Genomic DNA, 57,927 nt, shown 5'->3' on the forward strand with positions numbered 1-57,927 from the left:
TGCTACACTGTCTTAGGTACCCTTTCTTTGGCACAGTAATTAAAAGCCCCTTATTCCAGTCGTCTAGTAGTTCCTCTTCCATCCAGATGTTTTCGATGAGAGGTGTCAGGACGTTGGCGGCGGAGTTTACGTCGACTATCACTCAATCAACTCAAAACGAAATCGCGCGCGCGTATTTTGAATTAAACGGCGCGTAAATTTTTCTATTTGTATTTGTTTTTTATTTATTTTACTAAAACCGAAAATACCGAAAATCCCGGTTTTTGTGAAATGAATACCGGTATTAATTAGACCTAAATTTGGCCCGGTATTCCGGTATTTTCGAAATTCGGTATCCCGGTTTGCGACCCCTAATGTATGGCACTTGGTTTCATCGTTTAAATCTTGATAGACAGGTACAGGCTTATCATTTCCTAGCATACGTGCCAAAAACTACTGTTCGTCTATTTTTCGTTAAATGCTGGTTATTTTTACTTCCGAGATACCGCTTTCTCTCGGACGACGTGCTGTGGGCTCCATATTATAGATTTTTTCAAATTATCTCAAGAAAAGACGACAACTAAATAAAAACTATAGACAAAAAAAGTTACGCCAATACTGAGGTGGGGGCCTGAGAGGCCCACAAGAAACTTTAAAATTAATTTACCTACTGAAATTGCGCGTGCAATCATGTGCACCGTTGTTGACAGCCTCGGCGCAATGAAACTTGAAGGTACTAAAAGATTCGCGTGTGTCGTGCACGTGGGAGAGGAGAAATTCAACAATTTGACTTTTGCAAGGCCTGAGAGGCCCCCACGTCAGTAGTTAAAGGTTAAAAAACAATGTCAATTTTGACGATTAACTGAAAGTCTATTATCTATGAATATAGTAGCGATATATGGTATCCAGCGGCAATGGCAGTGCAAAATTTTGACAATGACTGTAGTTATCATACTTCGAGTTTGTCCATGGAGACGGCAAAAGTCCTTTAGTTGGCCATAAAGTAAACTTAACGGAAAATGTTACTTAATTGATACCGAGGCGCAACCTGGAAGCATTGCTAAGTGTGCTCCTCGTTACTGGTTCATCGTTCGTCATCGTCATTGTTCGTAAAAACCGGGTCGCGGCAGGCAAATAATAAAATTAGTCTTATGTCTTCTCCCTTATTAACTTCGATGGATAAATAGCTAAACCTCCTTGCGCGTAACTGACGTTTGTTGAAAAACCGATTTTTTCAGGCCATCGGATTTTAATTTCAAAAGTCATTGACCAATCCCAGTTCATATAATAACTATTATGACGTTTTCTATTGGCCAAAAGATTTAACTCTCTAAAAATCCGCGTGCAACCATATCCTGCTTAAATATTGTGCACTTTATTCAGCACAGATTAAACAAGCTAAATGACAAATAGAATAGATTGAAATGACAGATTGCACTTGAATTACCCTACTGACTGGGGAATTTTGACTGAAGTTACACGTTCCCTGACTAGTCCGACCTGCTTATTTTCTAATCAGTAAGGCCCAGAACAGACGGTGAAATGAAACTGCAACTTTCTGATCATTCTGATGAATGAAACTGAAACTGACAGTTTCAAACTGGTCGCGTCATGTGTGGTCTCTCAACGGACGCTATGGCAGAAACTTAGATGCAACTCAAAAGTAACTAGCAGTTGCAGTTGCGTTTCACCGTCTGTTCAGGGCCTAAGACCTACCTGAGCGTCCGACTGTCCGCGAAAGGCACGTCGGCACGCGGCACACACCAGCACCAATGTAGGAGTAAGCTCCTCCTCATGAGCTCGCAAATGCATGCGCAAGCGCGAGCGCCGAGTCAGCTGCTTGAGGCAAATGTGGCATTGGAACGGTTTTATGTTGATCCACGTGACCTGTGGTAGCTCCTGGCTTGATGATTATAGCAATCATCAAGTGGTATCTCTCCTGTAATAGTCCTGGGCTGATATCCCTTCCGGGTATTTCTTCTAGAGTCCGCTATAGAGCCACATCCTTACTAGGTGACACATCTTCTGGCTGCATGCTATATCTTTTTATAGTCAGCTCTACTGCAATAATATCTCCTGGCTGATGTCTGTTTATAGCAAGAATCAAGGGCATTTCAACTGCAATGGTATCTCCTGGGTAATCAGACCTACCTGAGCATATTCTTTATTCTCTTTCGTCCTACCTGAGCGTCCGACTGTCCGCGAAAGGCACGTCGGCACACGGCACACACCAGCACCAAGGTAGAGGAGTAAGCTCCTCCTCGCGACCTATAGTATCATCTTCTTATAGCAAGCAAGCATCAAGATGCACCTCTCTTGCAGCAATGGTCCTGGCTGATGTCTCTTTACAGCAAGGATCAAGTGGCATATCTACTGCAATTAAAACTCCTGGTTGCTGTCTCTACCTGTGCACCTATCTCCTGGTCAGTCAGCAGACCAGCCTATTTCCTGGTCAGTAAGACCTACCTGAGCGTCCGACTGTCCGCGAAAGGCACGTCGGCACGCGGCACACACCAGCACCAATGTAGGAGTAAGCTCCTCCTCATGGGCCCGTAGGTGCATTCGAAGACGCGAGCGCCGCGTCAGCTGCTTCAGGCAGATGTGGCATTGGAACGGTTTAATCTGAGAAGAATGGACCCTTTTTAGTTGTGTACCCCAGAAGGTTCCCTTTATCCGATGTGGATGGGCTGTGGGTTATGTGAGGCTCTTCATCAGAAGGCCCCAACTAAAACTCGACACTGTCTTCCGGAACCCAATGAAACTAGTGTTATTGTCCAAGGACATTCGTCCGCGATCTAGAGGCTGCCTAAAGGTCCCTATTTATAAGCCTCTGTCAGATTGTCTTCAATAGAGAAAGGACAATATTTCTAAGAATCGAGTTTTGGGGTTTTTAATTTCCTTCCCTCTTTTAATACGAGTAGTAGTAGATGGTATGGTCATAGTCATGGTCATGGTCATAATTCTAATAGAGTAACACTTGACCGATTGTTTCCTCTATTTACCTAAAGAACCTTGCCTTCGAAAATTCCCCAAATAAAATCGCAAGTTTTAATTTTTACCTGTAAATGAGTGACACCATGCTCATCCAAAGTCTGCTTATCCAAGAACCTTTTTCCGCAGGTCACACAAACATACCGCCTTGTATCCGTGTGTGTGCGACTGTGCTTCGTCAGTGTTGCCCTGCGAAAAAACGTACTAATTGACATCTGCTCTAAATCTTAACTCCTGTACCATCGGCAACAGTGTTAACTATCCATTGCCTGTCATGTCGTCTCATTCTATCGCAAAGAATCACCATTTGATGAGAGCGAGAGCAAAAACGGAAATGGATAGTTAACAGTGTGGCCGTGTGTACCTACATCTTACATAGACACTCCAGCCGCCTGTGAAGATTCCTACATACCTTTGTACCATACTTAGTAGAAGCTTTCTCCGCTGCTCCCAGTCTCTCCCTGTCCTATATCTATCTCTATCGCCATCCGCTCCAGCATCAGACACCTGTAGAGCTCACCTCAGCTAGAAGCTCTCTACACTGTTCCCAGACCCAAACCCTGGACTCCTGAAGGCGTCACCGCATGTTGACGATCTCTTCGCTGTTCCCATCTCTCTTTCACCTCACTGCTGCTCTCCAGCCAGCTAGACTTCTGCAAGGCTCCAAACTTCAGCTAGCCGCCTCAGCGGCTGTGGACTCCTACAAGGAACCTTACTTCAGTTAGAAGCTTTCTTCGCTGCCTCTCAGTGTCTGCCTATCCTATGTTCTGTTCTATCAGACTCCAATCTCTCCAGAGCTGGTCTCACCTCACTGCTGCTCTCCAGCCAGGTAGAAACTGCTGCAGGCTCCTAACTTCAGCTTGAATCTCTCAGCTGCTCCCATCTTTCCTAGACCCTGAGAACTCCTCTACCTACCTTAGGAAGAAGCTTTCTTCGCTGCTCCCAGTCTTTCTCCTGTCTCTACCTATCTGGTGACGTCAGTCTTGGCCTCCTGCCCACCTGAGGTAGAAGCTCTTCCCGCAGCCCGCGACGGGGCAGCGCCTGGGCAGTTACCACCTGGTCTTAAGAGTGAGAACTGCTTGTATTCCGTGCTTCTTACGTCAGAATCAAGACCAGCTTTGCAGACTCTTAGATGGAAGCCCCATTTGACCAGCTGTAGTGACTCCTACTAGATGTAAGCTTCTTATAGTTCTAGACACTCCCTGTGCCTCGTACATCAGACGCCAGCCGCTTCAAGCGTCTGTAGACACTTGGAAGGCGTCACAACTTAGAAGTTTTCTTCGTTGATTCCAGCCATTCCCTGCGCCCTCGTATGTCTTCCACCAGCCACCTCAGTGGCTGTAACCTCCTGCAAGACACTTTACTCCAGGTAGAAGCTCTTTCCATTGCTCCCTGCCTCTGCATATCCTATGTCCTGTTACATCAGACTCCAGACACTCCAGTCTTGGACTCTTGCAAGATCCAGCACCTTGGGCAGAAGCTTTTCAGCTGGTCACAGCCACTCCCTGCGCCTCACACATCACACTCCAGCTGTAGAAGCTCTCTCAGCTGCTCCTATCTCTCCTAGACCTTGGGAACTCCTCTGTCCACCTCACGTAGGAGTACTTTCCTAGATCCTGTGGACCCCTGTAGGACCCACCTGAGGTAGAAGCTCTTCCCGCAGCCCGCGACGGGGCAGCGCCAGCGCCGGCGCCGGTGGTGCTGGAAGTGCACGTGGTCGAACAGCGCCGTCTCCGTCGCGAACTGCTGCTCGCCGCACGCCGCGCACGAGTGGCGGGACTGTGGAGCTTAACACCTGGTCTTAAGAGTGAGAACTGCTTGTGTTCCGAGCGTCTTACGTCATCCGCTTTGACTAGCTCTGCAGACTCTTAGACGGAAGCTTCTCCCTCTAGTTCTATACACTCCCTACGCCTTTTACGTCAGACGCCAGCCGCTCCAAGCGACTGGCGACTAGACTCTTGGAAGACGTCATGCTGCAAGACACTACCCCTGATAGAAGCTCCCTCAGCTGGTCCAAGTCACTGCTTGTGTCCCGTACGTCTGCTGCCAATCGCTCTGGCTACTGAAGACTTCTGAAGCTCCCATGACAGACAGGAGCTCTCTCCACTTCTCCCAGTATCTCCTTACCCTACGCCTTGGACTCCCAGGCGTCATCTCTCTTAGACCCTGGGAACTCCTCTGTCTACTTCAGGTAGAGGTTCTCTCCGCTGCTCCCACCCCTCCTAGACCCCGGGAACTTCTGGTAGAACCTCTCTCCGCTGCTCCAAGTCACTTTCTCTGTCTTTCCTATGTCCTCTGACTCTCTCCAGCCTCAGTCTCCTGTAGGACCCACCTGAGGTAGAAGCTCTTCCCGCAGCCCGCGACGGGGCAGCGCCAGCGCCGGCGCCGGTGGTGCTGGAAGTGCACGTGGTCGAACAGCGCCGTCTCCGTCGCGAACTGCTGCTCGCCGCACGCCGCGCACGAGTAGCGGGACTGTGGAGCTTACCACCTGGTCTTAAGAGTGAGAACTGCTTGTGTTCCGTGCTTCTTACGTCAGAATCAAGACCAGCTTTGCAGACTCTTAGATGGAAGCCCCATTTGACCAGCTGTAGTGACTCTTACTAGATGTAAGCTTCTTATAGTTCTAGACACTTCCTATGCCTCGTACATCAGACGCCAGCCGCTTCAAGCGTCTGTAGACACTTGGAAGACGTCACACCTTAGGTAGAAGTTTTCTTCGTTGATCCCAGCTACTCTCTGCGCTCTCATATGGCTTCCACCAGCCGCCTCAGCAGCTGTAGACTCCTACAAGGAACCTTCTTCAGTTAGAAACTTTCTTTGCTGCTCCCAGCCTCTCTACATATCCTATGGTCGTTTGGTCGTGTTACATCAGACTCCAGACTAGGGCTTGCAATATCGGATAGTTTTCAACTCCGGAATTCCGGTTCTAGTTCCGGAGTTGGTTAAAAAAAGAAAGCGCTTCCCGACAAACACGTACACGTATGTGGCCTCCACTTTAGAACCTTACCCCATCGGCCGTCTGTTCTACGTACTATGTGCCCTGCCCATTGCCATTTTTACCCGACTACGGCCAGTACCGGCGTTAGGGTAGGGCGCGGTTGGGCGACCGCCCAGGGGCGCCGGACTTTGAGGGGCGCCGTTAAGCGGCGCCCCTTTATATTCCCATCTCTGTAAGCGAAAAAAAAACGATGTGTTGGCAACACTAGAATGGAACGCAGTGCTCAATCCGTTCGGTCGTAGCACTACATACATACAGTTTATTTTACTGGGAATCCCCGACCACAGAGAAACACATTATCTATCTCTTTTTAACATTTTAGTTCAAAAGAGTTGGCGTTATTTTTGATGGAGCGGAACACAGCTCATTCTTATTCATTCAATCGGTGCACGCACTTAAAAACAGTTATCGCAATTACATATTTTAAAACAAACAGACGCAGTAATCTGGCGGTCCACGCTAAGTTACGAAGTGCATGTTTTTTTCTTTTTGTCGCCGACTACAGAGTGACATAGGCACANGTGTTACGGCTCTCGGTGATTTTATTTTCTTTTTGATAGCGTAATTATTGACGTAGGTATTTAATTTTTCTACCATAAATTAGTAAGTCTGTTTAATTAAAACTCATTTACCACTTTGAAATCTTTTGCATTTTAACGGTCCTAAGCCCGTGAAAGTATGAAGGGAAAATCGACAACTTATAAATCGTATCGCAATGAATGAAATGCGGCGCGGGCAGGCGCGTACGTGTGTGCGTGCGTAAGCGAGTCAGCCGTGACCACGGTGTAAGTGTTTTTTCATACTGTTTCTGGGTGCTTTATTTTGACATGTTTGTACTGGACGATACAAAAATAAAAAATACGTGTTTTGTCTTTCGCTTCATAGATTATTATATTAAAATTTGGATACTGATACAAAAGTCACCCTGTATATCTATGATGTATTCTTAAAATAGAATCCAATGATGTACCTACCTTAATATCAGGTTTTTAGACCTGGTACCGCACGGAAGTAATAAAATGTCTTCACAATGCGAAACCAGGTCGAAGCACCTTGTACCCTGCACACCTGGTACCGCACCCCACGCTAGCTTCGTGCAGCCAGTGTTGCCTCGCATTCGTAAGAAACGCACATGTCGACATGGCGTCAAGAGAAACAAACAATATCAAAACTGCAAATTGATTATAATTTAATTTGCTACACGATTTATTGCTAATTTAAATAGTTTTTTGTGACAAACATTTGAAGTTGTAACTAAATGTTATTACATAATATGTTTTCTTTAAATATAGCTTATTTAAGTATTTATGCACGTATGTCTTATTTGTAAAATATTTAGACTAAATTATCCCTTTCGGACCCGCGCTTAAACTAGAAATTAATTTGTAATTTTGAAGAAGAATTTTAGGTAATTTGGGGCCGCAGATTACGAATCCGCTATAATTTTCCAGATTTTCCGCCGCCATCTTGGAAAATTCATATACCAACAATTGTATCAAACTGGGCCCTTCACTTCCCACGTACAATTGTGAGGGTCAAAATTGTAAGGGTTTTGGAAATTTTATCAATGGCATGAATTCCGAAAAACGTATTTATAACCAGTAAGGAATAAAGAGGTTTCATTTTTATACCAATATTTGCCATTTAATATTGATTTGTGGGCAAAACCATCTGTTCCATGAGCTCAAAAGTAAATATAGCACTCGAAATATTTCTATGAAGTTTTAATATCTCCTGGATCATGAACTGCATCTCCTGGAAGATGTTGACGATTGAAGGGCTTCGTCTGCTATGCCGCTTGCATACTCAGAGGTATGTATCGTCATGAATGTCTGAGCCTTCATCAGAAGAAGAGGAGTAGTTCATCTGAAGTAGCCGAAACTAGCTTTTGTCATTGTCATCGCTCTCATCCCCAGATGTATTGAGCATCTCTGCGATAGTAGCGTCGTTTAAAATCGGAAACATGGTGCGGAAACCATGAAAAATTAATAATTATGAGAAACTTAAAATACGCATAAGGTATTGTAGGGCCCACGTCGATACAATTGTGTCAGTAAAGTTCGTTAAGCCATTATGCCAAAGTCTTTGCTTACAATTAGTCACTGTTATCACAAAAAGATGCTATTTTTATCTATTTGTTTAATCAATAACTTGTAAATTACTACAATTATAAAATAAAACCATAGTAGGTACTTTCTTTCGCCAAGTCGGGGAGCGCAATCAGTCATGAACTGTACAGGTTGTAACCTGCTCACCAACTGCGCTTCGGACAAAATTTGCACGGGAGGTGAAAGAACGCATCCCGCACAATCGTACGATACTCAGCCCATCCACTTTTAATGTAAAACTAATGAGATAATCTCGATTTTGTAACCCGCACAATTGTATTGGAGCGGTCCGAAAGGGCTAATAAAGTTGCGAATACATATATCAAGGACTTCCTTATCTAAGAACCTATTTTGATACTTAAACGTTTTGAAAACTTAAAATAATTTATGAAAAATTTCAATATCGGAATACGATATTGGCTTCAGTTCCGGAATTGAAATATCGGAAAAAATGTATCCGAAATTCCGGAGTTACGAAATTCCGGAATTCCGGTATTCAAGCCCTACTCCAGACACTCCAGTCTTGGACTCTTGCAAGATCCAGCACCTTAGGCAGAGCTTTTCAGCTGGTCACAGCCACTCCCTGCGCCTCACACATCACACTCCAGCTGTAGAAGCTCTCTCAGCTGCTCCTATCTCTCCTAGACCCTGGAAACTTCTGGTAGAACCTCTCTACGCTGGTCTCAGTCTCTGTCTGCCCTAGACCCTGGGAACTCCTCTGTCCACCTCACGTAGGAGTACTTTCCTAGATCCTGTGGACCCCTGTAGGACCCACCTGAGGTAGAAGCTCTTCCCGCAGCCCGCGACGGGGCAGCGCCAGCGCCGGCGCCGGTGGTGCTGGAAGTGCACGTGGTCGAACAGCGCCGTCTCCGTCGCGAACTGCTGCTCGCCGCACGCCGCGCACGAGTGGCGGGACTGTGGAGCTTAACACCTGGTCTTAAGAGTGAGAACTGCTTGCGTTCCGAGCATCTTACGTCATCCGCTTTGACCAGCTTTGCAGACTCTTAGATGAAAGCCCTGTAGTGACTCCTACAAGATGTAAGCTTCTTATACTTCTAGACACTCCCTACGCCTTTACGTCAGACGCCAGTGCTCCAAGCGGCTGTAGACACTTGGAAGGCGTCACAACTTAGATAGAAGTTTTCTTCGTTGATTCCAGCCATTCCCTGCGCCCTCGTATGTCTTCCACCAGCCGCCTCAGTGGCTGTAACCTCCTGCAAGACACTTTACTCCAGGTAGAAGCTCTTTTTATTGCTCCCTGCCTCTGCATATCCTATGTCCTATTATCCAGACCCTTCAGCCTTGGACTCTTGCAAGATCCAGCACCTTAGGCAGAAGCTTTTCAGCTGGCCACTCAGCAGCCACTCCCTGCGCCTCACACATCACACTCCACCTCTAGAAGCTCTCTCAGCTGCTCCTATCTCTCCTAGACCTTGGGAACTCCTCTGTCCACCTCACGTAGGAGTACTTTCCTAGATCCTGTGGACCTCTGTAGGACCCACCTGAGGTAGAAGCTCTTCCCGCAGCCCGCGACGGGGCAGCGCCAGCGCCGGCGCCGGTGGTGCTGGAAGTGCACGTGGTCGAACAGCGCCGTCTCCGTCGCGAACTGCTGCTCGCCGCACGCCGCACGAGTGGCGGGACTGTGGAGCTTGCCACCTAGTCTTAAGAGTGAGAACTGCTTGTATTACATGTGACTTACGTCGGAACCAAGACATCTGCAACGACCAGCTTTGTAGACTCCTAGATGGAAGCCCCATTTGACGCAGTTAGTGACTCCTAGATAGAAGTTTCTCCCTATAGTCCCAGACACTCTATTCTTCGTACATAAGACGCAAGCTGCTCCAATGGGTTTTACACTCCTGGAAGACATCATACCTTAGGTAGAAGCTCTCTTCGTTGATCCCAGATTAGTATCTGCGATCAACGTAGAGAGCATCTGCATCCCATACATCACACTCGCTATAGTTGCTCCGGCCAGCTCTAGACCTTGGAACCTTGCCTCAGGCAGGAGCTCTCTCCGCTGCTTCCAGTCTTTTTCCCATCTCTGTCTATCTGATGACGTCAGCCCTGATCTCCTACAGCCCCAGCTCAGGTAGAATCTCTCTCCGCTGCTTCCACATCTAGACCCTGAGAAATCCTGCAGCCCACCTCAGTTTAGAACCTCTCTTCGCTGCTCCCAGTCTATCTCCCATCTCTGCCTATCTGATGACGTCAGCCCTGGACTCCTAAGCTAGAAGCTCTTTGTTGCTCTCCTCCAAGACCCTATTAACTCCTGCAATCCTCCTCAGGTAGTAGCTTTCTTCGCTGATCTCCTCCTATATCCTGTGGACTCCTGTAGGGCCCACCTGAGGTAGAAGCTCTTCCCGCAGCCCGCGACGGGGCAGCGCCAGCGCCGGCGCCGGTGGTGCTGGAAGTGCACGTGGTCGAACAGCGCCGTCTCCGTCGCGAACTGCTGCTCGCCGCACGCCGCGCACGAGTAGCGGGACTGTTGAGCTTACCACCTGGTCTAAAGAGTGAGAACTGCTTGACTAGCTTAGCCCCATTTGACTAGCTATAGTAACTACTATATAGGAGCTTCTCTCTATAGTCCCAGACACTCCATTTGTCCCCTACATGTACCGCCAGCCGCTTCAGTCTGCTAAGGACCCTTGCAAGGTCCAGCACCTAAGGGAAAAGCTTTTTCCCTGATCCTAGACACTCCCTTCGCCATGTGTATGACACTCCAGATGCTCTAGCCAGCTGTACACTCCTGTAAGATACTTTACCCTAGTTAGAAGCTCTCTCAGCTGGCTCCTGTCACTGCCTGTGTCCCGTACGTCTGCTGCCAATCACTCTGGCTACTGTAGACTCCTGGACACTCCCTAACAGACACTCTCTGGTCTGGCTCCCATCACAGGCAGAACCTCTCTCCACTGCTACTACTCTTCCTCCTGTCTCTGCCTATCTGATGACGTCAGCCCTGGACTCCTAAGCCCACCATAGTTAGAAGCTTTCTCAGCTGCTCCCATCTCTTCTAGAGCCTGGAAACTCCTCTGCCTACCTCAGGTAGAGGCTCTCTTCGCTGCTCCCAGTTTTTCTCCCATCACTGCTTATCTGATGACGTCAGCCCTGATCTCCTACAGCCCCAGCTCAGGTAGAATCTCTCCGCTGCTTCCACATCTAAACCCTGAGAAATCCTGCAGCCCACCTCAGTTTAGAACCTCTCTTCGCTGCTCCCAGTCTATCTCCCATCTCTGCCTATCTGATGACGTCAGCCCTGGACTCCTAAGCTAGAAGCTCTTTGTTGCTCTCCTCCAAGACCCTATTAACTCCTGCAATCCTCCTCAGGTAGTAGCTTTCTTCGCTGATCTCCTCCTAGATCCTGTGGACCCCTGTAGGACCCACCTGAGGTAGAAGCTCTTCCCGCAGCCCGCGACGGGGCAGCGCCAGCGCCGGCGCCGGTGGTGCTGGAAGTGCACGTGGTCGAACAGCGCCGTCTCCGTCGCGAACTGCTGCTCGCCGCACGCCGCGCACGAGTGGCGGGACTGTGGAGCTTACCACCTGGTCTTAAGAGTCAGAACTGCTTGTGTTCCGTGCATCTTACGTCATCCTCTTTGACCATCTTTGCAGACTCCTAGATGGAAGCTTCTCCCTCTAGTTCTAGACACTCTCTACGCCTTTTACGTCAGACGCCAGCAGCTCCAAGCGACTGGCGACTAGACTCTTGGAAGACGTCATGCTGCAAGACACCTTACCCCTGGTAGAAGCTCTCTCAGCTGGTCCCAGTCACTGCTTGTGTCTCGCACGTCTGCTGCCGATCGCTCTGGCTATTGTAGACTCCTTGAGCTCCCATCACAGGCAGAAGCTCTCTCCGCTGCTCCTAGTCTTCTTCTCGTCTTTGCCTCTCTGCTGACGTCACCTCTGGGCTCCTGTGACTCACTTCTGGTAGAATCTGTCTCTGCTTCCAGTCTCCACCTACCCTAGATCCTGAGAACTCCTGCCGCCCACTACAAGTTGAAGTTCTCGTCACTGCTTCTATGCTAGACCCTATTTACTCCTGTGCCCACCTCAGGTAGACCCTGGGAATTGTTTCTCTCCTCCTAGATCCTGAGAACTCCTGCAGCGCTCCTCAGGTAGTAGCTTTTTTCACTGCTCTCCTATCCTAGACCCTGGGAACTCCTATCCTGCCCACCTGAGGTAGAAGCTCTTCCCGCAGCCCGCGACGGGGCAGCGCCAGCGCCGGCGCCGGTGGTGCTGGAAGTGCACGTGGTCGAACAGCGCCGTCTCCGTCGCGAACTGCTGCTCGCCGCACGCCGCACGAGTGGCGGGACTGTGGAGCTTACCACCTAGTTCTTAAGAGTGAGAACTTCTTGACTAGCTTAGCCCCATTTGACCAGCTATAGTAACTCCTAGATAAGAGCTCCTTCTTTACATCTACCGCCAGCCGCTCCAGCCAGCTACGGACTCTTGCAAGGTCCAGCACCTTAGGGAGAAGCTTTTCCCCTGATCCTAAAACTCCCTGCGCTATGTTTATGACACTCTAGACGCTCTAGCCTGCTGTACACTCCTGTAAGATACTTTACCATAGTTAGAAGCTCTCTCAGCTGGTCCCTGTCACTGCTTGTGTCCCGTACGTCAGCCGCCAGTCGCTCTGGCTTCTGTAGACTCCTTGACACTCTCTAACAGACACTCTCTGGTCTCCTGGCTCCCATCACAGGCAAAACCTCTCTCCATTGCTCCCAGTCTTCTTCCCGTCTCTGTCTCTCTAATGACGTCAGCTCTGGGCTCCTGCAGACTCACTACTGGTAGAATCTGTTACCGCTGCTCCCAGTCTTTCTGAAGTCTCTGCCTACCGAAGACTCTGAGAACTCCTCAGCCCACCTCAGGTAGAGCCTGCCTCCACTGCTCCCATCTCTCCTAGACCCTGGGACCTCCTGCCCACCTGAGGTAGAAGCTCTTCCCGCAGCCCGCGACGGGGCAGCGCCAGCGCCGGCGCCGGTGGTGCTGGAAGTGCACGTGGTCGAACAGCGCCGTCTCCGTCGCGAACTGCTGCTCGCCGCACGCCGAGCAGGAATAGCGGGACTGACCGGGAAGAGTGGGGGTCTCGTGGAACTGCCTATGTGGTGGGGATAGGGGATATAGTGGGTGGAATAGGGAATATAGTGGTTGGAACAAGGAATGCTGGACTCAGGCTGCTACCAATCGATCAACATGGAAAGCATTGGGGGAGGCCTATGTTCAGCAGTGGACATCCTATAGCTGAAATGATGATGATAAAATATAGTGGTAGGAATAGAGAATATACGGGATCTAGGCTTGGTGTTATAAAAAAAAAGTTCAATACTTTCAAAAAAATACAAATACCTAAATACAGTGCACAGGACTAGCGAGATCGATAAGGGTGAGGGTCTCATGGAATTGCCTATGTGGTAGGGAATAGAAATAGGGCATTTAGACCGGGTAATATTTATTTGCGACACATCAATCAAATCAATCAAAATAGGGCTCAAGTTTGAGAAGAACTCCGGAGGCCTCAGGGTGTCAGAACGCATAGTTTGGGAACCCCTGGCCTAAGGTACAGTGCATACGAATAGCGAGATGGCCCGGCAGAGGTGGAGGTCTCGTGGAACTGCCTACGTGGTGCGAAAAGGAAATATAGGGACAGGAAGTTCGATGTAGGAAATACGGTGGTTAGAATAAGGAATATAGTGGTAGGAATACGAAATAATTAGTAGTTGGTTTATACAAAGTAACGTCAAAGCGGTAAAGTATACCTATATATACATATAACTGCCAACTTACATGTGAAACTTCAGCCGTACTTTAGAAGTGAAAGATTCGTTGCAGTTATGGCACGTCACTATTTGGGGATCAGATGTCGGTTCTTTATTCTTCCTGCGGCGTGGTCTCTGGAAAGCAAAGATTTTGTTCATTTTTTTAAAGCTGATGTGCAGATAGCCAGATGTGCAATACCCTGTAGGAACAATACAGTATTAATAGAAAAATACCCAGAATCCACGTTCGTTTCATCCACGAAGACGCGCCCCACCAATTTATGGTCTCGGTCGCGCGGGGTGCGGGGAGTTTGATCCGACCAATCCGAGCGGCATTATTGTAGTGTGCGTGGGCACTCATGGATCATTTAGCGTGTACCGATAACACTCAAACATTAGCGGAAGAACGGTGGGGCGCTTCTTCGTGGATGACACGATCTATATTAGTACCTATTAATAGAAAAATACCCAGAACTATTGGTAGAACAGATATCTTACCACAACTAGCAAGTCGTTATCAGGCGTTACTACCCTAGGTCGGCCTTGCGCTCTCTGAAATCAAATCAAATCAATCAATTTTATTTTATTATCATTCAAAGTTAAATGAGAAACGATTTCCACAAAAACTGTGCCAAACTTTGAAGTTTCAGGCACTGTGATTTGATAGACTTTGAAAGTTTAAAAAAGTTAAACGCCAAAAAGTAAAAAAGTCCCGTTATAACTAATTTAAATAAATTGAAAATACTTAATTGAGTAGAATAAATGTGAGAATAATAAATAAAATAACTATATACCTAAACAGCTGTAACATTCATTTATTTTCCGTGTTACTATTTAACCCTTAACCAGGCCTTGGTTAAAATTAGTCACCAAATCAATTTGAACTTAATGCTGTGAAGATACGGTTGAAAACCAATAACTTTTTTTTGAGCCTGCTTAAGAATTAATCCAAGACTTAACTAGGTATCAAAGGACTTTTTTCTACGCGGTTTATACTTATTATTATTCTGTGCTACTACATACTTTGCAGCAACATTTTAAATAATCTACTAAAGCCTGGTCCGTGAGCACGTAGAATTTTGTCCAATGACCCCAAGCTAACCATCCTTATCGCTTGCGCGTAATAATGTTGCTGTCGCGCTCGCACACTCACCGCGGGCGCCCGTCTGACAGTCGCGACAGCAATATAATTACGCGCGAGCGATAAGGATGGGTAGCTTGGGGTCATTGGACAAAATTTACGTGTTCACGGACTAGGCTTTAGAAACATAATCTCAGATTAGAAAAATACAACTACAAATTATTCAAATCCTTAAGCTAAGCGAGACAGGCTTATATTAGGTACTATCTCTGTTTCACAGTAAATAACAAACTGATGGTAGGCATACAAATGTTATTTTCTGACTACCCACATCAAAATAACTTTTATGAAATCCTTTCTAGTCGGCATGCAAATAGCGCAAAACGAGACGGACTATATTTCTATTTCATTCGGTGCAATAAATAAGAAACTGAAGGTAGGCATACAAATTGTAGTTTCAGACTACCCGCACCTTACTAACCTTTAGAAAATCTTATGTCAGCACGCAAATAGCTCAAAATGAAAACTATATCACTATTTCATTCGGTAAAGTAAATAACAAATTGAAGGTAGGCACATAAATGTTATTTTCTAACTACCCGCATCAAAATAACTTTTATGAAATCCTTCCTAGTCGGCATGCAAATAGCGCAAAACGAGACGGACTATATTTCTATTTCAGTCGGTGCAATAAATAAGAAACTGAAGGTAGGCATGCAAATAGTAGTTTCCGCCTACCCCACATCAATATCTCCCTTAGCGCAAAATGAGTCAGACTATATTACTATTTCATTTGGCACAATAAATAACAAACTGAAGGTAGGCCACACAAATTTTAACTTTCCGTCTACCCCCACCATATTAAACTTTATAAAATTTTTATTATGTCAGCATGCAAATAGCGCAAAATGAAACAAACTATATCACTATTTCATTCGGTACAGTAAATAACAAATTGAAGGTAGGCACATAAATGTTATTTTCTAACTATCCGCATCATATTAACCTTTATGAAATCCTTCTTTGTCGACATGCAAATAGCGCAAAAGGAGACAGACTAATATCACTATTTCATTCGGTACAGTAAATAATAAACTGAAGGTAGACATACAAAAAGTTTCAAACTACCCGCATCATATTAACCTTTAGGAAATCCTCCTTAGTGGGTACGCAGATAGCGCTGTCCTCTTTACTCTCGGACTTTCTCTTTCTGCCACGACGAGGGATTCTGCACTTATGGGAGGATAGGCACACTTCTGATGTGAAGATTCGACTACAAAATTACATAAATATTATAAATAATGACTACAAAATTAAAATTGAACGAAACATGTAGGTAGATGATAATTTGATATTCAAACTTACCTACAGTTGAAGCATTTGTGAATAGTCTTTGGACAAGTCTCTTGTTTCTGGTGGCCCTGAAAATGTCATATCTGATCAAACGAGTGTTGTTTTTTATTTGTCATGCTCTCTATAGAAAATGAATGGAGATGAAAGGCCATGGCTGGAACATGCTTATAAAATGCAGAAGCCTGGCAGATTGACAAGCACAAATTCTTAGAGTAGGCGCACACCGTTGATTTTTCGTCGGCCGATAGTTTAGTCGGGTAGTTGATCAGCATGGGCATGTATGGGAGTGCGCACACTACGCCGATTCGATTTGGCCGATTCTTCATACAAATTAAAATCGGTCACAACTATCGGCCAACTAAAAATCAACGGTGTGCGCCTACTCTTAATCTTTCTCTGAGGGTTTGTTCCCACGGCAATACAGTTTTGCGCGATCCCGCATAACACTGAACACGAATCATGCATGAGTAAAATACTAAAGGAGATCCTGCAAAAAACAGTTCCTGCAAAAAAATGGATGTCTCGGTAGTAACAAGCCGTGCAACCATCTGAAAATTGGCAATCTGGTATGATCTAGGTAGGTAGGAGTACCTAAGTCTAATAGAAAATGCGAAAAAAGTCCAGCTATAGGTACTAAACTAAAGGCCGGTCTGTGAGCACGTATAATTTTGTCCAATGACCCCAAGCTACCCATCCTTATCGCTCGCGCGTAATTATGTTGCTGTCGCGCTCGTACACTCACTGCGGGCGCCCGTCGTACAGTCGCGACAGCAGTATAATTACGCGCGAGCGATAAGGATGGGTAGCTTGGGGTCATTGGACAAAATTCTACGTGCTCGCAGACCAGACTATACCAGGGGAATACCTGTTTTAATAGCATTTACCTTCGCCGCATTGAACAGGCTCTCCAACTGTTTGGTGGCATCATCATCACCGGTCTGAACTATCCAGATCTCATCATCGCTGCTGGCCAGGGCTTCTTGCTTCACCTCTGTTTTGATCAGTAAGGTAGAATCCGCCTGTAAGGTTTGGTGAAGATTTTACGTTTACAATCATGGTGACATGGTACATTTCATAGAGATATAGAAAGATGCCAATTAATGCGCTGAGTTCAAAACTCAGCATTATAAATTCACACACAAAGTAATCAAAATGTGCTCATTATCCACTGCAGTATCAGTACTCAACGTTCGAATAATCTTTAGTACTAAGCAAACAATGTAAACTGTTTGCATTATGACGTCGCTGCTGTCACGAGCAATGTGTTCTGTTTTTGGGCATATTGCTGCGACACCGGCCCCGCCCCCTTGTCACATCTCCCTTTAGTTTCTGTGATCTGTGTGTTGTGTATCTTTTCATAAATGTTACTTAAACCTTTGCTTTGCACTGGAGGGAAGTCGAACCTTAATTAGGAACTTCTCCTAATGTTCTTCTGATTAATTTCGTTGCGGGTCCAATGACAGTTTAACTTTCCCCCGGGACAAACTTGACCTTCACTGGTTGGGTTGTTGGCGGTCAAGCTGTAGCCTGGCTAGACAGGAGTTGCAGCGGTGGGAACGAGAGGTGGGAATAGTCCCGTTTACTCTCAAAGGAGATTTTGTTGATACCCACTATCTATAGTCCGGTCGCCGACTATAGCTAGTGGGTATCAACAAATTCCAAGCTACCCATCTTTATCGCTCGCACGTAATTATGTTGTCGCGCTCGCACACTAAGTGCGAACGCCCCGTCGTACAGTCGCGACAGCAATATAATTACGCGCGAGCGATAAGGATGGGTAGCTTGGAGTCATTGGACGAAATTCTACGTGCTCGGCGACCGGGCTTTAGTACAAACAAAACTTAGGCAATTTTTTCATAATTTATAATCTACGAGGAACAAGTCGCGCGCAAAAACTAATACGAACTAAATTGAACAGCAAATAAAGTAAAATGAAAACTACACAAACCGATTCAGCGTTGCTGAGTAACTTGCCCACGTTGTCTAATGGTGGTACAGGACTCTCTAGAAAATTGGAAAAATATGTTAAAGACCAAATTAATGTTTATTTTACCATGATGACAAGAAAATTAAATACTCTATAGACGACGAAGACCATTTTCTGTTCAAATGAGCTTGTCTCTTTCACTCCACTGTATTTGAGGGTACTTAAAACACCTTTTTAATTTGTTTGTCCCTTTCACTCAAGCTCTAACATTTGTGAGGGTACTTCTTACCTTTTTTATTGTTTATCTTTCACTCAAACCTAAACGTTTTGTGTGGGTACTTAGCACCTTTTTGTTTCTCTTTCACGCAAGCCTTAACGTTTTGTGAGGGTACATAATAAAATTACAAACCTTTGCTACCGTCGTTCTCAGTTCTCTTGCAAGAACTTCGAGTCCTTCTGGCGATGGGAGACGCTGGTTTTGACTTTCCATCTTCTGAAGATACAAAATGGAATTTATTATAACTGCTTACGTACCACAATGTTTAGCAGAAATAGCTAGATAGAACGACAGAGAGAGAGAGAGTGAGATATAGATGGATAAAAAAGTATCATTTTGCATTTTTACAAACTAAACAAAGGCTCCTTGGGGGAGGTCTTTGTCCGAAAGTGGACGTCATTTGGCTTAAACGAAGAAGCTAGAATTTTTTTGCAGCTGGGTAAGGGTATACATAAAAATGGTTGCTAAAGCCTGGTCCGTGAGCACGTAGAATCCCGTCCAATGACCCCAAGCTACCCATCCTTATCGCTCGCGCGTAATTATATTGCTGTCGCGACTGTGAGTGTGCGAGCGCGGACCAGGCTTTAGAAAGAAATGCAATTTCTTACTTCTTCATTTATACAACAACTTATTTACCTTTTTTGATCATCTCATCACTGTCCATAGGTTTCTGAACTTCTTTCTTCTCATGAGCCGCCTTCAAATGACCTTTCAGCCATTTTGCATTTGAATATCCTGCAAGTAAATTTGCATCAAAGGAAAACAATTGATTACTCTCATAATGACGAATTTGTTTAGTAAATTCTATAAACATAATCCCACTCTTCCCGTGGACGTCGTAAAGGTGACTAAGGAACAAATACGTGAACATCAGGCCTCCCCAACCCGTCTGGCCAGCGTAGGGAGTGTAGGGTGTAAGCCTGTAAGCCAAATCCTCCATCTGCCTCTGGTAAATTAGAGGGTCGTGGAGAATAAGACTGACCAATCAGATTGCGTTATTTCCACATAACTGAGTTGCAGAATCCGGGTCCATCAGGTGAGGTGTAGGCCCAGAATTCCTCGATCTGGATAAAAAAAACTTCTCCGCTCAGCTACGGTTCAGAACTTCGGAAATATGTTTGGTTAGTCCCTGTTTTTTCCTGAACTAGGTTAAAACCTGTGTTTCAGGCGAGACAGTGAACTGATGATGATGATGATGATGATGATCTAACCGTAATCACAAAGGGGGCAAGGGTAGACCGCCCCGTCTTCCAAATCGTGCTTATGTTCTTCTCCATGATCCATGACTTCCGATAGCTCAGCAAAGATCTTTTCGCAAAACCTGTGGATCGATTGGAAATTAATAAACCAACATTTGACAGCAGCAGAAATTTATTGTTAACTAGCTTTTGCGCATGGTTTTAGCTCTGTTGCAGAAGGAAGACCTTATAAAACGTTCCCCTTTCAAAAACTGGGATTTACTATGTTTTCCCAAAGTCAACGATTTTCTCTTTACCTTTGCACCTAACTACATTGATTCAGTTGTATACGCGTCAAATATTGGACTGTTGGTTGGAGACACTGATATGTAATTTAAGCCAATTTTAGAATGATTTTTTCTCAATTTGATTTGGGTTTTATATCTACTTCTTTTTTTTTGTGTTATTTTGCGCTTTTTTCAAGAATGTCCTAAATCTATTAAATGTCTTTTGGACTACAAACTACCAGTGTATGCTGACCTGCATTTCAATTCAGTTTCCGTATTATTATCAGCTTGATATTTTCCCAAAAACTCCTTAACATCTTCATCTGCGTCTTCCAAATTGTCTATGATGTTTTCGTCTATATCCGCAGGCTCTATGATTTCCACATCGCTAGAGCTTTCATCGTTATCCTCATCTTTAACGATAACAACATCGTCTGTACACCTGGGATCATTGTCTATAGGTTTAGTTACTATTTCCCCATCAGACCCAATTTCAACTTTGACAAACTCTACTTTTTCGTTCTCTTTCTTCTTATTAATTTCTTTATCGTTTATTAAATCTGCGTTGAAAGTAGTTTTGAAGTCAATCTTTTTCGTCTTCTGGAATATGTACTGCTGATTGTTTCTTATCACCAGGTATTCATCAGGGCCCAATGATTGGTTTGGGCCCTTCATGCGACTTGGTTTGAAATTTTCTTCTAAGCATCCCTCACAAATTATCTTTAAGTGACTTGAAGTTCTTTTTTGGGGAGACGCCCGGTGTCGTTTTTGGTCTTCTTTATCGAATACATAAAGTTTTTCGATTTTATTCTCAACGAATTTACCACAAATTATACAATTCTGGTTCTCCGCATCTCCTATCAAAATCCCATCGTCGTAGTTTACAGGTTTAGAATTCCAGTTCTTATGGACTGACCGAGAAGGATCAGTTTTGCGTACATGCCGCCGTTTCTCGTTTAGATTCTGACCTTCATACGGGAGAGAAGCAACTGGAGAATCTTTGAACATATTGAGAATTTCTTCCCTAGTATATCCAGTAAAATCATCTCCTTTGAATTTGTCGTCATAGTTTTTATAGTTGTCTCTTATCAAGCTTCTTGGAGACTTATTCCTATTAGTAACAGGGTTCAAAGTGGTATATGTTTTAGCTGTGCTGGACTCCAAATACTTTGTAAACTGAGCTTCGAAGACGGAAGTGTTGTTGCATACCAGTTTAAAAGGCAACGTATTGACAAAACTACGTCTAGGACTGCCTTCTCTGCTGGACCATCTGGAAACTGGGCTTTCGACTATATTGTACTTTCTAGTTTCTTCGTCCCCAACATTTTCCAGGTCAAATTCGTCGACGTCATCAGTGTATTTGATGAACGGTATCTTCTCTGCTGATAGATCTACGTGTGGGTCTTCGTTGTCAAAGTGTATTTGAGACGCTCGGATTTGAGTGCCATCATCAAGTTCATACTCAAGATCGTTGGGATCGTTGCTTGGTTCCAACATTTGGTCAAAGCTCTGAGAGGGCAGTGCTTGGTCATAAGGTTGGGGTAAAGCTTGATCAAATGATTGGGGCAAAGATTGGTCGAATGTTTGGGATAATACTTGGTCGTAACTTGGTAGAGACATGACTTGGGAGTCTAAATTGTTTTCTGTGCTCATGAGGAACTGATAGATATTGTCATTTAGGGACACTGGCTGGTTTCGAGTCACGGAATTTATGTCGACTTCAAAACCGAGGGTCGATCTGGAATTTTAATAACTTAATTAACTGAAAATATTTTTTAAGGCAAAATAGTTTAAAAACAACAATATAAATAGAATACTGTGTTGATTTCACAGGTTGTAACACTTGTAACATATTGATAGAGCAAACTATTTTTTTTTATGCATAACAAGGCAGATATTTGACCACAATCGCACCTAAACTTAAGTGGGATGCAGTCTAGGATGGTACATATCTGCCCTGTAAGTGCCTATTCACTCTCGCCTTGAAAAGACCCGGATTATAGTCTTCGGGAAAGACAGCAGCAGGCAACAAATTCCAGTCCCTAGCTGTTCGCATTATAAAAGAGTCATCGAAACACTTAGTGCGAGCTGGTGGTTTGAAGTGCCCTGAATGTTAAGGGGCCTAAATACTAATAAAAGTTGAATTTTTCACATTAGCCTTATAATGTTGAAGAAAATCTAAAAACCAAAAAAATACTTCAAAAACAACAAAACCTTACTTGGCTTTGACCAGGAAAGACTGGAAGTCGTCAGTAGGTTCAATTCTCAAGGCCACTTCTTCTCCGCTCACATTCTCCATGCAGACTATCAGAGGTGGCTGAGCCTGCGCCATATTTGGATCTATAGAGGTAATAATTATGGTCAAGGAAATAGGAACGGGCTTGGGAAATTGGAATAAAAAAGAAGGGATTGTTACAATTGAAACTTATTATATATTTTAGTCCGAAGCCAATTACAAGTATTGTGTGAAATGCATGCGTTAAGAAGAAAAGCATTAAACATTTCTTTAAAGGTTTAAATACTTAACTTTCTTGATATAATCTAAAAAGTAATATTTTTTGTGACTATAGTATGTAGGTACCTACTCAAACATTGATAAAAAAAACTTATACAACAGCCCTGTAGTTTAGTACCCTTGTAGATTGAGTAGGAAAAACTTTATATCGCAATATGCAGGTAAGTAGGATGGTAAATTCAAGCATATTAGATATTTTAATATTACTTTGTTTAAATGCAAAGAAAGCTATTTATTATAAGTCATTACTGAAATAGTGCTGCATGTTATAAATAATTATCAAGAACTGCTAGAAACTTGAATAAAATATAAAAGCCATTGGAAAATATATTATGTTTAAAAAATATGGACACAAATCAATAATGCAATAGTTTGTAAAAGATCGCGGAAAAGTTTTAAAAGTTTTGCGAAACTTGGGGCTAAAATATTAACTTTTATTTCTCGAAAAAGTAATCGATTCCTTTCCAGCCAAGGCATGTCAAGAAACCATCAGGCAACATGATTATTATGATTATTTATTGACACTGGCCATATCAAAGTATTTTATTTCAAGCCAGTAACAAATCCCCAACTGGCAAATATTTTGCCAAATTTCACACAGAAATACACTAAAACTACTCATAAAAGTTATGTAAACCATACAAAACTTACCATGAAATCTTGTTTCACTAAAAAAACATTATTTTTCAAAAGCAACTGGCAGATCTACTGAAAAATAACAAATGAATTAATATTTTGCAAGCCATTTGTGTCAATTTCAAAACAAAAACATTCTAAAATCCATAGAGAATGAGATAATATCCGGTTAGCAAATGTCAGATGCTGTAATTTGATTGGTCAGCCACTTTGCTGTCATGAATAGGGATGTCAAATATTTGTTTCCTTCGATTAATTAATCGAACTATTTCAATTGAAATAATAATCTTTATTGCAGGAGCATGACTTATGTTTACCGTGGTAAATGGAGGATCTGTGGGTCCTAGACAATGTGCACATTGTAATCGCAAACGAATCGAAACTTGGTCGAGAGGCCTTTTTTTGTATGAAGTTTTGTCGGATACGATTTTCGATTCGATCAAAAAGTGTAAGTTGTCTAGGGGGGACTGGGGGAGCTGATCAGCCCCCCTAGACAAAACGCACTTTTTGATCGAATCGAAAATCGAATCCGTCAAAACTCCATACAAAAAAGGGGCTTTTCGACCACTTTTCGACTGGTTTGCGATTATAATTTGCACTTTGTCTAGACCCACAGGATTGTTTATTTATTTATTTATAACATGAAACAGTTAAATATTTTTACCCGACTGCGCCAGAAGGAGGGTTATTTAATTATTATTTAATTCTCTTTACTTTTTTCGCCCTTAAATCACACTTTCTTTCTCACAATCAAGCATGAAATTTTCTTTCTTCTGACGATTTTTTTAAATAGTGATTATGTTACTGTAAAAGCTCGAATTGCAGTAAATCCTAAGATATTCCAGTAAAACCTAACATCTACCAATGTCTAATGGTAAATGTCCCAAAAGGTTTGCGATTCGAACTCTTACCACCATTTCGTTGGTAAATTTTAGGATTTACATTAACCTTCGTATACCCGCGCCAAAAAGCATTACACATATACCCGCGCACGGTCTCTCAGACCGAAAGTTGAGCTCGTGTTTTATAGTTTAATTGTGTACTGTATTGTACTATAATTTGCTTTAAATTATACGTTAAGGTTATAATTGCATAAATAAATTAAAACAAATTTTATATTTATAGATGTTTTGATTTAATCAGCCTTTAAATCAGACTTAAAATTTAAACAAAATTTTATATCAGCCTAAATTTAATAACATAAATAAACTTTTTTTCTTTTGAAGCCTAAAAAATTACTATAAAATATAATTAATGGAAGTATCCTTAGTAATATAAAAGAACAAAACAGTATTTATCGCTAGTGGTTTCAGTGGAATAATAACCGGAACATACCATAACTGCATGCTCGTATAGTGACAAAAATACTTATTGCATCTGACAAATCACCCTTCTGCTCAGAATCGGTGTTGTTCTCCTGCACTTCTAAATCATCCACCACCTCATCACTGTCACTCTGGTCATCATAGTTGGAGTCCGAATCTTCACATTCTAACAGCGCCCTTTATCCTTTCTTCGTTCATTATGACGACAAAAATGGCTAAAACAAATTAATAATAATAAAATACAGTAATACCTAATTGATATGAAACGCCACTAAAATATGACAATACATTTTATTGAGTAATATTGTAAAATAAAACAATAGTAACATACCTGAAGTAGAAACACGTATACCCGCGTCGGTCTCACAGACCGAATAACAGTAAAAAGTGACACACGTACACTTGGCAGCAGCGATCGAACAACACTAAACAATGGCAGGTCACAAATCATGAAGCTACTAAAAACCGCAAAGTCATAGAGTTAATACTTTTTGAAAAAACTCCGAATTATCAGTTCGTCGGTCTGAGAGACCAACGCGCGGGTATAGGAAGGTTAATGGCACGGTAAATTTTGAAAAACAAAACATGTCATAACGTGCTCAGCGCATCTCATCATCATCATCATCATCAGAAATTACTTCAATTGGAAAAAATCGAATCTATCTTAATATTGAAGTTGCCCTCTTTGTATTTCTAGTCGCTCACTAAGTAATGTAGTCGCACGGACAGAATTTTAATATCTAAAATGGATTAAACATAACCCACTTTTTGTAAGCTCGTTCTGCATTTGATTATATTAATCAATATTCGTCGTTAGTTAAGTTAATTTTTCGCTTACTCAAATTCATACCGCTCAAGTTATTAAAACAGTAAGTAGGTATGCCATCATCAGTCGCAAGTTATTTTTTAGTCGATGGTGTTATAATTCCCCATTAAGAATTAAGTACTCATTGTTTTATTCCTAAAACCAACATCTACCAGCTGACAGAGGTAAAACCTAGCATATACTGAATTCGAATGGTAAAAGCTCGAAAAAATCGTCGTATTTTCAGAAATACTTACATTTACCAACTCATATCGGTAAATCCTAAAACTTACACTTAAATCTTAAGATTAACCGTAGTTCGAGCTTTTACAGTATAGCCTGACCAGGAACATAAAAACCCTCGCCATGTTGCGGAAAACTAATGGTACTAATTTCTTTTAATGGCAACAGTAACTGAAAACTTCATTGACATGTCACCTTGCATGTCAGTCTATTGCTGTCAAAGTGTAAACAAAGTTTATTTTAAATGTGCGCAATTGGTTTTATGAATTAAATTGCTAAAATATTTTTATAGTCGTGAAAGAAAAGTGGTTCACAATGTGTTAAAGTATTTGTCGAAGAGAAATACTAAGGGTTTGGACAATATTTTCATTGAATAATGTTTCTGACAAAGGTTGTCAAATTGATTGACATGTTTATCGTATAGTACAGTCCACTATGAAAATTTGCTGTGGTTTGTTTCAACTACCTATTTTAAAAAAATTTGTTCTTTCTAAGTGTTGAATTTTATGGGATTGGGAAAGAAGTACCGAGTTTGAAGCGTTCATGAGCAGACATTGCAGTTGAATATTCAAGTTCTGAATTTGATTATTGATGAATAATAAAATAAATTCTACTAGCTCGATTGATGGTTTCATTTAATTTATTTAAATCAGGTTACCTATAATAATATTTTTTCGTTAATTTATGAAAATATCAAATTAGCCCGTAATCCTGAATCCTGATACATAAAGTTAGCCTATTAATTTAACACAGGTACGACTGTACTCAGTGTTGCACTATCAAATGCAATTGACGCGCCACTATGCCAGGGTTTTTATGTTCCTGGTCAGGCTATAACAATTATATCAATCAAAGTTCCAACAATATAATAATTATTTGAATAGCAATTGAAATATATCGAGTTGATTTAGTACAACCCTAAAAATACTGGCAGCTAATATATTGTCTACTAGCGGCCGCCCGCGACTTCGTGCGCGTGGATCTCGTTTTACCCCCCCTTCATCTATCTTACGCGGGTCAGATTTTTTCATACAAATGTTTTTTCCCGCTAACTCCCGTTCCCGTGAGAATTTTGCAATATCCTGTTGTAACTAAGCTTTAAGTTTACTAAGGTACCTGCATGCCAAATTTCAAGAGTCTATCTTACGCGGTTTAGATTTTTTCATACAAATGTTTTTTCCCGCTAACTCCCGTTCCCGTGGGAATTTTGCAATATCCTGTTGTAACTAAGCTTTAAGTTTACTAAGGTACCTGCATGCCAAATTTCAAGCGTCTATCTTACGCGGTTTAGATTTTTTCATACAAATGTTTTTTCCCGCTAACTCCCGTTCCCGTGGGAATTTTGCAATATCCTGTTGTAACTAAGCTTTAAGTTTACTAAGGTACCTGCATGCCAAATTTCAAGCGTCTATCTTACGCGGTTTAGATTTTTTCATACAAATGTTTTTTCCCGCTAACTCCCGTTCCCGTGGGAATTTTGCAATATCCTGTTGTAACTAAGCTTTAAGTTTACTAAGGTACCTGCATGCCAAATTTCAAGCGTCTATCTTACGCGGTTTAGATTTTTTCATACAAATGTTTTTTCCCGCTAACTCCCGTTCCCGTGGGAATTTTGCAATATCCTGTTGTAACTAAGCTTTAAGTTTACTAAGGTACCTGCATGCCAAATTTCAAGCGTCTATCTTACGCGGTTTAGATTTTTTCATACAAATGTTTTTTCCCGCTAACTCCCGTTCCCGTGGGAATTTTGCAATATCCTGTTGTAACTAAGCTTTAAGTTTACTAAGGTACCTGCATGCCAAATTTCAAGAGTCTATCTTACGCGGTTTAGATTTTTTCATACAAATGTTTTTTCCCGCTAACTCCCGTTCCCGTGAGAATTTTGCAATATCCTGTTGTAACTAAGCTTTAAGTTTACTAAGGTACCTGCATGCCAAATTTCAAGAGTCTATCTTACGCGGTTTAGATTTTTTCATACAAATGTTTTTTCCCACTAACTCCCGTTCCCATGGGAATTTTGCAATATCCTGTTGTAACTAAGCTTTAAGTTTACTAAGGTACTTGCATGCCAAATTTCAAGCGTCTAACTTAAGCGGTTTAGATTTTTCGTACAAAAGGATTTTCCCGCTAATTCCCGTTCCCGTGGGAATTCCTAAGTATCCTATAACCTGCCCAGGAGTATGAAGAATAATTGTACCAAGTTTCGTTAAAATCCGTCAAGTGGTTTTTGTTTCTATAAGGAACATACAGACAGACAGACAGACAGACAGACAGACAGACAGACAGACAGACAGACAGACAGACAAAAATTTTACTGATTGCATTTTTGGCATCAGTATCGATCACTAATCATCCCCTGATAGTTATTTTGAAAATATATTTCATGTACAGAATTGACCTCTCTACAGATTTATTATAAGTATAGATGAAAAGTAAATACGAACGTAAATAGATTTAGAGAGAGATAGAGAATAACTTTATTTAATTTATTTGTAAATTATATATTAATGCAATAATTCTTTCAATGCCAATTTAATTAATCCTTTATTTTAAAGCATCTATTTAGGCTCTTGACAATACATAATCAAATGAATTCGTAAAACGCTAATAAAATGTATTGCTTGTGTGAAAAGGACAGCTATATCTATTGTTGATTGACAACTGAACTGTCATTCAGTCATTCATTTCTCAATTCTCAATATGGCCGATAAGTAGTTTATCTAAATACGGACCGTAATAATTGTGCGCGAATTTAATTTGTTATTACCTAAGATATTTATTTTGATGACTTAATAAGTGAAGTGCTGCGGCATGTTTCCGCTAACGCCGCCCGTTGTGAAACGACTTTTAGGGTGGAAAAAGGGTCCTGAGGGATCTTCCGCCGAAGATAAGTGGTCTGAAAAGGCTGTAAAGAGTCTAGTTAAAAAATTGAAGAAAAGTGGAGCTCTAGAGGAATTGGAGAGAGCAATTTCAAGCCAGAATAGTCATACTCGATGCGTTACGATTCCCAGGTTAGTTTTTATTATTGATCTTTGTGATAACAATAATAATTTGCAGAATGTGACATTTCCGGTCTCCTGCAGAATATGATTGTGACTTGCTTATCCGTATATCCGTATTTTCTGGGAGATAAGAGCTATTTCGCCTTGTTTTTGTGGCTAGAGCACATTCGTCGAACACGTTCGGAAACTCTTATTTTTGGTGTTGGTCCTTTGATTTTCATTAATTAATAATCTTGTTTAATGATAAACTTTGCGGTTTATGAGTAAAATACACTTTTACCTCAAGTTATTTGTTATAGGCAGTTTCCAAATAGTCCTAGTGTCTTCGTTCGGAAATGAACTTAACGTCAATATAACCCGACCAAACGTCATAGTCGTGCAAGTTTATTGACCTCAAAGGCGGTACCGACCGTCGCATTTTGGTTGCGCAACCGTAGACGGACGCAAATTTGGAAAGGTCAAATCGCCGTCACAACAAATCGAAGCATTTTGCCAAAATGGCCGCACTGTTTAGTACTTTGCGATTTTTTAGATACTATTTTTAACGCGATTTGAACATCAACAAAGGACGTTTTGTGTGTGTTGCACTCTTTTCGTGTTGCCATCAGAACATTAGTGTTCTTTTGTCCTTCAAGCAATTTTGGCCAAGGAAATCTGGTATGTAAGGTTTGCTGTTCATAACTAATTTATGCAATAAAACACCGTTTTTTGCGGTAAATGCGCATGTTATGGGCAGTGTTTTAATTTGATTCCAATAAGATTCCTATTAGATCCATTTTCGGGCCACTGTCGTCCTGTTATTGTCTATTTCATTGTTGCAAAAATTAAGATTAACTTCAGTTAATTTTCAATTAAGTATTTCATTAAATTAACCTTTAGAAAAGATTTTCAAATACAATTGTTATGGGATAATAAATTCCATAAAGCAGTGACCCCAAAAATACTACTAAAACAGCTGATTTACTTAGTATCTTTATTCACAATAAAAGTTTTTTTTTTAATGAATAATGCTAACTAAATAAGTCCTTGTTTATTTTGTTAATTAGGAGACTAGCTAAACCTGAACACAGTAATTAAAAAATAATCGTTTTAATTAACTCTTTGAAGAAAATAATTTCGCCACAAGACCATAAAACTTTCATGACGTTATGGATATTGAAATAAATAAAAAATTACGTACTCGCTCACACATATCAATACCATTAAAGTATTCTCTGTCCAATCATAAGTTGTATAACTACCTAATTGTTTCTTAACATCAACCGCCAACTGGTTCATATTTAAATTAAATTATTTATTCAATACTTGAGCCCTACTTGCCCTACCAACAATTCAGGGACCATATGGGCTGATGCTGAGAAGAAGTAGCAGTTTCACCAACTGTTCTAGTGCTCACCAAAGTCGTTTCTTCGTTCCAGATTAAAGCCCAACGATAACGTTATAAACGGCCAGTACAGGAAAGGGTTGCCGCATGTTGTCTACTGCCGGCTGTGGCGTTGGCCGCAGCTTCAGGTAATTATATTTTTATTTATGTTTTTCCCTAGGTACAAAGTTTCATTTAATCGGTTTAGTAAATTAAATGATAATGGACAACAAAGTTATTGATATTCGTCAGATTGGTTTAAAAAATATGCAGGGTTCGAAAGGATAATTATCAATTATCATGATAATTATCGTGATAATAACAAATGGATAATTATCAGTAGATAATAACAAAAACATGCGGTCGTGAAAATGAACTGTATTCGAAGTTTTCGAATGTGTATTTCCGCACTTGCGTCTAGTGGTGGGCGCTAATCAACAAAAATTGTTATAAAACCTATCTACTTAGCTCCACAATATTTACCTATCTATTTTCCAAGCTTTATGTGACTAGCGATTGATAACTTGACAACAATTAGCAACCAAAAACATAAAGTAACATTTCTTATAAAACAATGACAAATATATCTTATACTTTTGATAATTATCCGATAATTATCATGAAGCGTAATTATCTTGATAATTTCCAACTCTGAAAATATGCCAAGGGGGCGTCTATTAATTACGTGAGAGACAATTTTTCAACATCTTGTTTCTTGCTGAAAAAAATTACGAATTATTTATCGAGATCCCTCTCCCCTACTTGAGATTTAGTGAGGTTTTTGTGTAGTTTGAGACTACATACTTTCATTACATTCTATGAATAAATTGAATGTATTAAGAACTTATATGGTCCCTTTTTTTATCAACTTTTTCTCCAAAAAGTTTTTTTACCAGCTTACACTAACATTTCAGAGCCACCATGAACTAAAGCCAGTCGACCACTGCGAGTACGCGTACCAGTTGAAGAAGGACGAAGTGTGCATCAACCCTTACCATTACAATAAAATCGACTCGCCTGGTGAGTAATATATGTCTTCAGTGTTTTATACATTTGGGTTAGGCTTACCTAAAAATTGATTATCGATTAATCAACAGCTCTCACCTGAAATCACTCATACCATTGGTAACACTATCAATTGATTGATAATCTATTTTTATTTAGGGCAGCTGAGTCTCTTAGGTAGTGATAACGATTACTGGTGTTTTTTGCATGGACTTTGACAGATTTTTGACGTTTGTTAAAGTAAGATGCTGCAACTCAGCCATAATCTCGAAATAGTTATGGATGTATGATTTCATTTCTGAATATAAGTTAGTATTAGAAAGAAGAGTGAGAAGCGTGACTTGAGTTTCGTCTATCGTTTCATCCACAAAGACGCGCCCCACCAATTTTTGATCGAGGGAAGCGCGGGGTGCGGGGAGTTTGATCCGAGCAATCTGTAAGGCATTATTATAGTGTGCGTGTGCACTCATGGAACATTTAGCGTGTACCGATAACACTCAAACATTAGCGGAAGAATGGTGGGGCGCGTCTTCGTGGATGAAACGATCTACATGGATGATTTGTATAGAACAAATCACGAAAAACATGGAAGACATGAAAAAAAACTTGGGTTCACATCTCCTATTTTCGTCCACTCTTTATCCGCGTCCAAACGATACATCTGTGATCTAAAGGTTCAATTTAAAAAAACTTGGGTTCACATCTCTGGTTTTCGTCCACCTCTTTATCCGCGTCCAAACGATAGATATGTGGTTTTTTTATTTTATTTTCTCAAATCAATTCAAATTTGTTTCTCTATTGCAGCCCTCCCACCGATCCTAGTCCCCCGGTGCAGGGAGAGAAAAAAACTTAGGGTCACATCTCCTGTTTTCGTCCACCTCTTAATCCGCTTCCAAACGATGGATCTGTTTTATTGTTTTTTTTTTTCAAATCAAATCAATTCAAATTTGTTTCTCTATTGCAGCCCTCCCACCGATCCTAGTTCCTCGCTACAGGGAGAGAAAAAAACTTAGGGTCACATCTCCTGTTTTCGTCCACTTTTTTTATTGCGTTCCAAAGAAAGAATCTGTTTTTTTTTTTGTTTTTTTTTTTTTCAAATCAAATCAATTCAAATTTGTTTCTCTGTTGCAGCCCTCCCACCGTTCCAAGTTCCCGCTGTGGGGAGGGAAAAAAACTTAGGGTCACATCTCCTGTTTTCGTCCACCTCTTTATCCGCTTCAAAACGATGGATCTGTTTTATTGTTATTTTTTTTAATCAAATCAAATCAATTCAAATTTGTTTCTCTATTGCAGCCCTCCCACCGATCCTAGTTCCCCGCTGCAGAGAGAGAAAAAAACTTAGGGTCACATCTCCTGTTTTCGTCCACATATTTATTCGCGTCCAAACGACAGATTTTTTTTTAATCAAATCAAATCAATTCAAATTTGTTTCTCTATTGCAGCCCTCCCACCGATCCTAGTCCCTCGCTGCGGGGAGGGAGAGGTACGCGCGCCGCCGCCCTACACCGACTATCATCACCACGAGCACACGGACGCGTGAGTTTGTGGCTTATGTACATAGCGTTAAGGTCGGATTTCCTTTGAAGATGACTGAACATTAAGGTTGGATTTCCTATGAAGATGAGTGAGATGTGTAGCGAAGCTGTAATACGAGTTTGTGGCTTATGTACATAGCAATAAGGTTGGATGTCCTATGAAGATGACTGAACATTAAGGTTGGGTATCGTTTACCGCTGCGAAGAGGGACTACAGACTCTCATCACCACGAGCACACGGACGCGTGAGTTTGTGGCTTATGTTCATAGCAATAAGGTTGGATGTCCTATGAAGATGACTAAACATTAAGGTTGGATTTCCTATGAAGATGAGTGAGATGTGTAGCGAAGCTGTAATACGAGTTTGTGGCTTATGTACATAGCAATAAGGTTGGGTGTCCTATGAAGATGATTGAACATTAAGGTTGGGTATCGTTTACCGCTGCGAAGAGGGACTACAGACTCTTATCACCACGAGCACACGGACGCGTGAGTTTGTGGCTTAAGTTCATAGCGTTAAGGTTGGATTTCCATCAAAAATGTGCATTGTGCAACGAAGATAAGTGGAGCGAGGATGTGCAAAGCTGAGACATTAAATTGGGTTTTTATGTTCATAGCATTAAGATGGGATTTTGCTAAACATTACATCACTGTCATCAACACGAGCACACGGACGCGTGAGTTTGTGGCTTATGTACATAGCAATAAGGTCGGGTTTCATTTAACCACATCGTGCTCAATAAGCAAACTTCGCGGCGCACTGTAGCAGACGAGGCGAAGAAAATCGGCTAGACTTGGACACGGACGCGTGAGTTTGTGGCTTATGCACATAGCGTTAAGGTTGGATATCGTATGCCGCTGCGTGCGTAATTATATTGCTATCGCGCTCGCACACTCGCTGTGGCCGCCCGTCGCACAGTCGCGACAGCAATATAATTACGCGCGAGCGATTAGGATTAGTAGCTTGGGGTCATTGGACGAAATTCTACGTGCTCGGCGACAGGGCTTTACCATTACCACGAGCACACGGACGCGTGAGTTTGTGTCTTACGCACATAGCGTTAAGGTTGGATTTAATTTAACCATCGCTGCTCGTGGTCGGCTTAAGATGAGTGGAGTAAAGCTGTGAAACGTTTTTGTGTCTTATGTGCATACAATTAAGGTTGGTTTTCACCTGATGGATAGTGATGATCAGACCGAAAGTGGAAGTGAGCTTCACCCGCAATCCTCAAACAGAGGATCTGGCCATTTTACCTCTGATTTCCGGATTTTCCTCTGTTGGGGGTGTTAGTTACCTGTCAAAAAAGAATAAAATGAATTAGCTGTTAGGTCTAGCTAGTCTGAGTTATGCGCTACACTCTAGCGTTCATCATCATCATCATCATCTCAGCCATAGGACGTCCACTGCTGAACATAGGCCTCCCCCAATGCTTTCCATGTTGATCGATTGGTAGCGTTGTCTTATAATAACATATGACGTGACAGAGCATATAAGTCAGAAGCACATTTGAAATCTTACTGACATTTGACGTCACAAAAACATCCCTTGCCGCTCCCATTACCTCAGGCACTGAATTAGTAAGAAAAGGGTCTTAACGCGACGTTTATTAATGAGTTACATTATGTACTCACGGCTTGAAGTTTTTTTTTCTGCTAGCCTATGCTGCACTGACTCGGAAGTAAATTTTCAGAATTCATTTATGGGAAAATGTATTAAATTCTATAATAAATTACCACAAACTGTTGTAGAACTACCCATTCATAAATTCAAAGCACATATTAAAAGTACCTTAATGAAAAAGGGCTACTATAAAGTCGATGATTATTTAAAAGATAAAAATGTTTGGGATATGTTACTGCCTAGCTCGCATAAATATTTATAACTTTGTACATTTAAAGCATGTAAACCTTTGAAAAAGAAGCTGACAATAGTGACTGAGTTTCTTGCGCTGCTTCTTCTCAGCACTGGCCCATTTATTGTCCTGAAGCAGTGGTAGGGTTAATACTGGGACTTGTAAAAGTGCTTTTTTTAAGCCTATTTACAGAAATAAATGAGTTTTATTTATATCCATTATCTAGTACTCATAGTACAAGCTTTGCTTAGTTTGGGACTAGAGGCCCAATGTAAAATGTCCGAGGATATTTATGTTTCGTTTTGCCCACAGCGTGATGCAGAGCGGCGGCGTCGTGGGCGTGGGCGTGGGAGGTCACAGCGCTATGTATCTGGAGGCCACGCTTGGACAACACGTGCCCAGCAACACCACTGTGCATGTGTGAGTATTGGGACTATTCCCACCTCTCGTTCCCACCGCTGCATCTCCTGTGTAGCCAGGATCTACAGCTTGAACGCCAATAACCCAACCAGTGAAGGTCAAGTTTGTCCCGGGGGAAAGTTAAACTGTCATTGGACGAGTTTTGATCATTCTAGCCACATATCGTCCACTGCTGCACAAAAGCCTTCCAAGGATTTCCAAAATGACTGGTCCTGAGCAAATGTAGTTCGTTAGTTCGTTTCAGCCAAATGACGTCCACTGCTGGACAAAGGCCTGCCCCAAGAATTTCCACAGTGACCGGTCCTGCGCTGCCCGTATCCAAGATTCCAGGCACCTCTCGCGACCTTCACCAGATCGTCCGTCCACCTAGTGGGGAGCCTGCCCACGTAACGTCTTCTGGCCCAGATAGAATCACCATTATCAAGAAATTTAGTCTCTGGAGCACATCCCTCTATTTGGACCGTACCGTTTCGTTCTTTTCAGCCAAATGATGTCCACTACTGGGCCTCAAAGGCCTCCCCCAGGCATTTCCATAACTACGCTTATTTCATAACTTCAACTAATTTTGAACCTTACATTATTATAGGTTTACATTCCATTTAAACAGTTTTATTTAATTAATCCGTACATATTTCCCTTGTTTGTGGCCCCACTTGGTCAAAAGCACCTTGAACCTTACATGCAGAGTTATAAAGATTATTATCGCTTGCTATAAAAGCTCATCAATGGTTTACCATCGCCGCCTCTTTGTCACATTTGGCCCTACCAAATTTGAACCTTATGTCTTTTGCATAAATATCACTATTACTTGTCGCAGGAAAGGTAGAAGATACTCCATTTTCTTCAACTAACTTTGAACCTTATGTCCAAGACTTTAAAGACCATTATCGCTTGTCACAGGAGCTCATCAACGCCCGTCTTCTCCATTTTCAACCAATTTTCGACAAATTTTCCTGAACCAATTTTGAACCTTACTATCAAAGACATTAAGATTATTATCACTCGTTACAGAAGCTCATCGGCTGTAAAAGAAACTCCGCCCCATCGCTGCATTTTCCTCAACCAAGTTTGAACCTTATCGTCAAAGACATAAATACCATTATCGCTTGATCGGTATCGGTAGAGACCCCGCCCCCTCGTGACTCATTTCGCCCAAGTAACTTTAAACCTTACCCTTTAAGTTATAAATATCATTATCGCTTGCCATAGGAGCTCATCGACGGTCGAGACCTCGCCATTTCTGCTGCATTTCCCTCAATTAACTTTAAACCCTACCCTTTAAGTCATAAATATCATTATCGCTTGTCACAGAAGCTCATCGGCTCTAAAAGAAACTCCGCCCCTTCGCTACGTTTTCCTCAACCAATTTTGAACCTTACTCTCAATAATATTAAGACCATTCTCGCTTGCTACGGGAGCTCATCAACGCCCATCTGCTCCATTTTCAACCAATTTTCCTCAACCAATTCTGAACCTTACGCACAGAGTTATAAAGACCATTGTCGCTTGCCACAGGAGCTCATTTCCTTCAACTAACTTTAAACCTTATGTTCAAGACTTTAAAGATCATTATCGCTTGTCACAGGATCTTATCAACGGTAAAAGAGTCTCCGCCTCTCTGCTACATTTTCCTCAACCAATTTTGAACCTTACTCTCAATAATATAAAGACCATTCTCGCTTGCTACGGGAGCTCATCAACGCCCGTCTTCTCCATTTTCAACCAATTTTCGACAAATTTTCCTGAACCAATTTTGAACCTTACTCTCAAAGACATTAAGATTATTATCACTCGTTACAGAAGCTCATCGGCTGTAAAAGAAACTCCGCCCCATCGCTGCATTTTCCTCAACCAAGTTTGAACCTTATCGTCAAAGACATAAATACCATTATCGCTTGATCGGTATCGGTAGAGACCCCGTGACTCATTTCGCCCAAGTAACTTTAAACTTTACCCTTTAAGTCATAAATATCATTATCGCTTGTCACAGAAGCTCATCGGCTCTAAAAGAAACTCCGCCCCTTCGCTACGTTTTCCTCAACCAATTTTGAACCTTACTCTCAATAATATTAAGACCATTCTCGCTTGCTACGGGAGCTCATCAACGCCCATCTGCTCCATTTTCAACCAATTTTCCTCAACCAATTTTGAACCTTACGTACAGAGTTATAAAGACCATTGTCGCTTGCCACAGGAGCTCATTTCCTTCAACTAACTTTAAACCTTATGTCCAAGACTTTAAAGACCATTATCGCTTACAGGAGCTCATCGACAGTCGAGACCCCGCCCCCCGGGTACATCAGCGAAGACGGCGACCCGATGGACCACAATGACAACATGAGTGAGTTTGTACACAATTTTACTGTTTGTTCATATAAAATAGACCTTATGTATTTTTAATAGGTGCGATTTTTCAACAAAAATAAGAAGTATCACAAACATTACTGTGAGGTCTCACAGTGCGCGTGGACGCACAGGGTGACACACAAACCAATCACAGAGCTCTATTCAACGCTGTTCGATTTGCTGCTTGACTTGAGCAAGCATCGTTTGTGAAGACGGGTGTTAGGTGCTGTTGGACACTAAAGCCCGGTCTGTGAGCACGTAGAATTTTGTCCAATGACCCCAAGTTACGCATCCTTATCACTGGCGCGTAATTATATTGCTGTCGCGATTGTGCGACGGGCGGCCGCAGTGAGTGTGCGAGCGCGACAGCAACATAATTAAGTGCGAGCGATAAGGATGGACAGCTTGGGGTCATTGGACGAAATTCTACGTACTCGGCGACCGCGCTTTAGTCTGTATGGAACAAAAATAAGTAATTTTTATACCGATGTTATAGGTATTTTTATCTACATTACCATGAAACCCTAACATAAAGTTAATATACCTAGCGAAATAGAGCAACAAAGAGCGAGCGAGATGTCACTAGCAACAACACTTTGTGATAAAAAGAGATGCGTGATGCCGTCGCCGTCACGTCAAACATAACCGTTTTTTGCAACTATTTGACAGTTCGAAGGAACTTAATGGCACGCTGAAAATTTGAACTCTCTCAGAGTTTATGTGAGTGAAATCTTGAATGTTTATCAGAAATAGTGCTTCAGAAACATGCTGACTGGTTCAGTGATTGATAAAATGTAATTGGTACAAAACATAAAAAATAATCCTGACACTCGCACACAAATGATATATCCAGTGTTTAATTTTGTTTTGAGCTGTTTTATGTAGCTAAATGGTTTAAAATAACAATCATTATTTCAACCATTTGCTCAAGATATTGAAACGTAATTCCGATTATTACCAGAGTAAATACAAATGAGTAGGTCTTCATAGAAACACACCGAGCGCGGTTTGTATGTGAGTACACACTGACAAAATTTAGCGGGAAGTTGCGTGGGAGTGTATGCGTGCGCGCCGCATACGTATTGGCGCGCTCACATACAAACCGCGCTCGGTGCGTTTCTATGAAGATGACCTTACTCATTTGTATTTACTCTGTTATTACGCTTGACTTTTCGATTTTTACGTTATTCTACTTACTATTTCAGACCTAACCCGCTTAACTCCCTCCCCGCCGCATCTGGCGGCCGAGGCGGCGCCGGTGCTGTACCACGAGCCGGCCTTCTGGTGCAGCATCAGCTACTACGAGCTCAACACGCGCGTCGGGGAGACCTTCCACGCCTCGCAGCCCTCCATCACCGTCGACGGGTTCACCGACCCCAGCAACAGCGAGAGGTGACGTCACGACGCTTTACAGCGAATTTGAGACGAGAAACAGCTGACTAACGAGTGATTTCGAGCTTTTGGGGTTGATGAACTGGGTTTATTTTACGTTTAGACAGCTAAAATCACTTAAAAAGTGACGTCACAACTTTTTGGAGCAAATTTCAGACAAAAAACAGATGACTATCAGCTGTTTTCGAACGCTTGGGGTCATTGAACTGCGTTCATTTGCTCTTTTGACAGCTCAAATGACCCCAAAAACTTTTTAGGCGTAATTTGAGACGAGAAACAGATGACTATCAGCTGTTTTCGAACGTTTGAGGTTGTTGAACTTCGTTCATTTGCTCTTTTGACAGCTGAGATGACCCCAAAAACTTTTTAAGTGTAATTTGAGACGAGAAACAGATGACTGTCGAGTAATTTAGAACACTTCGGGTCGTTAAACTTCTTTTGTTTACCTTATTGTCAATTTTATAGTGACTCCAAAGATGTTGAAAGTGACGTCACAACTTTTTAGGGCGGTTTTGCGACAAAAACCAAATGAGTGTCGGTGATTTCGAACGTTCTGGTTGATTGAACCTCCTGCAAGCCTCGACGCCCCCTCCCCGCCGCACTGGCGGCCGAGGCGGCGCCGGTGCTGTACCACGAGCCGGCCTTCTGGTGCAGCATCAGCTACTACGAGCTCAACACGCGCGTCGGGGAGACCTTCCACGCCTCGCAGCCCTCCATCACCGTCGACGGGTTCACCGACCCCAGCAACAGCGAGAGGTGACGTCACCACGTTTTACAGCGAATTTGAGACGGAAAACAGCTGACTATCGACTGATTTCGAACGCTCATTTGCTCTTTTGACAGCTAAAATGATCCCAAAAGTGACGTCACCATTTTTTGGAGTGAATTTCAGACAAAAATCAGATGACTATCAGCTGTTTTCGAACGCTTGGGGTCATTGAACTGCGTTCATTTGCTCTTTTGACAGCTAAGATGACCCCAAAAACTTTTTAGGTGTGTTTTGAGATGAGAAACAGGTCACTGTCGACTGATTTCGAACGCTGAGGGTCGTTGAACTTCGTTCATTTGCTCTTTTGACAGCTACGGTGACCCCAAAGAAGGTGTGTGTATGACGTCACGACATTTTAGGGATGTTTCGCGGCAAAAAAACAGATGACTGTCGGTGATTTCGAACACTTCGGGTCGTTGAGCTTCTTTTGTTTACCTTTTGACAATTTTATAGTGACTAAAAAGATGTTGAAAGTGACGTCACAACTTTTTAGGGCGGTTTTGCGACAAAAAACAAGTGACTGTCAATGATTTCGAACGTTCTGGTTGATTGAACCTCCTGCAAGCCTCGACGCCCCCTCCCCGCCGCACTGGCGGCCGAGGCGGCGCCGGTGCTGTACCACGAGCCGGCCTTCTGGTGCAGCATCAGCTACTACGAGCTCAACACGCGCGTCGGGGAGACCTTCCACGCCTCGCAGCCCTCCATCACCGTCGACGGGTTCACCGACCCCAGCAACAGCGAGAGGTGACGTCACGACGTTTTACAGCGAATTTGAGACGAGAAACAGCTGACTGTAGACTGATTTCAAGCTTTTGGGGTTGATGAACTGCGTTTATTTGACGTTTAGACAGCTAAAATCACTTAAAAAGTGACGTCACAACTTTTTAGAGCGAATTTCAGACGAAAAACAGGTGACTATCAGCTGTTTTCGAACGCTAAAGGTCGTTGAACTTCGTTCATTTGCTCTTTTGACAGCTCAGATGACCCCAAAAACTTTTTAGGTGTAATTTCAGACGAAAAACAGGTGACTATCAGCTGTTTTCGAACGCTAAAGGTCATTGAACTGCGTTCATTTGCTCTTTTGAGAGCTACGGTGACCCCAAAGATGGTCTGTGTATGACGTCACGACGTTTTAGGGATGTTTCGCGGCAAAAAAACAGATGACTGTCGGTGATTTCGAACACTTCGGGTCGTTGAACTTCTTTGTTTACCTTTTTGACAATTTTATAGCGACTCCAAAGATGTTGAAAGTGACGTCACAACTTTTTAGGGCGGTTTTGCGACAAAAAAACAAATGACTGTCGGTGATTTCGAACGTTCTGGTTGATTGAACCTCCTGCAAGCCTCGACGCCCCCTCCCCGCCGCACTGGCGGCCGAGGCGGCGCCGGTGCTGTACCACGAGCCGGCCTTCTGGTGCAGCATCAGCTACTACGAGCTCAACACGCGCGTCGGGGAGACCTTCCACGCCTCGCAGCCCTCCATCACCGTCGACGGGTTCACCGACCCCAGCAACAGCGAGAGGTGACGTCACCACGTTTTACAGCGAACTTGAGACGGAAAACAGCTGACTGTAGACTGATTTCGAGCGATTGGGGACGATGAACTGCGTTTATTTGAGGTTTAGACAGCTAAAATCACTTAAAAAGTGACGTCACAACTTTTTACGGCGCATTTGAGAAGAAAAACAGGTGACTACCGGCTGATTTCGAACGCTAAAGGTCGTTGAACTTCGTTCATTTGCTCTTTTGACAGCTCTGATGACCCCAAAAACATTTTTGGTGTAATTTGAGACGAGAAACAGGTGACTATCGACTGATTTCGAACGCTAAGGGTCGTTGAACTTCGTTCATTTGCTCTTTTGACAGCTACGGTGACCCCAATGATGGTTTGTGTATGACGTCACGACGTTTTAGGGATGTTTTGCAGCAAAAAACAGATGACTGTCGGTGATTTCGAACACTTCGGGTCGTTGAACTTCTTTTGTTTACCTTTTTGACAATTTTATAGTGACCCCATAGACGTTGATAGTAACGTCACAACTTTTTAGGGCGGTTTTGCGACAAAAAACAAGTGTCTGTCGACGATTTCGAACGTTCTGGTTGATTGAACCTCCTGCAAGCCTCGACGCCCCCTCCCCGCCGCACTGGCGGCCGAGGCGGCGCCGGTGCTGTACCACGAGCCGGCCTTCTGGTGCAGCATCAGCTACTACGAGCTCAACACGCGCGTCGGGGAGACCTTCCACGCCTCGCAGCCCTCCATCACCGTCGACGGGTTCACCGACCCCAGCAACAGCGAGAGGTGACGTCACCACGTTTTACAGCGAATTTGAGACGAGAAACAGCTGACTGTAGACTGATTTCGAACGATTGGGGACGATGAACTGCGTTTATTTGACCTTTCGGCAGCTAAAATTACTTAAAAAGTGACGTCACAACTTTTTAGAGACAAAAAACAAATGACTATCAGCTGTTTTCGAACGTTTCGGGTTGATGAACTGCGTTTATTTGACCTTTCGACAGCTAAAATCACCTCAAAAGTGACGTCACAACTTTTTGGAGCGAATTTCAGACGAAAAACAGATGACTATCAGCTGTTTTCGAACGATAAGGGTTAATGAACTTCGTTCATTTGCTCTTTTGACAGCTCTGATGACCCCAAAAAACTTTTTAGAGCTGATTTGAGACCGCTTAGGGTCATTGAACTTCGTTCATTTGCTCTTTTGACAGCTACGGTAACCCCAAAGATGGTCTGTGTATGACGTCACGACATTTAGGGATGTTTCGCGGCTAAAAAACAGATGACTGTCGATGATTTCGAATGCTCCGGGTCATGGAACTTCTTTTGTTTACCTTTTTGTCAATTTTATAGTGACCCCAAAGACGTTGATAGTGACGTCACAACTTTTTAGGGCGGTATTGCGATAAAAAAACAAGTGACTGTCGACGATTTCGAACGTTCTGGTTGATTGAACCTCCTGCAAGCCTCGACGCCCCCTCCCCGCCGCACTGGCGGCCGAGGCGGCGCCGGTGCTGTACCACGAGCCGGCCTTCTGGTGCAGCATCAGCTACTACGAGCTCAACACGCGCGTCGGGGAGACCTTCCACGCCTCGCAGCCCTCCATCACCGTCGACGGGTTCACCGACCCCAGCAACAGCGAGAGGTGACGTCACGACGCTTTACAGCGAACTTGAGACGAGAAACAGCTGACTGTAGACTGATTTCGGACGCTCGGGGTCTTTGAACTGTGTTTATTTGACCATTTGGCAGCTAAAATCACTTAAAAAGTGACGTCACAACTTTTTAGACCGAATTTTAGACTAAAAACAGTTGACTATCAGCTGTTTTCGAACGATAAGGGTCGTTGAACTTCGTTCATTTGCTCTTTTGACAGTTCAGATGACCCCAAGAGACGAGAAACAGATGACTGTCGACAGATTTTGGACGCTCGGGATCAATGACCTTCGATTATTTAACCTTTCGACAGCAAAAATCACCTCAAAAGTGACGTCACAACTTTTTAGAGCGAATTTGCGACGAAAAACAGCTGACTGTCTACAGATTTCGAACGCTGAGGGTCTCTGAACTTCGTTCATTTGCTCTTTTGACAGCTACGGTGACCCCAAAGATGGTCTGTGTATGACGTCATAAGTTTTTAGGGCGTTTTTGCGACAAAAATCAAATTACTGTCGACGATTTCGAACGTTCTGGTTGATTGAACCTCCTGCAAGCCTCGACGCCCCCTCCCCGCCGCACTGGCGGCCGAGGCGGCGCCGGTGCTGTACCACGAGCCGGCCTTCTGGTGCAGCATCAGCTACTACGAGCTCAACACGCGCGTCGGGGAGACCTTCCACGCCTCGCAGCCCTCCATCACCGTCGACGGGTTCACCGACCCCAGCAACAGCGAGAGGTGACGTCACCACGTTTTACAGCGAATTTGAGACGAGAAACAGCTGACTATCGGTGATTTAGAACGCTCGGGATCGATGACCTTCGATTATTTGACCTTTCAGAAGCTAAAATCACTAAAAAAGTGACGTCACAACTTTTTGGAACGAACTTGAGACGAAAAACAGCTCACTATCAGCTGTTTTCGAACGTTTGGGGTTGATGAACTTCGTTCATTTGCTCTTTTGACAGCTCAGATGACCCCAAAAACTTTTTAGGCGTGATTTGAGACGAGAAACAGATGACTGTTGAGTAATTTAGAACACTTCGGGTCGTTCAACTTCGTTCATTTGCTCTTTTGACAGCTACGGTGACTCCAAAGATGGTCTGTGTATGACGTCACGACGTTTTAGGGATGTTTCGCCGCAAAAAAACAGATGACTGTCGGTGATTTAGAACACTTCGGGTTGTTGAACTTCTTTTGTTTACCTTTTTGTCAATTTCGTAGTGACCCCTAAGACAATGATAGTGACGTCACAACTTTTTAGGGCGGTTTTGCGATAAAAAAACAAATGACTGTCGACGATTTCGAACGTTCTGGTTGATTGAACCTCCTGCAAGCCTCGACGCCCCCTCCCCGCCGCACTGGCGGCCGAGGCGGCGCCGGTGCTGTACCACGAGCCGGCCTTCTGGTGCAGCATCAGCTACTACGAGCTCAACACGCGCGTCGGGGAGACCTTCCACGCCTCGCAGCCCTCCATCACCGTCGACGGGTTCACCGACCCCAGCAACAGCGAGAGGTGACGTCACCACGTTTTACAGCGAACTTGAGACGAGAAACAGCTGACTAACGAGAGTTTTCGAACGCTCGGGGTCTTTGAACTGCGTTTATTTGCTCTTTTGACAGCTTAGATGACCCCAAAAACTTTATAGGGCTGATTTGCGACAAAAAACAGGTGACTATCAGCTGTTTTCGAACGTTTGGGGTTGATGAACTGCGTTTATTTGACCTTTCGACAGCTAAAATCACCTCAAAAGTGACGTCACAACTTTTTGGAGCGAATTTCAAACGAAAAACAGATGACTATCAGCTGTTTTCGAACGATAAGGGTTAATGAACTTCGTTCATTTGCTCTTTTGACAGCTCTGATGACCCCAAAAATTTTTAGGTGTAATTTGAGACGAGAAACAGCTGACTGTCCACTGACTTCGAACGCTTGGGGTCGTTGAACTTCGTTCATTTGCTCTTTTGACAGCTACGGTGACCCCAAAGATGGTCTGTGTATGACGTCACGACGTTTTAGGGATGTTTTGCGACAAAAAACAGTTTGCGACAAAAAACAGATGACTGTCGGCGATTTCGAACACATCGGGTCGATGAACTTCTTTTATTTACCTTTTTGACAATTTTATAGTGACTCCAAAGACGATGATAGTGACGTCATAACTTTCTGGGTCTGATTTGCGACAAAAACCAAATGACAGTCGGTGATTTCGAATATAACCTTTCGACAGCTAAAATCACCTCAAAAGTGACGTCACAACTTTTTGGAGCAAATTTCAGACAGAAAACAGATGACTATCAGCTGTTTTCGAACGTTTGGGGTTGATGAACTTCGTTCATTTGCTCTTTTGACAGCTCAGATGACCCCAAAAACTTTTTAGGTGTAATTTGAGACGAGAAAGAGATGACTGTCGACTAATTTCGGACGATAAGGGGTCATTGAACTGCGTTCATTTGCTCTTTTGACAGCTACGGTGACCCCTAAAACTTTTTAGGGCTGTTTTGAGACAAGAAACAATTGACTGTGGAGTAATTTAGAACACTTCGGTGACGTCACACACTGGTTCAAGAAATGATAAAAATGGAATTAGCGATTTGTTCACTTTTTTTGATGGTATCATGTGTAGAATGTCATAAAAAACGTTTTGTTTAAGTTCTATTTTTCTGAGAAATGCGTAGTTTTTGCTATATTACATGTTTTGTGTTTTATTTGTATGAAACGTTTCCTTCACGAGGCTCTTATTCAAAATGTTAAAGTTTGTTAGATATGACTACTTATAGGTTTTAAAGAGTCATACTAATAGAAGCTAATACAGTAACAACTTTGTCCCAGTGCGTCCCCGTTTAGGATATAAGTGATATTTTTTAAGGTACGAAAAAGTAATAATAATAAATACACTTTATTGCACACCAAACAAATAACATAACAGAAGAAAAGGAACACATAAGGTACAATTAGGCGGTCTTATCGCTATGAAGCGATCTCTTCCAGACAACCTATGGTGAGGACAGTTACTTGAAACAAATATGAAGGGGAAGGCGGTGTCGACACTAAAGAAATAAATTATAAAGTAAACAAAATATATGGATATAAGGCAACTTTATGATAATTTATTGATTTTCTAAAATAAAAAGAAGCTAACAATCATTCCAATCTTAATCATTTATTATACAACATCATCATCAACATCTATAAATTCAAAAGTTTCATCGTTATTTGAAGCTAGTAAATTTTTAACTTCATTAGGAAGAAGAGATTTTGACTCACACTCGTTTTTGGTCTTAATGTTGACAAAAAAGGATCCGAAGAAATAAGTAAATTATTTAAAATATCACGATTGGTCACTTTTCGGTTAAATTTACGCGTATGATTCTCTCTATCTTTCTAAAATCTTTATTCCGCGATTCTGTAGCTTCTTCTGATAGTGCTCCTATTGGCATAATATCTAAGTGCAAAGCAAAACCAACTGACATGAATCATTAATTTAACAAAATTAAAACAAAGATCTTTAAGTAGGATCGATATGTAGGTACAAGTATGGCCTATCTTCATTGCATGCATGGATACGGGCTATGGAGACTATATTACACATTACTTATAGACTAGAATTTAAAACTTGGACAGCAAGAGGAAATAAAAAAAATGCAAATAATGGAGAAACGAACAGCTGAAATACAAAAACGGTTTCGCGATGAACCTGGATTGCTAATAGATATTGTGCAGCAAGGGGCTGGAACAATAAACAACGGAAATATTGCGCGTAGATTTTTTGCAGATCCAGAAAAAACATCCAACATCACTGGAGTTAGTCAAGATCTGATTCCTAGATTGTCTGTATTATTAAGGGCTATGGCTTCCGGTGAGTAATAAACCCCCAAAACTTCACTCAATTTACTTAGATATTATGCCAATAGGAGCACTATCGGAAGAAGTTGCAGAATCGCGGAATAAAGATCAGAGAGAATCATACGCGTAAATTTAACCGAAAAGTGACCAATCGTGATATTTTAAATAATATACTTATTTCTTCGGATCCTTTTTTGTCAACAATAAGACCAAAAATGAGTGTGAGTCAAAATCTCCTCTTCCTAATGAAGTTAAAAATTTACTAGCTTCAAATAATGATGAAACTTTTGAATTTATAAATGTTGATGATGATGTTGAATAATAAATGATTAAGATTGGAATGATTGTTAGTTTCTTTTTATTTTAGAAAATCAATAAATTATCATAAAGTTGCCTTATATCCATATATTTTGTTTACTTTTTCGTAACTTAGAAAATATCACTTATATCCTAAACGGGGACGCACTGGGACAAAGTTGTTACTGTATTAGCTTCTATTAGTATGACTCTTTAAAACCTATCAGTAGTCATATCTAACAAACTTTAACATTTTGAATAAGAGCCTCGTGAAGGAAACGTTTCATACAAATAAAACACAAAACATGTAATATAGCAAAAACTACGCATTTCTCAGAAAAATAGAACTTAAACAAAACGTTTTTTATGACATTCTACACATGATACCATCGAAAAAAGTGAATAAATCGCTAATTCCATTTTTATCGTTTCTTGAACCAGTGTGCGTCACGACGTTTCAGAGCGAATTTGAGACGAAAAACAGCTGACTGTAGACTGATTTTGAACGATTGGGGACGATGAACTGGGTTTATTTGACGTTTAGACAGCTAAAATCACTCAAAAAGTGACGTCACAACTTTTTAGAGCGAATTTGAGAAGAAAACCAGGTGACTGTCGACTGATTTTGAATGCTAGGGGTCGTTGAACTTCGATTATTTGACCTTTTGGCAGCTAAACATCACCTCAAAAGTGACGTCACAACTTTTTATGGCTGATTTGCGTCAAAAAACGGATGACTTTCGAGTAATTTAGAACACTTGGATTCGTTAAACTTCTTTCATTTATCCCTTTCACGGCTATGGTGACTCCAAAGACGGTGTAAGTATGACGTCAAGACTTTAGAGCTGACTTTAGTCGAGAAACAGATGTCTGTCGAATGATATCGAAACGTTTGGGTTCATTGAACTTCGTTTATTTGACCTTTTGACAGCTAAAATGACCTCAACGTTATTCTGTTTCAGGTTCTGTCTGGGTTTGCTGTCGAATGTGAATAGAAACGAAGTTGTCGAGCAAACGCGTCGACATATTGGGAAAGGAGTCAGATTGTATTATATTGGAGGTACGTAAAATATAGTGCAACACAAAAGCCATGGATATACTTATAGATAGTTTCATCCACGAAGACGCGCCCCACCATTTTTGGTCTCGGTCGCGCGGGGTGCGGGGAGTGTGGTCCGAGCAATCCGAGCGGCATTATTGTAGCGTGCGTGTGCACTCATGGATCATTTAGCGTGTACCGATAACACTCAAACATTGGCGGAAGAATGGTGGGGCGCGTCTTCGCGAATGAAACCATCTATACATTTTCAACCGACTTCAAAAAAGGAGGAGGTTCTCAATTCGACCCGTATGTTTTTTTTTTCTATGTTTGTTACGCGATAACTCCGCCAATTATGAACCGATTTGAACAAATCTTTTTTCGGCGTATTGGTAATACCTCAAGGGTGGTCCCATTTAAATTTAATAATGGGTGGAAAATTGGGGATGAACTTTTTTATACGCAATATCTCCGCCGATTATAAATCAATTTGAACGATTATTTGTTTCATGCGAATTTGAAGAAAATATTTCACCCCCAAGGGTAGAACTTTTTTTAATTTTTAGTATTTTTTGTGTTCACGCATTTGAAGTCGGTTTTTTTTTATAAGTTAATTATTTCATTTATTCCTTGATGTTCGTACGTTTAAACTGAAGATTAATTAAGTAGCAAACAATACCTTATTATACTATTAAGTCCTAAGTTCGCTTTAAGTACCAATTTATGCTTAAATAGTAAAAATATGTGCCAATTCTTATTTCAGGTGAAGTGTTCGCCGAGTGCCTGAGCGATTCTTCAATTTTCGTTCAGAGTCCGAACTGCAACCAGCGCTACGGCTGGCATCCGGCCACCGTCTGCAAGATACCGCCCGGTAAGTGGACAATATGTTGTTTGAATCGTATATCGTCGTTCATATTGCAATTTGTTCTATGTACCTTGTACCTTGTGTGTTCCTTCTGTTATGTTATTTGTTTGGTGTGCAATAAAGTGTATTTATTATTATTGTTACGTTTTCTTTATTTTTACTCGAAGTCCCTATGGTCTTCGGTTTTAACCATAACTCACGGGCTCATGCCAAGTGAGTTAAGTTTTCAGAATTGATAGCGGAGTTGGAGTCGTCCTGCATGAACTTTCTGACGATACGACAGGTGTTGAGAATCGCAGCCTTTTGCATAGTCATATAAATATTTTCTTTAATGTCTAAATTGCGTAGGGCAGTTAGCAAGTGGTTTGGGATGACACCCGTGCTGGAGAGCACCAACGGTATAATGTATACTTTTTCCATTTTCCATATTTTCAAAATTTCTTCTTTAAGCTCGGTATATTTATGTATTTTTTCTGTTATGGTTTTATGCAAATTGTGTGTGTTGGGAACGGCTATGTCTATAATATGTACTGTTTTATTTTGTTTGTCAATTAAGGTGATATCTGGTCTATTATTGTGTATAGTTCGATCGGTAAGTATGGCACGGTCAAAGTATATCTTGCAGGTGCTGCTCTCCAGCACTGGCTTTGGGCTGTATTGGTAATATGGCAGTGGTTTTCCGGCTAAAAGTTTATGTTTGAATGCTAGCTTCTGGTGTATAATGTTGCAAATTTGGTTATGACGATGGGTGTAATCTGTTTGAGTTAAATTTGGGCAAGCACTTGTGATGTGTTGGATTGTTTCCGACTGTCGGTTGCATTTGCGGCATTTATCAGTGGTAAGGTTTTTGTCTTTTATAATGTATTTTCTGTAGTTGCGGGTATTTATGACTTGATCCTGAATTGCTATCATAAAACCTTCAGTTTCAGGAAAAAGAGCGCCTAGTTTTAACCACTTGTTGGAAGCAATACTATTTATGTGAGGTTGTTCAAGGTCGTGACGATGTCTACCGTGCAGTTCTTTCCGGCGCCATGCTGCTAGTTTATCCGCTTCTTGTTGTTTTTTGCTTAAAAACTCTTATTATTATTATGTCAAAAATTACAAGTTTACAGGACAGTAAAAAAACAGCGTAGGTACTTACGGGAAAAAATCATTTAAGACACCAAAATGTTTTTAACTAATGTTTCCTAAGCAGTTTGTTCTTTTTAATATAAATAATTATAAAAGTCTCCATAAATAATTTATAATTATATTTAGTTTTTTTTTTTTTTTTTAATTTTTTGACATTGAACAAATTGCAATATGAACGACGATATGCGGCCACCAGTTGGCGCCACTGGCCTAATTCGCGTATTTTGTCAGTCAAGATTTCGCTGACGTTCAGAAGTCGTCCCATTGAAAAACAGTTCTAAATCCGTATTCACAAGGGTCATTTGGATAGAACGATTACTCGATAGGATAGGCTACATGTCTTGTTTAAGGCCTATTCAAACCTGAGCGATATTCGCTGCCGCTGTGGGTAGAGGTACATACCACGCGGGTTTCGCTCAGGTATTTAGTATCAAGTACCGCGGCTAGAGCGTTTTCTCTGCCGCAGACGGTAGCGAATACCGCTTAGGTCTGAATAGTATTATTACCGCATACCCACTGGGTTTTCTCTGCCGCAGACGGTAGCGAATACCGCTTAGGTCTGAATAGTATTATTACCGCATACCCACTGGGTTTTCTCTGCCGCAGACGGTAGCGAATACCGCTTAGGTCTGAATAGGCCTTTACACTCGTCAAGACTCGAGTAATTTTTTGTCGAGTAATTCACCTTTAGTAACTAAATAACCACTCGCTACTGACTATGATACCGTTCATACTTTAATCAAGTACAGTTTACAAGTTATTAGTAGTTTTTATATGAACTCGACGTTATGTAAGTTTTTTTAGGACTCATTTAGCGAGTGAACAGGATCGTGTGGTGGGTGCTATTCTATTCGTCTGCCAAAATAGAACAAAATGGATTGGCTCGACTAAATGTTTGCCCCCTTACTAATAAAAAGTTACACAGTTGTTGAACACTGTTTTAAAATGACATTTCCATACTAAACGTCACTTTAAAACACTGATCAACGAGGGTGTAAGTTTTATTAGTAAGGGGGTTGGTGTTCAAACACGTTTAGCTACTTTGAAAATTATTATGGAAGCAATCTCATGCTTCTTGTTTCATTTTTAGGCTAAATAGAAAAACTAAAGTAGATAATTTTACTCCTAATTTATAGCGAGCAAAGTCGCAGGTTTAATTTCAAAATATTCCTTCTATCCTTGCAGGCTGCAACCTGAAAATATTCAACAACCAGGAGTTCGCCGCTCTGCTGTCGCAGTCGGTGTCTCAGGGCTTCGAAGCGGTTTTCCAGCTAACGCGCATGTGTACCATACGCATGAGCTTCGTCAAGGGCTGGGGCGCTGAATACAGGTACGGTTCGCGAACGAATGGCGCTCGCGAGCAATGTTCGCGAACGAATTGTGCTCGCGAGCAATGTTTGTAGACACAGTGGCCGCTTTGCAGTCGGTGTCTCAAGGCTTCAAAACGGTGTTCCAGCTAATAGCAATGTTTGTAGGCGAATGGCGCTTGCGAGCTAAGTCTGTAGATAAACAAAGCTGTACAGCAGAAATGTTCAAAGACGAATAGTGCGATACTGTCGAACGAATGGAACTTGCGAGCAATGTTCGCCGCCGTTTCCACAACGACCGATCCCCAGGTGCTTTCCGCTAAATTTACCAGATCGTCGGTCCACCGAGCGGAGGCCATAGATGCTACTAGAGAACGTTTCTGGCTCAACGGCCATCTATTCTATGAGTTATGTGCCCTGCCTACTTGACTACCTCTTACACTGGTCACTATATTACCTTTAAGCATTTTAAGCCAACAATTTATTTTATTTTATTTCCACCAGGCGGCAGACCGTGACGTCAACGCCGTGCTGGATCGAGCTGCACCTGAACGGGCCTCTGCAGTGGCTGGATCGAGTGCTCACGCAGATGGGCTCGCCGCGCTTGCCCTGCTCCTCCGTGTCCTAAGGTAAGGGATGTTCGCAGATGAATTGTGCTCGCGAGCAATGTTCGCGAATGATTGTGCTCGCGAGCGATGATCGTGGTCGAATAGTGCTCGCGAGCTTTGTTCGCGGATGAATTGTGCTCACGAGCGATGATCGTGGTCGAATAGTGCTCGTGAGCAATGTTCGTGGATCAATTGTGCTCGCAAGCGATGATCGTAGTCGAATAGTGCTTGCGAGTAATGTTCACAGGTGAATGGCGCTCGCGATATTATTGAATTGACAAACGTTGTTCGCGTGACTGTTCCCATCGCTCTTAATATAGTCGCAAACTAATAACTAGATAACCGGGTAGATAAAAAACCATTCTGGCCAATTTATTTAAAAATAAAATTATGGAGAAACGACATTATTTATCCCAGACAAATTAAACCCTAAAAATGATCTTAATCTTCAAATACATAGTTATTAAATAAATAGTACTTTACGTTATAAAGAAAAATACATTTTCCCTTTACAGCGGACGTTCCCGAGTCAAAGTACACTCGCCCACTATTGAGAGTAGCTCAACACAAATACCTCCGCTACAGTTAGTGTATGAGATACGTAGTTTGTTTGGGGAACTGTGAGTTTATACGTCAACGTGTATTTACTAGAAATAGTGCTCGCGAGCAATGTTTGCGGACGAATAGTGCTCGCGAGCGACGTTCGGAGATGAATTGCGCTCGCGAGCGCATTTTATACGTCAATGTTTCGTTCGTCAGTATTGACATTGTTTTGGAAAAATGAGCTCTATTTTGGACAAAAATCTAAATGATTTCTTTTATGAAGCGTTTTCAATAAATAAAAGTCTTTAAAAATGTCATAATAAGTATAAACTCACAGTTTTCTTAATTTAAATTGTATTTACTAAGCTATGTGTAAAGGTAGGGAGTCTGCGCGAACGAATAACGAAACACCTTATATTCTCCACGTTAAAATTCAAAATGCATTATCAAATTTGGTTTTCACTACGTTATTTTTCGCGCAGGCTTTGTATGTAGTCAGTACAGGTCGCGTCATTTAAAAAGAGCGCTGGTGGTCAAGCTGCGCATTAAGCGATTTATCGGTCGATTTGGTGGTATGAGGTGCGGCGCGGGGCGGGCGGGTCTCGCTTCGCATGCATGCCGGTGCGCTATTGGTTCGTCAGTCGACCTTTGATTTCGGCGCTGTGTCCACGTCACAATCGTTCTCAAAATACCATCGTGCACAAAAGTTTTTGATTACGAAATGGTTTTACACAGAAAAGTGAGAAAAATGATTTACGACGTATATTGTTTAACGGACCGCAGATTATTACCATTTGATTAAACATTCTACACTGAATGAAACATCTTTTTGTTGATATTCTTTCGAATATATTTTTTAAGAATTTTTATTTCATTAAGCAGAGAAAGAAGATCGAACATTTTTGTATGGAGCGTGGCATACCTAAACTTGCAAGTATGTACTTTTTACTACACCTTTGAAACATAACAAATGAAAGAGAAAAAACCAAACAACAATTATTGTTCATCATAAATTTGTCGTACACTTTCTGAAATATTTTACATTGTAAGTGACAGGAACATTGAAAAGCAATGTGCGCAATATTTTAGAAAGCTTGCAAGTTTAGGAGTTCGATGCTCTTTAAGTTGTTTGAGAGATAAACTCAATAACAGGCTAAACATACCATACTGCCGTTTAAATTATCAAACTGCATGATGAAACTGCCAATGAACCAATTGTCTTTGAATGAAATGAAGGTTTTATTTTTTATAACTTGTAATCTATTGTCCCTACCTGCATTCTTGTGAAATAAATAATTCATTTTAATGTACCTACTAAACCAACCAATATGCAAAGCCACGAGCGAAAGTCTGGTTTAAAAATAAAACAATAGGCCTAGTACGTATTTTCGTGCGCGAGTGTACCCATGCGCAAACACGCCCCCTCCACTTTCTTCCAGCGCTCTTTTTACATGACGCGGCCTGTACATTACTATTTTATAGTCTTAACACGCTCGAAATGGTATATTTTTGTTTGAGGAAAAAATATTTTTTCTAGTCTGCACGTATGAATTTAAAAACGCAATAATGTTTTGGGTTTTGTTCAAAGCACCGCTAGATTGTTATTTAATTTGTAATATACTCCGTTGGATTTTATAATAATAAAACAATGTATAATAAAAAGGTTGCCATGACAATTTACTCAGTAAAGTTTGTAGACTCCGCAGTTTGTTATTAAATATTTGAACAAAGCACGAAATATTATTGTGTTACAAGAATATAAGGTTTTACACAGTACGTAAGTTAAACCGTTATGTCTGGCACACAGCTGACGAGACGGCAACGCGATATAAACTCGACGTGACAAATATGGAACCGGACTCTATTCACATATTGAAAAATACTTATAAAAATTATGATTTTACATCATGTACTGTGTGAAACTTTGTATTTACTTTATTTATATCAAGAATACTGGCATATTTCGTCTTAAACTGCACAACAATATTTAGTTAATTTTTCGATCTGACCTTCCTCACAAACAAATATCTAACAAATAAAGGTGGCTGATACAGCTGACTTAAAAATCTGTCAGATATCACTAAGCAACACCTGGACCCAATAGTATAAGTTCCTATTAAGGGACATTAAACAAATTAAAAATCAAAATCAAAAATATTTATTCAATTTAGACCACAAATGGCACTTATTATGAACGTCAAAATATAGTAAATAAAAAAAAGGTAGCCCTTATGGGGCACTTTACATGTCTCCTTATCTTTTGGGCTTCAATAGGAAGGTTTTTATGTTGAAATTGACGTTAATCAGTAATCTTGATATAAAAAAAGTTTTTTTGAATTTGCAATAGCCCAAATCTTTATAGATTACCCCAAAAAGTAACATTATTAATACATTAAACAAAAATATATTTCGTTATGTTTAATCGTTTATATGAAATTAGTTCTGTTATCCATACATTTTATTGTATTTATCATTTTGCCATCAATGCATTTATAATATTTTGAAACATTATTATTATGCCTATGGTTGTTTTTTTTTTTCATTATTATTAATTTTTAACGAATATAAAAATGATAGTTGTGTGTTTTATACAGTTTAGAATGTCTTGTGAATTTTGTATAAATTATATTTTAAATTGCACTGTCTTAACAAGTGATTACCTAAAATATTATTCTATTTATATAAGCTGTATAACGGAAAGCGAATAAAATTCACGAAAATTTATATTTTTAAATGGTTTATACAAAATTTGGAAGACGAAAATGTAAATACGTTTTTTGTTTACAATTTATATGTATAAGAACAATAAATACGTAAACCACGTCACAGTTGCATGTATGAGGCCGGCGGTACACTCCCGATTTGTCGTTATATAAATGAAATATGAAGTACAAAAATATGTACAAAGTAAAAATGTAAAATATAATCGATGTAAAATGTATAAATCACTCCAAAAATATCCTGTTGTGTGTTTATTATTGTTATCCAGCCGTTATACAAGAGTTGTTATTCACTATTATAGTAAAAATGGTATAAAAGGTTATGGCTAGTGTAAGAATCGGCATAATATTGTGGTCATCTTAAAAAAAACTAAGTGAATATATTAATATTTTATAATAGACATTAGACATCCGTTTGCCATTCAAAATCAAGCCGTATTTTTACAGTTGAGCATTTCCTGTTTATAAAATAGTAATCGCTAGTGTATCGCCGTCTTAAAATACTTTTTATACGGTAAAAAAATGAAATTAACCCACTCATGTGATTTCGTTCATATGCACTTACGATTTGATATGAAATTATACACAACGTATAAATATAAAAAATGTATAAGTTGTATTGCTAATGTTGGGTATATGTTTTTTATTTTGTCTTAAATTGGTAAGAGATAATTTTACATTATAATTTTCTAATTTCATAGGTATGTTTATTTTCCAAAAAAATATTTTTTAAACTCAATTGGCCATTTTTTAATATATCGTCAAGTGCATATGACCGTATTTTATATAAAAACGAAATAGTTGTATAAACGATATAGTTTCACGTTTTGTAACCCAGTCACGTAGGATACGTGTAGTAAGACGGAACGGGGTGAGAGTGAGGTAGTGATAGTGTTGGGATGGTAAGATGAATATTAGATTGTTGGTAAACGATTGGCAGGTAATTTATGACTAAATGTTAGATAGCTTCCTAAAGGTCCACGGTCGGTTAAACCGTTCAGTTGAACTGATGTTAGCGCGAGTTTAAGTAAATTGTGCATATCTTCAAAAAATATGAACTGCACATCAGTCTTTAAATTTTTTGGTGGAAATTTTATTATTTTAAACAAGTAAGGTGCCACAATATTTAGCTAAATGTGCTATCGACTACTCTTTGAAGTGTTTTAACATTTAGTCATAATTACTGAGAAGGCAACGAAAAAAGCGATACCTTATTTTATTAAAATGAAATTATTTTTAGTTTCTATCAAAAACAATCAATTTATTTACCAAAAGTAACATTCGATATCGCTTGCAAATTGAAAAAGTTGTGACGAAATTGTGTTTTTATTATAACATTCATATTTTATTGTATATTATGTTTTGAATCAATCAATTTGTTTTTTTAAGCACTCGTGTAATTTTTTACCCAAAATTATTGTTTATTTTAGCTTTAATTCGTTTTGAGAGACATAAGGTTATAAAAGTGAATATTGTACGTCAAAAAATGTTCATTGAGTATGAAATAAAATTGTGGAGAACCGTGATTTCGGATTCACATATGTCTGTCTCGGTCGAACTTACAGGCTTCTCGCTTTGAGTGAGAGAGATGAATATATTTTTTATACTTTTCAGATAAAATTAAAAACCACTTGTAATCTTATGCCTTTCAATGTCAAAATCCATAATAACGTCACATGTAAGGGGAAAGCCAAAAAAGGTAATATCAAGGAATGGTGCTAAGTCGAAATTGATGGGGTTTGTGTGATAGCAGTGTCGTGAGATCGCTGCGTTGTATTGTTAGCGGTAGGACACACTGGCTACGTTTATACGCGGTTATTCAAGATGTATAAACTTAAAAAATATATAAATTCGTATTTCGTTTGAAACTACGCTACGTTAAGTATAATTTATTATTTTGACTTGTATCTTTATTTACCCAGAAAGATCTCATGTTTGGTGACAGAAATACACCTATAAAATGCTGGGCGAAATGTATTCGTCAAACCAATAAATTGTCTGTTTTTTTTATTTATACAATTTTTTGTGAAACATACACCTTGTATAACCGCGTCAGCTTGTGTGCTCCTAGTCTTATATCATAGTTTTTCATATGAATATTATTGTGACATGTGGTTAGAAGTTTTTTTTTAGATATATTTATTAGTTGTGTATGTATATCGCATTATTTGTTATTGACGCGGCAAATTTTATATAGTTCCAAAATACTGAACAGTCCTATCGATGACATTGACAGCGGGGCGCCACCGTCAATACCGAATCGCTGGTTCCGATTTTTGCCATGTTGGAAACCATAAAGTTGAACGATGGTAGCGCCCCCCTGTCATTGAGTTTGGCGGGACAGTTCAGCGTGGGTCATCTATACAGAATTTTATTTGTTGAACGCAAAAACTGTTTGGAACGAAAATTTTCTATTATTTATCTACAGTTTTATCGATTATTGGATAACTTAATACATTTTACAATCACGATTGGAATATTTTCGAATGTAATTTACTTGTTTGTAGTGCATTTCTACGTTTCTAGTCGTAAATGTAAAATGTATTCAGAATAAACGTAACTAACAAATATTTGTACTGTATTTTGTTTATTTTTGTAATTTGATATTGAAAAGAATACAAAATGCAGTATGACTGCTCTTTCGTTACGTCATTTATGAAAATTGAATATAAAAACATTTTAAAAAAATATCAAATATTTGCAAGTTTTATACGAGTTGGCCAAAATTATACAAGTGGCCCAAATATGGCACACCAACAATGGAGTTAAGATTGAATTAAAATAATATTGTGGCTTACATAATAACAAGATATTTCAATATAAATTAGTTTTTAAAATCAGAAAAAATATTTTGGAAGTCTAAATTGTATAATTGTGTAGAAACTTTTATCATTATTGGGTGCCATATTTGGGACTTTTTATTTATATTGCGAGAAAAGTCGTTTCGTCTTTAGTTCTAAGTATACGTTATCCTGTGTAGTCTATAAGTTAACATATTTATATGTTTTTCGTGTATAACATACGATTACTGGCTTCCATTGATCATTATTTGCGTGTATTGTTGGCGATCTCACGGGATGGTGGGATTAGAAAGTATAAACTACAATAAACGTGTGGTTTGTATGTTGTGTTTTATTTTGTTTGAGTCATTCCTTCTCAGATGTATTAAATTCAATAATATGAGCAGGTAGTCAGGTACTTCTTATTTCACACAAGACGATTTTATTTAAATAGTCAATTTCAAAAATATCTAAATTAA

The 57,927-nt window shown here is 41.0% G+C and overlaps 2 protein-coding genes across 2 annotated transcripts; one reads left to right on the plus strand and one right to left on the minus strand.

The window, feature by feature from the left end:
- Window positions 1-1,663: 1,663 nt before the first annotated feature.
- On the minus strand, window positions 1,664-23,122 carry LOC114362279 (PR domain zinc finger protein 5). The gene is made up of 16 exons (XM_028317594.1): window positions 23,099-23,122; window positions 22,152-22,272; window positions 20,186-21,670; window positions 19,679-19,788; window positions 19,104-19,202; window positions 18,600-18,683; window positions 18,212-18,267; window positions 17,148-17,282; window positions 16,276-16,331; window positions 16,054-16,183; window positions 14,328-14,381; window positions 13,858-13,964; window positions 12,998-13,171; window positions 3,039-3,159; window positions 2,446-2,601; window positions 1,664-1,878 (listed from the first exon to the last, which is right to left on the minus strand). The coding sequence occupies exons 2-16, from the start codon at window positions 22,262-22,264 to the stop codon at window positions 1,678-1,680; spliced, it is 3,081 nt and encodes a 1,026-aa protein (XP_028173395.1). The 5' UTR covers window positions 22,265-22,272; window positions 23,099-23,122; the 3' UTR covers window positions 1,664-1,677.
- Window positions 23,123-28,135: 5,013 nt separating this feature from the next.
- On the plus strand, window positions 28,136-52,127 carry Smox (Smad on X). The gene is made up of 12 exons (XM_028317601.1): window positions 28,136-28,467; window positions 29,877-29,970; window positions 30,736-30,841; window positions 32,269-32,362; window positions 34,527-34,634; window positions 36,896-36,975; window positions 38,186-38,372; window positions 47,418-47,515; window positions 48,258-48,365; window positions 50,676-50,820; window positions 51,302-51,426; window positions 51,921-52,127. Exons 1-11 carry the CDS (start codon window positions 28,268-28,270, stop codon window positions 51,423-51,425), a joined length of 1,344 nt encoding a protein of 447 aa, XP_028173402.1. The 5' UTR covers window positions 28,136-28,267; the 3' UTR covers window position 51,426; window positions 51,921-52,127.
- Window positions 52,128-57,927: the final 5,800 nt, after the last annotated feature.

Source organism: Ostrinia furnacalis, unplaced genomic scaffold (genome assembly GCF_004193835.3).
Source record: "Ostrinia furnacalis isolate ACB-3 unplaced genomic scaffold, ASM419383v2 OfSCF6327, whole genome shotgun sequence".
Classification (NCBI taxonomy): Eukaryota; Metazoa; Arthropoda; class Insecta; order Lepidoptera; family Crambidae; genus Ostrinia; species Ostrinia furnacalis.

Coding starts and splice junctions, on each gene's coding strand:
- LOC114362279 (XM_028317594.1), bottom strand. CDS start 22,264: ATGGCGCAGGCTCAGCCACCTCTGATAGTCTGCATGGAGAATGTGAGC. Junction 14,382..16,053: donor CTAAGGAGGATTTCCTAAAG/GTTAATATGATG, acceptor ATTTGATTTCAG/AGAGCGCAAGGCCGACCTAG. Junction 13,172..13,857: donor GTACGGCTGAAGTTTCACAT/GTAAGTTGGCAG, acceptor CCCACCACATAG/GCAGTTCCACGAGACCCCCA.
- Smox (XM_028317601.1), top strand. CDS start 28,268: ATGTTTCCGCTAACGCCGCCCGTTGTGAAACGACTTTTAGGGTGGAAA. Junction 28,468..29,876: donor CGATGCGTTACGATTCCCAG/GTTAGTTTTTAT, acceptor TCTTCGTTCCAG/ATTAAAGCCCAACGATAACG. Junction 30,842..32,268: donor CAATAAAATCGACTCGCCTG/GTGAGTAATATA, acceptor TCTCTATTGCAG/CCCTCCCACCGATCCTAGTC.